The 72,089-nt window shown below is 37.7% G+C and overlaps 3 protein-coding genes and 1 pseudogene across 3 annotated transcripts; all 4 read right to left on the reverse strand.

The window, feature by feature from the left end:
- Positions 1–6,156: 6,156 nt before the first annotated feature.
- Positions 6,157–12,155, reverse strand: LOC111436394 (annotated as a pseudogene).
- Positions 12,156–28,580: 16,425 nt separating this feature from the next.
- On the reverse strand, positions 28,581–29,946 carry LOC111436390 (aspartic proteinase CDR1-like). Its single transcript, XM_023074167.1, has 2 exons — positions 29,356–29,946; positions 28,581–29,180 (listed from the first exon to the last, which is right to left on the reverse strand). The coding sequence occupies exons 1-2, from the start codon at positions 29,944–29,946 to the stop codon at positions 28,581–28,583; spliced, it is 1,191 nt and encodes a 396-aa protein (XP_022929935.1).
- A 10,936-nt stretch (positions 29,947–40,882) lies between these two features.
- LOC111436395 lies at positions 40,883–41,287 on the reverse strand. The gene has a single exon (XM_023074171.1). The coding sequence runs from the start codon at positions 41,285–41,287 to the stop codon at positions 40,883–40,885; it is 405 nt and encodes a 134-aa protein (XP_022929939.1).
- Positions 41,288–57,601: 16,314 nt separating this feature from the next.
- LOC111436396 (classical arabinogalactan protein 9-like) lies at positions 57,602–58,078 on the reverse strand. Its single transcript, XM_023074172.1, has one exon. It carries the CDS (start codon positions 58,076–58,078, stop codon positions 57,602–57,604), a length of 477 nt encoding a protein of 158 aa, XP_022929940.1.
- Positions 58,079–72,089: the final 14,011 nt, after the last annotated feature.

Genomic DNA, 72,089 nt, shown 5'->3' on the forward strand with positions numbered 1-72,089 from the left:
CACATGGTTTATACTCCCCATTACCTATTCCTAATGGTCCTTGGATTGATATATCAATAGATTTTGTTTTAGGTTTCCCTAGGACTAGGAAAGGTTATGATAGCATCTTTGTTGTGGTTGATCGATTTAGTAAAATGGCTCATTTTATTCATTGTCACAAAACTGATGATGCAAAACATATTGTTGACTTGTTCTTTAGGGAAGTTGTACGATTGCATGGCATTCCTAAAAGCATCGTTAGTGATCGTGATGTAAAATTTTTAAACCACTTTTGGCGTGTTTTATGGGGTAAGTTAGGAACTAAGCTAGTATATTCAACTACATGTCATCCTCAAATGGATGGACAAACTGAAGTTGTTAACATAACCATGACTGCTATGCTTAGGCCTATTATTGATAAGAATCTTAAGACTTGGGAGGATTGTTTGCCATTTATAGAATTTGCATATAATAGGGTTGTTCATAGCACTACTAAATGCACACCTTTTGAAATATGGCTTTAATCCTTTAACTCCCACTAACTTGTTACCTATACCAACAAAAGAGTATGTGAATTTTAATGCAAATGCCAAGGTTGAGTTTGTTCATAAACTGCACAAGCAAGTAAAAGAACAAATTGAGAAACAAAATTCCAAGGTTGCCACCCGAATTAATAAAGGACGTAAGATTGTCATCTTCAAGCCAGGAGATTGGGTTTGGGTGCATTTCCAAAAAGAAAGATTTCCTACTCAAAGAAAATCAAAGTTTTTACCATAAGGAGATGGACCTTTTCAAGTTCTTGAGCGCATCAACGACAATTCTTATAAAATTGATTTACCAGGTAAGTACGGTGTTAGTGAAACTTTTAATGTTGTTGATTTGAGTCCTTTTGATGTAGGTGATGGCTTGGATTCGAGGACGAATCCTTCTCAAGAGGGGGAGAATGATATGAACCACGACCAATGAATTTTCATACCTCAAGGTCCAATTACAAGGATGAGAGCCAAGAAGCTACAACAAACCTTGTACACTTATATTCAAACTATGGTGAACTCATCAAAGGAAATTCTAGAAGACGTTGGAGACCTCCATTATATGTTGTGCAAAGTTGAGCTTCAAGAAATAGATGCATTAAATGCACTTTAAGTTGCATTTAATGAACTCAACTAAAATTTATGGAACTAGTCCAAGGATGACAAATAAGCACATTTCATTCATCGCAATATTTAATTATAATTTAAATATTTGTTTGTTTTTAATATAGGAGTTAAGGTTATATTGTAACCTACATAAGTTACCATATTCCACCGTTAACTAGTCATTTTAATATGAAGGTTATGGGTATTTCTCATTTACTAGCAAATTTAATTTGGAAGTTATGTGTCATATAGGTTAAGGTTGTAAAGGTTATATAAAGTCTCCTTTACTTTGATTAAGGACATCACATTTTTTAATTAAAAAAGAATAGAATTTTTATTTTTTTAGCTTTGTTGAGAGCTAAGATCTTCTTTGCAAATTCTTGTGTTTAGAATTGAGTCATTCAAGTGGTAGTGATCAAACTGCTTGTGGAGTGATTTGAATCACGAGTAGTTTACAAACGAGTTTTCTTTACTCTTAATCTTGATCATTAAGGTAATCCGTTTCATGCTTTTCTTTGGGTTGATTCCATATCACTCTATAGTACACTGCAGATAGTTGTTCCTGGCTTACAACCAAAACTAATCATTGCTTGAAATATGATATCAACTTCCAAAGTCCTGTCTACATTTCCATGAGCTTCAATCAAATAGGTGTAAGATGCTACAGAGGCATGGAGACCTACAGCCTCCTTCTGAGCAAGAAGAGACATTGCAGCATCAATATTCTACTTATCATACATTGCTGCTTTATGGGCCTTCTTTAGGCCATGATTCCAAAACAACGTTAATGTTACATCATCAAACTTGTATCTTCCATATCATGTAGTAGAACTTGGACGCAACAAAATGCCAGAAAATACTCCACCATTGGAGGATACAATGAGGGCTTTTGGCAAGAGAATAGATCGCATCACTATGCTGCAAACAAAGAACATTACTTGTGAATAACATGGACATGGCTATAAGTTACAATCCAAATGAAACATCGTAGCACTGTAGTTTTAGTTCCGTACCACTCATAAAATGATTTATTTTGTATTGTCACATGCATAGACTAGTTGAAGCTTTTTAGAAGAAACTAATAGGAATTTTGTAACAAATATCTAAATCACTGTAACAAGTACATCTCAATCCTGCAACAAAAATACTACAGTCTAAGTAAATTGAATGCCAATTCTTCTATCATTTGGTCCAACGATAAGTGTTATATTATGATAGAAATGTTATTAGGGTATTAAGGACATATTAGTAATTAGTCAAAGATGTTGTTGAGGATTATTAGGATGAGGCCTTTCGGGGTAGTCCAAAGAAAAGCCATGAGAGTTTATGCTCAAAGTGAACAATATCATACCATTGTGGAGAGTCGTGATTCCTAAAATGGTATCAGAGCCATGCCCTAAACTTAGCCATGATAATAGAATCCTCAAATATCGAACAAATATTGTGAGCCTCGAAGGTGTAGTAAAAAAGTTACTAAAGTGTCGAACAAAGAGTGTACTTTGTTCGAGGCTCCAGAGAAAGGAGTTGAGGCTCGATTAAGGGGAGGCTGTTCAAGAGCTTCCTAAGCCTCAGGGAAGGCTTATAGTGTATTTTGTTCAAGGGGAGGATTGTCGAGGATTCTTAGGAGTGAGTCCCACATTGGTTAATTTAGAGAATGATCATGAATTGGCTAAAGGAATACATCTCCATTGGTTTAAGGCCTTTTGGCGAAGCCCAAAGAAAAGCCATGAGAGCTTAGGCTCAAAGTAGACAATATCATACTATTATAGAGAGTCGTGATTCTTAACGTTGTTAGGGTATCTAGTTAAATAGAGGGAGTGGGAAAGAAAGTTAGACAATTGTTTAGTGGTTTCGGCTTGAGTGAGATTGCTTAAGAAATGAGGGGTTCTAAGTGCTTCACATACTTGAGTTATCAAGTTGTTCTTTCATATTTTACATTTCAATACATTTGTTCTATCCAATTACTACTATTATATGCAACAATGCATCTAACGCGGCAAGTATCTATCCAAACATGATTTTCAGTAACTATTTACGAGATAAGTGAGAACGAAAGAAAAAAAAATATGTACACTAATATATTTATTAAAAAAAACATACTAATCAAAGAGATCCAAATATCTCTGCATGAAAAAAAATCGGGAATAAATGTCTTTTAACCTCCCTCTCAAAGTCACATCAACCATATAATTTCAAGTGATGCTAATTTAATCTCAGTCTTCTCCTACCAGTACAGAAAGCATGTCGTGCATGGTAAATCAAACCATTCAAAAACTAAAATGAAAATTTGTTAAACTAGTTCTATATAAAATTGTCAAACGGACGAAGTTTCTTATGGAGAAAAAGAGAGAGAGATGATTCAGACATACAAATTTCCTATGGAAAGAAACGGGAAGTAGGTCATTTAGCAAGGAAACATACTTATTCGAAACATACTTATTCGAGTCAGCATTCTTCACTAGGTCGGGGCACCTGTCACACTTCCCTGTCCGGATCTACCTGACTCAACGATCTTAGTACCGGAGCTCTGTCTCGACGGTATGGTATCAAAGTAGAGAGGAAAATGGAGGTTCTAGCGACACTATTCACACTGCTCAATTCTAGCGGGTTGCCTATAGTTACCATGATGTCCTACTAGTCTTTCTAGGGGCAGACTCTTGATGGCTTAGACCTGGATTCATTCATCTCTAGGATTCTCGTGCAAGGTCTAACAAACCTGTCGTGGTTTGGAATTCTGGGTTCTAGATCTGCTGGTAATCGTTTCGCGGGTATAAATGCATGGTATTCTAGAGGTATCCTAATTTAGGGTTCTGGCTAGCCAAGATAGTCTTAAGCGCCCTAGCCTAGGCTCCTAGTTTCCTCCTATTCAACAAGAAAGATAACAGAAGCAATCATGCACTACAGTTAACATGCAACAATTCATATAATATTAACAAACATGCTCAATGGGAAGAACATTCATCTTCACTCAGAGAGCAGATTTACAAGTTTCCCTTCCTCCTCATGCATACATACATTATCACAATTTCAATTGAAACAGATACATAATCGTTCATATCTAGATTCTATCGATTTTCTTAATGATTTCATTTCCATGGTTTCCATACTCATATGCTAGGTTTGACTAACTAAGTTTATCGGTATGGTAGCATGCATGCTTATTCCAAGCGGTTCCTACAAGTACTGCTCGTGGGAATCCAAATGGTTAGTTACTTGGTTGACACGTGCCTTTCCAAGCTCGAGTTTCTTGGCGGAAAGAATTCCAAAAATTTTGGAATTTACTTGACAAGTCCTAATTCACATAATAATAGGGTCAATATCAAAATTGGGACGAAAAACAAGCAAATAGAGGCCGAACGGAAGGAAAATAAGTACTCACGAGCTACCCGCGCCCAGGTCATGTGTGGAGCGTCGGTTTGGACTCAGGCCGACCCCAATCCACTTGCCTGACGCGTGTCGCCTAGCGTTCGGGGTATGCCTCACCAGTCGAAATGCGCCACGTGTCCAACACCGATTCCGCCACTCTCCTCCATACGCCGGCCGAAGTTTGGTGGCATTCTTCTCTCTCCTCCTGCGTTTTTTTTCAAATTTTTAAGAAACATGAGTTTTTAGCATTCTCGACCCATTTTCTTTTGATTTTTATATCTTCCAATCTATAATCGGAATAACTTCATGAATATTGTAGATCTCATATTCTTTTTCTACAATATATTTTTCTTATATTGTTTTGGTAATCACAGGTCTTATTATTCAAGTTTGAATTTGCAGAAAAACACGAGTTCTTACTGAAAATTGTGTTTTCTTGAAACTCCGATTTGAACGGAAATCTCGACCGCCTTCACTCCAAAACTTGTGAAGATCACACTATTGAGGATAACAGTCCAAGAATCACTCAAAAACGTCACTAGCACACCAAAATTTCGATAAACATCTCGATCTAAACATTTACAGACTAATCTTAAGTTCTTAGACGTTTTTGACGAAATAGGAAGGTGCGATTCGTGAAAGCACCTTGCCTCGGACTACTGAAGGTTTAGGTTGAGGATTCTCAGATCTCCGCCGTCGATTTTTTATCAAATCTTCTCCTCCAACCTCAAAATCATATTCTTCTTTCTCCTCTTTCTCTCCCCCTCCCCCTTTTTTTTTTCCTCTAATTATGACCCAATTAAACCAGACTCAGCAAAGGTAGGCCAAAATGACCCTCTTGCCACTGTGTTGACCTTAATTATTTTTTTTATTTAAAAACTCGAGTATTACATAAAAAGATGGTTTCAATCATTTCAAATCACTCCAAAAACAAAAACTTAAAAATTCTTTTAAAAATGATTTCTTACGCTAAGGTAAGTTTATTCAATATGACAAGGATAAAAACATGTGTCTTCTCAAATCTACTTAATCTAATTGATTTAACCATGAAGTACATAAATAATTGGTACTTTTTTTTCCTCTAAAAATGAGGTTCAAATTTCCATGTTCCACCTTTGTCGTCGGAGACCCACTTTATTTATTTATTATTATTATTATTTATTTATTTATTTTTTGCATATGAGATCAGATTAAATAGATCCGGATGGTTGTAAACAGATTAAGACTTTATCAAATCAAAATGGATTTGTCTAAGTTATCTTTAAAGCACGTGTTTGATATCGTTGCCCACATATCAATCAATTAGCAATAAGGGGTTGAAATAATAGAATTAGATTTTTTAGCTTCTTCTCCGGGATTGATTCCATCATTGTGCCTAAATTTTTGAAATCGTACAAGGTCTCTTGAATTATAGTAAATTTAATTATATTATTTCACACCTTAAAGAAAAATAATTAAAAATTAATGTCTAATTTTACCTTAAAATTTGTTACCGAAAATTACTATAAAGAAATCAAAGAATACTGAATAAAGTAGAATATAGTTGTGCATATATTAATAAATGCTTTCCAAATTTTATGAATAAAACAAGCTTAACGTTGCATCAAAAGTGTTAAGAGAAAAGTAATAATAGTTATAAAATAGCATATTGTTTTCATAGGCCCAAAAAATCTCAACCAATTTTGGTGCAATCAGTGGGCTTAAATGACACCGTCATATTGTCAATATCATACCCAACCAAAAAATTCGCCATCATACTATTTTCAATGAGTGCGTCCTTCTCGTCAACGCCCATCGCGGTGAAGTAAAAGGACCCATCCGGCATCTTATTGAAAGTCTGAACCGTACTCAATCGCAAATCCACACCGCAGTCGAAGTGTAGAGTCATCACCAAATCCCCCAAATTATATTTGTAGCAAAGAGTATCATCAATGGGCTTCGACGGGATATGCTGCCGAACTTTGGCAGCCAATCGTCCGTACAATTCTTTGGGGAGGAAAGTCGGCGGCGTGCCGATATCGAGAACCACGTTCCCCTTGGCCGGAGGTCCCAACATACTGTACGGAACGAGGGTTTTTCCGACGGAGATTCCCGCGAGGGTGAGAGAGTAAGATGTCTGGTCAGATATTCGAATGAGTTAGGCTGTGATGACTCTAGGTCCTTTAATTTCAGAACCTGACCCGATAGAGAGGCTACTTGAGATTCTCGGGTTGGTGTTGTACGACATCAGATAAAGGGAGAACTTTCTGCCGCTGACTGATGAACCTATCTCTGAATAGAATTGTTTTGAACTTTATTGATATGAACCACGACCAAGAAATTTTCATACCTCAAGGTTCAATTACAAGGACGAGAGCCAAGAAGCTACAACAAATCTTATACAGTTATATTCAAGCTATGGTGAGCTCATCAAAGGAAATTCTAGAAGATGTTGGAGACCTTCCTTATATGTTATGCAAAGTTGAGCTTCAAGAAAGAGATGAATTAAATGCACTTTAAGTTGCATTTAATGAATTCAGCTGAATTTATGAAACTAGTTCAAGGATGACTAATAAGCACATTTTATTAATTGCATTATTTAATTATAGTTTAACTATTTGTTTATCATATTTAAGTTAGTTTTAAATATAGGAGTTAAGGTTATATTGTAACCCACCTAGGTTACTATATTTCATAGTTAACTAGCCATTTTAATAGGGAGGTTATGGGTATTTGTCATTTACTAGCCTATTTAATTTGGGAGTGATGTATCACATAGGTTAAGGTTGTAAAAGGTTGTAAAGGCTATATAAAGCCTTTCTTTTCTTTGATTATATATCAAATTTTGGAATTAAAAATACAATTTCTATTTTAGCTTTGTTGAGAGCTAAATTTTCTTTGCAAATTTTTGTGTTTAGAACTTGTATGCTAGAGTCATTCAAGTGGTATTCATCAAACCTCTTGTGGAGTGATTCGAATCACGAGTCTAGAAATGAGTTTTCTTTACTCTTGATCTTGATCATCAAGGTAATCCGTTCCATACTTTTCCTTGGGTTGATTTCCATACCATTTGGTATCAGAGCTTCAGGCTCTAGATCGGATATATGTTTCATTGCGTTTATCTCTTTTAATTCTCTTATAATTTTTTTTCTCAGTTTGTGTAGAATGTTCATATTCTATCACAAAAATATATATATAAAAAAAAACATTTCTTATGTTCTTCAAAGTGTTAGATCTGGATCTTATCAACACTTTGTTCTTCTTTAAGATCTTCTAAATCAATTTTCTTGTTGGTAAATTGATTAGATTTTGCCAATATGAAGAAAAAAAAAACATTGAAAGAAAGAAAGCTTATTGATGTTAAATGTCTTTCTTTTTTTCCTCTTGATTCTTATATGTATCTCTCATATGTTACTACGTCTAAATTAGTCCTTAATCATTTTCTTTCTTTAATTCGTTTCTTTGTCGTTATTCGGATTGCTCCTTCAATACCCTTATTTATGTGTTGAGTGTGCTGTCTATTCACTTTGAATTGCACTTAGCTCTATAACATAGCTTGTCTCACATCCCAATTTGTTTTTTGGAGTGTGATTTGTGTGTGCTCAATTGTGAGGGTGAGTTTGTAAGGGAGTGACACATTGATTCGAGTGTTGAGTGCTAAACACGAGTGAACTACATTTATGAGTGAATACACGTGAGGGAGCGCTTGTGAGGTCCTTTTTTTTCTTTTACCTTTCTTTTGTAGCATGGAAAATCCAGACGACAATACTGACATTACTGATGCACGATTGAGAGAAGCACAACAACGAACCATGGAAAGACTAATTCGAGAAATAGAAGAGTTGACTGATCGAATAGGAAGATTGGAGATTCAAAATCAAGCTAGACAGAGGATTCCTACGCCCTCAACCGATACATATGAGGGCGACAATTTTGATCACCACGAGGATAATCCACATGCGGTTGGTCATGGCTTGATGCGAGGGAGAGACCATGGAAGAAGGTATCATAATTTACAAGGAGTTCCTTATGATGATAGAATTGATCGTAACGTGGGGAGCATCAAATTAAAACTTCCCAAGTTTTATGGCAAAACCAATCCATAGGAGTACCTTGAATGGGAGAAAACGGCGAAGTCGGTGTTCAACTGTCATAATTTTAGTGATGAAAAGAAGGTACTGTTATGCATTGCTCAATTCAAACAATATGCTCAAATTTGGTGGGAAATTGATGTCAAGTAGGAAAAGAAACCTTGAAGTACCAATTGATTCATGGTACAAGTTCAAAGAGTCAATGAGGAAGCGTTTTGTTCCACAATATTTTCAACGGGACATGGCACAAAAGCTTCAAGCATTGAAACAAGGACGCAAATCTGTGGAAGATTATTACAAGGAGATGGATACATTGATGGATCGACTTGATCTCAATGAGGACATGGAGGCTCTCATGGTGCGGTTTTTTAATGGGTTAAACACAAAGATTGCAGACAAAACTGATTTACAACCTTATTCTAATATTGAGGAGTTGTTGCACATTGCAATTAAGATCGAGAGGCAAATCCAACAAAGGTCACAACAATATTCTTCTAAAACTTTTTCCAATTCTACTTCTATATGGAAAAAGGATAGTAAGAACATTGATTTAAGCATAGAAATCAAGAGATTAATGAGAAGCCTCAAGCTAAATTTGAGAGAGGGGAGAGTTCTAGAACAGGGAAAGAAAAAGTAGAAAAGTTTAATGTTCGATATAGAGATTTTAAGTATTGGAGATGTCAAGGGGTAGGACACTATAGTAGAGATTGCCCAAATGCAAGAATTATGACCATCAAGGAGGGAGAAATTGTTACGGATGACGAGGCACATGACGATATAAATGAGGAAACTGATGAGAGTGAGGAGTTTAGTGAGGAGGACCCTACACATATATCTTTGGTTACTCGACGAGCTCGAAACACCCACGTTAAGGAGGACAGCCTAGACAAACGGGAGAACTTATTTCAAACTCGGTGTCTTGTTCAATCTGTACCTTGTAGTGTTGTCATTGATAGCGGTAGTTGCACCAAGGTAAGGAGAACATTGTTGCAGATGCTTTATCACGAAGGTATGTCCTCCTCAATACTTTGAATGCTAGGTTGTTGGGTTTTGAACACATAAAGGATTTGTATCAACATGACATGTTCTTTTCTCCTTTTGTTGAATCTTGTGAAAAAGGACTCATTGTGGATAATTACTTGTTGTTAGATGAGGCAAACTTTGCATACCATCTTGTTCCGTCCATGAGCTACTTGTGAGGGAAGCTCATGGAGGTGGTTTAATGACACACCATGGAGTTTCTAAAACTTATAATATGCTCTCTGAATATTTTTTTTGGCCTAAAATGAGACATGATGTTCATAAAGTTTGTGCTCGTTGCATAGCATATAAACAAGCTAAGTCTAGGCTTCAACCATATGGTTTATACTCCCTATTACCGGTTCCTAATGGTCCTTGAATTGATATATCAATGGATTTTGTTTTAGGTTTACCTAGAACTAGGAAAGGTTATGATAGCATCTTTGTTGTGGTTGATCGATTTAGTAAAATGGCTCATTTTATTTCTTGTCACAAAACTGATGATGCAAAACATATTGTTGACTTGTTCTTTAGGGAAGATGTACGATTGCATGGCATTCCTAAAAGCATCGTTAGTGATCGTGATGTAAAATTTTTAAACCACTTTTGGCGTGTTTTATGGGGTAAGTTAGGAACTAAGCTAGTATATTCAACTACTTGTCATCCTAAAATGGATGGACAACCTGAAGTTGTTAACATAACCATGACGGCTATGCTTAGGCCTATTATTGATAAGAATCTTAAGACTTGGGAGGATTGTTTGCCATTTATAGAATTTGCATATAATAGGGTTGTTCATAGCACTACTCAATGCACACCTTTTGAAATTGTTTATGGCTTTAATCCTTTAACTCCCACTGACTTGTTACCTATACCAACAAAAGAGTATGTGAATTTTAATGCAAATGTCAAGGTTGAGTTTGTTCATAAACTGCACAAGCAAGTAAAAGAACAAATTGAGAAACAAAATTCCAAGGTTGCCACCCGAATTAATAAAGGACGTAAGATTGTCATCTTCAAGCCAGGAGATTGGGTTTGGGTGCATTTCCGAAAAGAAAGATTTCCTACTCAAAGAAAATCAAAGTTTTTACCATAAGGAGATGGACCTTTTCAAGTTCTTGAGCGCATCAACGACAATTCTTATAAAATTGATTTATCAGGTAAGTACGGTGCTAGTGCAACTTTTAATGTTGTTGATTTGAGTCCTTTTGATGTAGGTGATGGCTTGGATTCGAGGACGAATCCTTCTCAAGAGGGGGAGAATGATATGAACCACGACTAAGGAATTTCCATACCTCAAGGTCCATTTACAAGGACGAGAGCCAAAAAGCTACAACAAACCTTATATAAGTTATATTCAAGCTATGGTGAGCTCATCAAAGAAAATTCTAGAATACGTTGGAAACCTCCCTTATATGTTATGCAAAGTTGAGCTTCAAGAAAGAGATGAATTAAATGCACTTTAAGTTGCATTTAATAAACTCAGCTGAATTTATGAAACTAGTCCAAGAATGACTAATAAGCACATTTTATTAATTGCAGTATTTAATTATAGTTTAACTATTTGTTTGTCATATTTCAACTAGTTTTAAAGATAGGACTTAAGGTTGTATTGTAACCCACATAGGTTACTATATTCCACCATTAACTAGCCATTCTAATAGGGAGGTTATGGGTATTTCTCACTTACTAGCTCATTTAATTTGGGAGTTATGTATCACATAGGTTAAGGTTGTAAAGGCTATATAAAACCTTTTTTTCTTTGATTAGACATCAGATTTTGGAATTAAAAATAGAATTTCTATTTTAACTTTGTTGAGAACTAGATGTTCTTTGCAAATTCTTGTGTTCAGAACTTGCATGATAGAATCAATCAAGTGGTATTCATCAAACCTCTTATGGAGTGATTCGAATCACGAGTTTAGAAACGAGTTTTCTTTACTCTAGATCTTGATCATCAAGGTAATCCGTTCTATACTTTCCCTTGGGTTGATTTCCATATCATTTATAGTTATTTGAATAAGAATATAATTAACTATTCGTTTCAATATTTAATGCGAATTAATAACTTACGTGTTACTTACATTTGTAAATTAATATATTTATGGAAGTATAGAGTTTAAGTTGATATAATTTAGGCATTTATTTTAAATAATTATAAATTTGTGCACAATAAGTGAAAATTAAATATTTATGAAAGGTCAGATAATTTAGGCTTTTATTTTGAATAATTTTAAATTTATAGACAATTTGTAAAAGTTAAGAAATTAAATAGTACAATTATATAAATATATTATTATTATTTTTATAGCCACCATTTTCATATACGTATAATGTTTTTAAAAATAATAATAATAATCGAAAGTGATAATATATATACCTGAGAAACGAAGGAAATAGCTCCTCTTCCAAATTCGATCAATCCCATTTCATTCGCATTAAACGTTTACACTATTATTATGTCGCAACAAAACACCACTCCCGAACCACTCCCGAAAACGGCATTGTCTCTCCATACCTTGAAATTACAGTCATTTTTTCAGTTGTCAATTCTTCTGCGTAGATCCACTTCCATACCCATAGTCGTACTTTCACATGTTTGTGCTGGAGCACGCGGCACTAGATTGTAGTGTTACAAGGAGATGTATAGTAATTAAAAAAAAAAATAGTACTTGACTACAAATAAATGCAAGATTATTAAAAATAAAATCTTTAATTTAATTTAATTAAATAAATAAATTTAAGGTATTGCTCGATAATTAACTGACAATTTATAATCACGTACATTTATTTATTTTATTAATTCTAAATTAAATTTTGATCTAAATAATAGAAAGAAAAATATTTAATTATCAAAATATTTTTAATTCTAGTTTAATAATTATCTTGGAATAAATAAATAAAATAAAACTATATAAACTTTTAAATTTAACTTATATATATGGTAATTAATTAGTGTTTGTTTGTTATTATTAATTATAACTTTAATTTTGTAAGGAAAATACTTTAATAAACNTTAGTACTATTGGAAAAAAAAGTTATTTTTAATTTTTAAACAAAAACTCATATCAAACCACATCTTAGAACATAAGAGTAACTTTAAAATGGTTAAAATCATTTCAAATTATTTTAAAACATATTTTAATCATTCAAATAACCAATTATATTTGACTTTACATTTCATAAAAATCAATTTTGAATATTTATATGAATATCGATTTTGAATATTTTATGTTGTTATCACGACCCCCGATTTTCGAGGATTCGAAAAACCGAATCGTAACTAAAAAGACGAAATCGAAAACAAATAAAATTAAAAATAAAGAAAATCAAATAGAAGATAAAAATTCGATAAAATTTAAAACAACAAAAGGAAGTTAATGACACCAAAATTAAACATAAAATGAAATTTTGAATGTTTCAAATGGGAAATACAAATATAAAAGAAAATATAAAAGACTCCAAATATGAAAATGAACCGACACTCCTGAACGACACCCCTTTGTGACACTTCTGTAGGCCCTTTCCGCATCCCTATCTTAGTAGGTATCCACGGTCTTATTTTTGGGTTCTAGTGAGTGTGAATCACGCTACAACTCTCTTTTCTACATCTTAGGAGGCTTGCCCATCTTATGCAGTGGAATGATTGTCCTAAGGTGAGGTGCGACCTCACAAGTAAATCTGAGGGGATCGTACGGCTGGATCTGAATAAGTAACTCTACCTGAACATCATCCATGGAGGTTACCTTACAACCCTCCCACGAGACCATACATCCACTAAAATCGGCGGTTGCGATCCCCGGTGTGCAGGTCAGCTACTAAGTCATTCACAAGTGCGCGTGGATACATCGAGACTAAAATCGATTTTGCACCTCTATATAGCTCGTCGTTGGTCCTTTGCTAGTGCGCTCCGCGAGCACTGTACATCTTTCTTAGATGAGAACACACGGGTGCCTCAACTAATAAGCTGAGTGAAACAAGAAAAGCAAGCGTGCTTTTATTATACGTTAGACGATGCCACCTCCCACTTGACTTGAGTCTACTCGACATAACTACATTTCCACCAACTGACTCACTTGCCTCTCCCAACATTGGGGATGAGAACCCATGATTTGATCTGCTAGCTTGAACGCCTGGATCATGCCGAGAAGAGAAGGTGAAGAAAAGATTGTCGGAACGATCGGAGGAGGATTTCAGAGTCCATCCCCGCCTTTATTGAGAAGTTAGAAGGAAGAGATAGAAAGGTGGGGCATCCATCGCAGTTGTGATGATGCAGTTGAGTGTGAATTCGATCCACCACCCAAGGCAAGACCGATCAATCGAGACGTTTTTGGGTTCAATCCAGCAAGTAATCCATAAGCATCTGTAAAAGCAGAAGCATATACAGAAGCCGATACCAACAGCAGTAGAGAAAGACCCACGCTAATAGAAAGAAAAAAAAAGCATATCCGTCGATGGATGATAATGAGAGCAGTATCGATACCACCAATAGCATCCTTCCAATTCCCTTTACTAGTAAGGGAGCCATCACCAGGGCCGATGATCCAACCCCATACCGAGATGCCCTTATTATTATGGGCATGAGCCATAGCTGATATGAACCAAAAGACATCAATCATACAATAACTCTAAATTACTCTAAATTATAACCCACCCAAAATTTATAACAATCAAACTTCATTCTTCTTCAATGTGGCATGAATTGAAACATCTTTTGATAATTTTGACAACCTTTTCTTCACATCTTCATTGAAGTATATTGTATGATTGATGTCTTTTGGTTCACATCATAATGATATGCGTACATGGGTACATGGGTAATATGATCATCTAAAGTTTTAGAATAAACAAGGATGTCATCAAAATAAAAAACCACAAACTTACCTAAGTATTCTCGTAAGACATGGTTCATTAGTCTCATGAATGTACTAGGTGCATTAGTTATTCCAAAAGGCATAACCAACCATTCATAAAGACCATACTTGGTTTTAAAAGCTGTTTTCCACTCATCCCCAATATGCATGTGAATTTGATGATAACCCGATTTTAAATCAATATTAGTAAAAAGACTACATCCATGCAATTCATCAAGCATATCATCTAATCTAGGAATTGGATGCCAATACTTTATAGTTATCTTGTTTATAGTCCTACAATCAATATACATACGCCAAGAGCCATCTTTCTTAGGTACAAGAATAACTGGAACAGAACAAGGACTCAAACTTTCACGTACATACCCTTTAGCAAGAAGTTCACTTACTTGCCTTTGTATCTCTTCAGCCTCCTTTGGATTAGTCCTATAAGCTGGTCGGTTTGGAATGGGCGCGCCAAGAATGAAGTCAATCTTGTGTTCAATCCCTCTAAGTGGTGGCAAACTACTAGGCATCTCCTCGAAAAATAAATATTCAAAGTCTTGCAAAAGCACAACAAAATCACTAGGCAAAGAAGGGTTAAGCATGTTAGTAAAGTAACAAGACCCCTTGCACACACATAAGTACAATAATAGTCTGTTAGAGAGCAAAACATTCCTAGCCTCACTTGATCTAACATACAAGCTTACTGATTTGGTTTTTCTCTCTCTTTTTTTCTCTAGGCTGAGTGTTACTTTCTTGCTTTTCACTCAAGCTCTTTTTTTCACTTGATTCTTTTTCAATCTCTGCTTTTGCATCAGCTTCTTGCCTTTTCTTTTCAAGTTTGCAATGATAAATAGATACATATTTTGGAGACAATGGAACAAGAGTAGTTTTTCTACCATTGTGAGTAAAAGAGTATCGATTTGCATACCCATCATACATTACCCGACGATCAAATTGCCAAGGCCTCCCTAGTAGTAAATCTCCAACATGCATAGATACAACATCACATAAAACATCATCAACATATTTTCCAATAGTAAAAGAAACAAGAGCTTGTTGAGTTACCCGTACTTCTTCATGATCATTCAACCATTAAAGCTTGTAGGGTCGTGGATGTAGTTGTGTCTTTAAATTAAGTCTTTTGACCAGAATGGAACTCACAACATTGGTGCAACTACCGCTATCAATGACAACACTACAAGGTACGAATTGAATAAGACACCGAGTTTGAAATAAGTTCTCTCGTTGGTCTAGGCCGTCCTCCTTAATGTGGGTGTTTAGAGCTGGTTGAGTAACTAAAGATATATGTGTAGGGTCCTCTTCACTAAACTCCTCACTCTCATTAGTTTCCTCATTTATGTCGTCATGTGCCTCGTCATCTGTAACAATTTATCCCTCGTTGATGATCATAATTCTTGCATTTGGGCAATCTCTACTATAGTGTCCTACCCCTTGACATCTCCAACACTTCAAATCTCTATTTCGAACATTAGACTTTTGTACTTTTTCTTTCCCTGTTCTAGAACTCTCCCATTTCTCAAATTTAGCTTGAAGCTTCTCATTAATCTCTTGATTTCTATGCTTATAATCTGTTAGTTTGTTTAATCTTGTATTACAGTTTTAGTATTTGTGACTAATAGCAAGGGAAGTTATTAGCCGTTGTTGCTGGGAAGTTATTGTTAAGTTATTAGCAGTTATTTAGTTTTTTTTTGTCTACATATGTATAGTGTAACAAGTTCAAGAAAAAAAAAGAAGTTGTTTTTGTTTATTTTCCTAAGTATTGTCTCTTTCTTGTATGTGTGTTTCTGTCACTTTGGTATCAGAGCGTGGTTACATGCCAAAGATCATGCCGAGAAATGATAACAACATTGGAGAGAGTCGAGAGTCGTTGAAGTTTGCAACAAAGGAAGGTCTGGTATCACTCCAATACCCGATGTTATCGAGAACCAACTACTCAGCATGGGCTATGAAGGTGAAGGTCTATTTGCATGCTTAAGGGGTGTGGGACGCAATCAAATCAACTGAGTCTCTGGATAGTCTTGATGAAAGGAATGATCAAATGGCCTTAGTAGCTATCTATCAAGCAATCCCTGAGGAGATGTTGTTTTTGTTAACAGAGAAAGAGACAGCAAGAGAAGCATGGCAGACGTTAAAAACTATTCATGTCATTATGTGAAGGCAAAGCAAGTAGAAAATCGCTTAATCGGATATAGTGATAGTGATCTTGCTGGAGATATAGATGATCGAAAGAGCACTACGGAGACATTATTTTTCTTATATGGCAATCTAATTACATGGACTTCAAAGAAACAAAAAATGGTGGCACTTTCGTCCTGTGAAGCAGAGTATATTGCGGCGACATCATCTACTTGTCAAGGAATATGGTTAGGACGTTTACTGAAGGAATTGCATGGGAAGGAAGTAAATCCAGTTCATTTAAATATCGATAATAAGTCTTCTATAGCATTAGCGAAAAATCCAGTTCATCGTGATCGCAACAAACATATAGACATGAGGTTCCATTTCATTAGTGAATGTGTGCAAAAAGGAGAGATTGAGGTGGATCATGTAAAAACTGAGGATCAACCGGCTGATATACTTACGAAGCCATTAGGACGATAAAAATTTGTGGAGCTTCGAGAAAGAATTGGTTTGAAGAATGTAAGAATGTGAAGATCGAAATACAAGATTAAGGGGATGATTTGTTAGTTTGTTTAATCTTGTATTACAATTTTAGTATTTGTGGCTAATAGGAAGAGAAGTTATTAGCACTTGTTGTTGGGAAGTTATTGTAAGTTATTAGTAGTTATTTAGTTTTTTTTTCCTGTCTACGTATGTATAGTGTAAGAAGTTCAAGAAACAAAAAAGGAAGTTGGTTTTGTTTATTAGTATTGTCTCTTTCTTGTATGTGTGTTTCTGTCATAATCAATGTTCTTACTATCTTTTTTCCATGGTCTCTCCCTCGCATCAAGCCATGACCAATCGCATGTGGATTATCCTCGTGGTGATCAAAATTGTCGCCCTCATATGTATCGGTTGAGGGCGTAGGAATCCTCTGTCGAGCTTGATTTTGAATCTCCAATCTTCCTATTCGATCAGTCAACTCTTCTATTCCTCGAATTAGTCTTTCCATGGTTCGTTGTTGTGTTTCTCTCAATCATGCATTAGTAATGTCAGTATTGTCGTCAGGATTTTTCATGCTACAAAAGAAAGGTAAAAGAAAAAAGGACCTCACAAGCGCTCCCTCACATGTATTCACTCGTAAATGTAGTTCACTCGTGTTTAGCACTCAACACTCGAATCAAAGTGTCACTCCCTTGCAAACTCACCCTCACAATTGAGCACACACAAATCACACTCCAAAAAACAAATTGGGATGTGAGACAAGCTATGTTATAGAGATAAGTGCAATTCAAAGTGAATAGACAGCACACTCAACACATAAACAAGGGTATTAAAGGAGCAATCCGAATAACGACAAAGAAACGAATTAAAGAAAGAAAATGATTAAGGACTAATTTAGACGTAACAACATATGAGAGTCACATATAATAATCAAGAGGAAAAAAGAAAGACATTTAACATCAATAAGCTTTCTTTCATTCAATGGGTTTTTTTCTTCTTCTAATTGGCAAAATCTAATCAATTTACCAACAAGAAAATTGATTTAGAAGATCTTAAAGAAGAACAAAGTGTTGATAAGATCCAGATCTAACAATTTAAAGAACATAAGAAATATATATATATATATATATATTTTTTTTTTTTTGTTATATATTTTTGTGATAGAATATGAACATTCTACCCAAACTGAGAAAAAAAAATTAGAAGAGAATTAAAAGAGATAAGTGCAATGAAACATATATCCGATCTTGAGCCTAAAGCTCTGATACCAAATGATACTAAAATCAACCCAAGGGAAAGTATGGAACGGATTACCTTGATGATCAAGATCAAGAGTAAAGAAAACTCGTTTCTAAACTCATGATTCAGATCACTCCACAAGAGATTTGATCAATATCACTTGAATGACTCTAGCTGCAAGTTCTAAACACAAGAATTTGCAAAGAAAGTTTAGCTCTCAACAAAGCTAAAATAGAAATTCTATTCTTAATTCCAAAATCTGATGTCTAATCAAAGAAAAGAAGGCTTTATATAGCCTTTACAACCTTAACCTATGTGATACATAACTCCCAAATTAAATAAGCTAGTAAGTGAGAAATACCCATAACCTCCCTATTAGAATGGCTAGTTAATGGTGAAATATAGTAACCTATGTGGGTTACAATATAACCTTAACTTCTATATTTAAAACTAGCTTAAATATGACAAACAAAGAGTTAAATTATAATTAAATAATGCAATTAATAAAATGTCCTTATTAGTCATCCTTGGACTATTTTCATAAATTCAGCGGAGTTCATTAAATGCAACTTAAAGTACATTTAATTCATCTCTTTCTTGAAGCTCAACTTTGCATAACATATAAGGGAGGTCTCCAACGTCTTCTAGAATTTCTTTTGATGAGCTCACCATAGCTATAATATAACTGTATAAGGTTTGTTGTAGCTTCTTGGCTCTCGTCTTTGTAATTGGACCTTGAGGTATGAAAATTCCTTAGTCATGGTTCATATCACAAGAGTTGAAGGAATAGTCTTGATTTAAGAAATATTTGTGTAATTAAGAGATATTTATGTAATCCCTTTAAATAAGGAACATATTTCCTAATATCTAGAGATTGATTCAAGAGATTTCTTTATATATATTATTATCTAGTATCGAGGGATTTAGCTAGATTTAATTTGACCTAGTATCTAGGAAGATTGTTTTAGTCTTTCCTATTATAAAAGGAACATGTATCAGTCCGTGGAAGAGTTAAAGGGTCACCACTACTGAGGATCTCCCCCTTAATCTTAGATAGGTCGTCTGAGGGTTCACCGTGATTCATTGTTGTGCTTACACACTAGGCTACCCTTCTCCGAAAGCTCCGCGGGACCACCTACCACTTACCTTCGGCCGGAAGGGTTTATTGTTGAGATATGATTCAAAGTAGTTGAGATATGATTCAAAGTGTTCAAAACCGAGATATGATTTAAAGTAGTTTAGATATGATTCAAAGTAATCAAAGTACCAAGTTTTTATGAGATTGTGTTAAGAATGAGAAATGAAAATTGAATTGGGAAGGTGTGTATTCTCATTGATATTGATATCCTTTAAATAGGATACAAGCTAGCAACTAATACGTACAAATGAGGAAAATATAAAATAATTAAATACTATGAACAAAATAAAATATACTATAAATCAAATCATAAAGGAAAGAATATTAAGATATAATATCTAAGATATATTCCATAAATAATATATCTCAACATTCCCCCTCAAGTTGAAGAGTGTATGTCAATCACATCCAACTTGTCTTTACGAGTGTAGTCAATAACACCCAAGTTGTCTTTGATAAGAGAGTGTAGGTAAATAACACTTTTGTCTTCGTAGTAGTGAAAATATCCATAAAAAATAGACCGCCTTTGATTGGTTTACATTTTTAGACTTTCAAGAAATTATTAAATTTACAAGAAAGATGCAAAACCAAAAAATAGACTGCCTTTGATTGGTTTGCATTTTTAGACTTTCAAGAAATTATTGAATTTCCAAGAAAGATGCAAAATTCATAAGTAGATTGCAATGATTGACTTGAGGATTAGTAACTTGTCCCATTTAATTTGATTTGGAACAAGTGACTATCCTCCCTGATCACTTCTTGGTCAATGCATAAATGATTTAGAAATAGACCGCAATGATTGACTCGAGGATTAGTAACTTGTCCCATTCAATTTGATTTGGAACAAGTGAATATCCTCCCTGATTACTTGTTGGTCCATGCATAAATGATTTAGAAATAGACTGCAATGATTGACTTGAGGATTAGTAACTTGTTCAATTTAATTTGATTTGGAACAAGTGAATATCCTCTCTGATCACTTCTTGGCCCATGCATAAATGATTTAGTGGATAATAACACCAAGATTGGTGCTTTGGATCACTTGAGAGGTTGTGAAAGAAAATACGAACATCTTGAATATGTCACCTTTGAGCTTGGTGAGAAATTTGAAGATGCTTATAACGTATTCTTGATATTGGATGATCAACGGCTGTAAAGGCTTCACTGATTGGTTAGGGTTTGGCTTTAGGTTTAATACTCCCCTTGGACTCTGAGTCCAAGGGGGTATTAGGAATACCAAGATCGGTGCTCTGATGCCATGTTCAGAATGAGAAATGGAAATTGAATTGGGAAGGTGTGAATTTTAAATAGAGCAAAGTTTGAATTTTATACTCTGGGTCGATTAAAAACTAAAAAGATAAAAATAAATAAAAATCAAATTGAGAAGAAATGCAAAGAAAACATATATCCGATCTTGAGCCTGAAGCTCTGATACCAAATGATAAGATAACGAATCACTACAAGGGGAATAAGATTCGGATTACCTTGTTGATCGAATATCGCAAGGCAAGAACATTGTTTGAGATTCGAATCACTCCACAAGCAAGATTGATCATGTCGAGCTTGAATGATTCTACATGCAACCTAAACTACATAGAATTGCAAATAAACTTAGCAATTGGCTAAAGAAGAGCACAAATGCTTTTTGTACTATATTTTTCAAGTCTACCTACAAATACAACATACATGGCTTTATATAGCCTAAAAAATGAAACTATTTAAGGCATTCCAAGAGTTATAATATTCATACTTAATGGTCATAATTAACCATTACTTAATGGTAACATGTAAATAAAAAGTCATACAATACATTAATGAAATACAATAACTCTAAATTATAATCCACCCAAAATTTATAACACGAAACTTCCTTCTTCATCAATGTGGCATGAATTGAAATATCGTTCGGTAATTTCAACATATTTTCTTCACGTTTTCATTAAAGTATATTGTATGATTGATGTCTCTTGGTTCATATCATTCTTCATTTCTTCAAGAGGATTCGTCCTCGAATCTAATTGTGAAACTTTGCTGCAAAAAATAAGTTATGAAAATACGAAGGACCTCACAACACACTCTCACGAGTATACACAAGGAATTTTAGGCCACTCTTTTTACCCTCATTTACACAAATGAAAGCATTCTCACCTCTCAAAATTTTAAATAGAGAAAAATTCGAATTTTGAACTCTGAGTCGATTAAAAACTAAAAAGATAAAAATAAATAAAAATCAAATTGAGAAAACACGCAAAGGAAACATATATCAGATCTTGAGCCTGAAGCTCTGATACCAAATGATAAGATAAGGAATCATTGATATTGATATCCTTTAAATAGAATACAAGCTAGCAACTAATACGTACAAATGAGGAAAATATAAAATAATTAAAAACTGTGAATAAAATAAAATATACTATAAATCAAATCATAAAGTAAAGAATATTAAGATATAATATCTAAGATATATTCCATAAATAATATATCTCAACCGATTGTTAGTAGATTTGAATTTATTTAGATTTCTATAATTTACTATTTCTGGTGAGTGTGTAAGCCTATAAATATTGTAATTGTGTAACTTTTTAAGTATTGAGTCAGCAAACAATAATAAAGCACGATAGCTTTCATCTATTTTATCTTTTGCTATCTCTTTCAATATCTCTTCCTCCAACAAATTTGGTATCAGAGCCAAGTTAATGTCAACACGAGGGTGAGTGATTATTTTCTTTACAAAACAAAAATGGCAGTACCTGGTTTTTCTTCCTGCACCGTTGTTACCAATCTTTAATGGTGAGAAATATGAGTGGTGGAGCATCAAGATGAAGACCTTGCTCAAATCACAGGAGCTATGGGACTTGGTCGAGCACGGGTTTATTGATGTATTAGAACCCAGAATAGAAGAAAATGAGAGACTAAGAGAAACCAAGAAAAACGATGCCAAGGCTCTATTCATTATTCAGCAAGCAGTTTATGAGACTATTTTTTCACGAATTGCAGCAGCAACCACATTAAAGCAAGCATGTCAATTCTACAAAAGGAGTTTCTAGGAGATTCAAAGGTCTTAACAGTGAAATTGCAATCTCTAAGATGTGATTTTGAAACTCTGCTCATGACGAATGACGAACCAATTGCCAATTTTTGTCAAGAACAATGGAAATAGTCAATCAGATGCGTACCTATGGAGAGAAAATTTCAGATGAAACAATTGTTGCAAAGGTGTTGAGAAGCTTAACTCCAAAGTTTGACCATGTGGTGGCTTCCATAGAAGAAGCTAAGGATCTATCAATACTCTCTGTTGATGAACTGATGGGCTCGCTTCAGGCTCATGAGGCAAGAATCAATAGATCATCAGAAAGGAATGAGGAAAAGACACTACAAGTGAAGGAGACAGCCAACAACAAAGGCAATGAAAGACAATTCAATATTCATCTTGTAGGTAGAAGTCGTGGAAGAGGAGGATTTCGAAGCTTCCATGGTGGTCGCGGTAACAGGGGTAGATGGAGAAATGATGGACAAAGACAATTCAATGAACAAAGGAATGTCATACAATGTTACCATTGCAAGATGTATGGGCACACAAAAGCTAATTGTTGGTATAAAGATCAATGAATGAATTTTGCAGTAGAGAATGAAGAAGAAGAAGAAAACCTTTTTATGGCGTGTATGGATACTAATTCAAAAAAAAGTGACTTGGGGTTTGTTGATAGCGGATGCTCGAATCATATGACAGGCACCAAATCCTTATTCAAAGAACTTGATGAGATGCAAAAAATTAAGGTGCAACTTGGAAATACAAAAGAGATGTAAGTTGAGGGAAAAGGTACAGTGAAATTAGATAATGTTCTTTTGTATCTAATTTAGGGTACAATTTATTGAGTGTTGGACAATTGATGACTAGAGGACATTTCGTTCTATTTGATGACAACACATGTGTCATTACACATAAGAAATCAGGCCATAAAGTTCAAATTTCCATGACTTCAAATAAGATGTTTCCACTAGATGTTCCTAACATGGAGGATTTTGCCCTTACTGTTAGCAAAAAGCTCAACATTATGGCATCTCAGATATGGACATCTTCATATGAAGGGCCTGAATACTCAAGGATAAAGGTATAGTTTTTGGATTACCAAGAATTGATTCAACTAATTTATGTGAAGGATGCATTTATAGGAAGTTCTTTCGTGTTGGAAAAGTTAAAAGGGATTCACATTGACTAGAACTAATTCATGCTGATTTATGTGAGCCAATGCAAACGAAGTTAATACAAACTAATTCAGGTGGAGTAAATACTTTTTACTGTTCATTGATGACTATAGTCGCATGAGCTGGGTTTACTTCCTACAATCGAAGTTAGAAACTTTAAAGAAGTTTCAAATTTTTAAAGTTATGGTGGAGAACCAAAGTGGCTGTCACATTAAAGTTCTTCGCACAGACAGAGGTGACGAGTTCATATCTAAAGATTTCAATCTGTTTTGTGAAGAAGAAGGCAACTCCCTACACTCTAGAACAAAATAGAATTGCTAAACAAAAAAACCGAACTATTGTGGAGATGACAAGAAGTATGTTACAAGCAAGGAGACTTCCAAACTAATTTTGGGCAGAAGCTGTAGCAATATCTGTTTATCTATTAAATCTCTCACCAACAAAGACTATTATGAATCGAACTCCTTATGAAGCATGGCATGGAAGGAAACCATCTGTAAGTCATTTACGAATCTTTGGTTGTGTTGCTTATGCTTTGAAACTTTCTCAAACTCGTCAAAAGCTTGATGAAAAATCTGAAAAAAATGCATTTTCATTGGCTATTGTACTCAATCAAAGGTATATAAATTATACAACCCCCTTAGTGAAAAGCTTTTAGTTAGAAGGGGTGTAATATTTAATGAAAACGTGAGTTGGGATTGGAATAAAGAACCGGAGCAGCAAAAGATTACAGTTGAAGTTTCTCGAAATGAAGAAGCAAGGGTCAACTCTAGTGCATCTCCTAGTGCCTCCACTACAACACAAAATGTGACAAATTCATCCTCTTCAGCATCACTAAATAGCAATTCTTCTCTTGAAGAACTTTTGGATGAGACACCTCCAAGGAAGTATAAATCTCTAGTTGACATATATGCATCATGTCAATTTGCTCTTATTATTTCAAACCCTATGAATTATGAAGAAGCAACTGAAAAAGAAGAGTGGAAGAAAGTCATGGTAGTAGAGATGCAGTCCATTGAGAAAAATGGAACATGGGATATGGTTGACGTACCAAACAAAAAGTTTTATGGAGATGTACAAGAAGAGGTCTATGTAATACAACCAGAGTGATTCATAAAGGAAGACAAAGAAACAAAGGTATACAACCTGAGACAGACATTGTACGGGTTAAAACAGACATACTTACGAAGGCTTTGTCAAAAGAAAAGCTTTGTATTTGGCATCTGCAACTTTGAATCAAGGGAGAGTGTTGAGATATGATTCAAAGTAGTTGAGATATGATTTGAAGTAGTTGAGATATGATTCAAAGTAGTTGAGATATGATTTGAAGTAGTTGAGATATGATTCAAAGTAATCAAAGTACCAAGATTTTAGGAGATTGTTAGTAGATTTGAATTTATTTAGATTTCCATAATTTACTATTTCTGGTTAGTGTATAAGCCTATAAATATTGGAATTGTGTAACTTTTTAAGTATTGAGTCAGCAAACAATAATAAAGCACGACAGCTTTCATCTATTTTACCTTTTTCTATCTCTTTCAATATCCCTTCCTCTAACATTTATTGCACAAAAACTCTGGGATGCAGGCCCCCGAAGAGGGAAGCCCAACGAATCTCAGATGCAAAGCCCCGCACCTCATTAAGATTATATTGGCATAATCTCCCAAAAAAAAAAAAAAAAAGCAGACCCCATTGAGGACGAGAGTGAGGTACAACAAGGTCATTTCTATCCACCGCCCTTCTCACAGAGCCGTACGTGGACGTTACCGCTCATACAGCTCCCAGCTAGCAAGCAGTTAGCCTTCCTCTACAAAGAATGGAAGTGTAAATGAATCGACATCAAATAGAGGAATTCACTTTTTTTTTTCAGCAAGCGACATGTCAGATTCGGGGCATCCCTTTCAAAAAAATTTATGGATCCCCCTTCCTATTAGCACCTTGTGATCTTCTCAAAGATCAGTACGAGTCATCTCCCTATCGGTAAAGCAGCTTCGTCCCTCTCCCTATTAATCGATAATCTTTTCTTTCCTCTCATCATTGTTTTTGTAGATTTAGAAAATTTCATGGTGGATCAGGATGAGAATGAATTCGAGAATCCAGGACATACTCATCCTGGAGCTTGTACTCTCCTCTAGGGAAGAGTTTATATATAGATCTCGAGAGGTGAGGAGAGGGAAGAAGTAGCTCGACTCGAAGAGGAGAGGGTAGCCCCCCGCTTGACCGATTTCTCGGAATCAGAGGAAGATCTCTCATCTCATGACCCTGAACAAGAAGAACCTGCTCTCGATGTGAGATCCGCAGGAAAAGAAAGAAGAAGAATTGGATGTCCTAGAGTTGCAGCCCCCGGATAAGCCTTAAAAAAACACACACACACCTCTTTTTAACTAAAGCCGGACACAAACAAAAGAAAGAAGAAAAGGGCCATGATGATGATCCTATCTTCGTTTTTGCCTCGATCATGTGATCCTAGCTCGCAGAGCTACATACCAGATAAAGAAAAAGAATCTCTATATTACTTTGATTAGAGAATCCTTGGTTTGACTGATGGACTACGTGGGAAATATGAGATCTAGGCAAGCCGCTACATCTTTTCCCTTAGCCCTTGAACGATAGAAGAACTATTGAGATTCTCTTAGATAGCTGTCTCATCTATGGTCAATCAATAGGTCTACGGATCTATTCTTCTATACAAAAAATCGCCATCTCGTAGTACCACCACGACACTGATTCTCGTTCTTTTTTGAGACCCCCATGCCGGGCGTGACTTCGACTTTGAGTATGATGAATGAGTGGAAAGATCTTTATAGAAGTTCTTTGTCCAATAAAATGAAAGAGTTAGTATCTAAAAAATCATATATGTATATATATAAGGGTAGGACTGCGAGTTTTTGTAGAAAAGACTTGCTGCCCACCTATCTGAATCCTGTGAGTGATTAAGCACGAGACGAGCCATAACATAAGGGGCGAATCGACTACAACTCATCTATAAAGAACTCTTCTTTTCTCGGTCTATTTGCATCAAACTTTTACCGTACTAGTAAGAAGGTGTTCTCGAAGGAGACGAAACCCGTCTCAGATCCTATGTGCCGACTTAGTAGTGCGTAAACAGAACACGTAGCCTAAGCAGAACTCAATATTCAACCAATCTATGATCGATCCATTTATTCTTTCAACTTACTATCAATCAACCATGTCTTAGGTTCTCATTGTGGGAGATCTTGGAACGTGCCCTGTGAATGCGCATACAAATAGGGTCACTATTCGCTTACTACTAAGTTAAGTAAAGGCGGGGTGGATTCTAGATTATATCAGTCGGGTAGGTTGGACTTGGGTTCTAGAAAAAATCTCAACAAATTCTTCTTTGCAAGAGACATCCTTGGGTGGTTTAGTGATGTCTCTAGCAGCCTTGTTGGGAACTTCAGATCGAATAATTAGTTTACAAGACACTCTTAGGGGTCTTGTTTTCTTGGATTCCTACTTTTGACTTTGATAAAAGGCTTTGACCTACTCCCTTAGCAAAGATGCACACTTTATACAGGTAGTGAGGTCATGTATACTCATGGGATGCTTGTTTTTTTGGAGTAATGCTTTATCCACTCCAATTCCATTGCGCATACAAATCAATCGATGATCTAATTCGTTGTTCAGTAAACTAATATACTTCTCGCATGCAGTACCGGAGTCTTGCCCATTTATGGAATATGGAGGAGCTATGTGTTGGGTTTTATGTCCTAAAACTCACAGTTTGTAAACAAAAACATATTCTGTTTTCAATAAAGTTATTATTGATGTTTATTCAGTAAAGATTGTTATTTAGTAAAGTGAATGTTACGATCATTAATCTAAATCCAATAAACTAAGAACACTCTGGCTATAGTATGATTACTTGAACTATATGTAGAGACATACAAGTGGATCAAGTTCAAGGATATAGTCAAAATGATCTGTAGTACATGGATAAGGCTGAGTACCTTATTCTAAGGACACTATGGACGAGGCCACTTTTGTATACGATATAAACAATGTGATCACTAAATTGTACATGTGGAGACATGTGAGTGGGGGCGTCCTATGCAATGAGTATTGCGTAAGATCGAACCATGAAGAAAACCACTCTCGCTTTATAATGTCGTTTACTATTGAGACTGATTTTTTCATTCGATGACCTAGGTAACTCGATCTTAATCTTGAGCTAACTATGAACTCCTATTTATTCAGAATTATCCTTAGATTTGCATGGGTGAGAGTGGCCCGAGTTCGAATTTGAAGAAAAATACGAGTTCTTACCGAAAATCGTGTTTTCTTGAAACTCCGATTCGAACGGAAATCTCGACCGCCTTCACTCCAAAACTTACGAAGATCACACTCCTGAGGGTAAAAGTCCAAAAATCACTACAAAACGTCACTAGCACACCAAAATCTCGATAAACATCTCGATCTAGACATTCGCGGATGAATCTTAAGTTCTTAGACGTTTCCGATGAAATAGGAAGGTGCGATTCGTGAAAGCATCTTGCCTCGGACTACTGAAGGTTTAGGTTGAGGATTCTCAGATCTTCGGCGTCGATTTTTTATCAAATCTTCTCCTCCAACCTCAAAACCCTAATCTCCTTTCTGAGATCTCCAGCGTCGATTTCCATCATTGTGCCTAAATTTTGGAAATCGTAAAAGGTCTCTTGAATTATAGTAAATTTAATTATATTATTTCACAACTTAAATAAAAATAATTTATAATTAATGTCCAATTTTACCTTAAAATTTGTTACTCAAAATTACTAAAAAGAAATCAAAGGAATATTGTAGAATATAGTTGCGCATATATTAATAAATGCTTTCCAAATTTTATGAATAAAACAAACTAAACCTCACATCAAAAGTGTTACGAGCAAAGTAATAATAGTTATAAAATAGCGCATTATTTTCATAGGCCCAAAAAATCTCAACCAATTTTTGTGCAATCAGTGGGCTTAAACGACACCGTCATATTGTCAATATCATACCCAACCAAAAAATTTGCCATTATACTGTTCCCGATGAGTGCGTCCTTGTCGTCAACGCCCATCGCGGTGAAGCAAAAGGACCCATCCGACATCTTATTGAAAGTCTGAACCGTACTCAATCGCAGATCCACGCCGCCGTCGAAGTGCAGAGTCATCACCAAATCCCCCAAATTATCTTTGTAGCAAAGGGTATCATCGTCAATGGGCTTCGACGGGATATGCCGCCGAACTTCGGCAGCCAATCGTCCGTACAATTCTTTGGGGAGGAGAGTCGGCGGCGTGCCGGTATCGAGAACCGCGTTCCCCTTGGCCGGAGGTCCCGACGTACTGTACGGAACAAGGGTTTTTCCGACGGAGATTCCCGTGAGAGTGAGAGAGTAAGATGTTTGGTCGGGTGTTCGAACGAGTTGGGTTGTGATGACTCCGGGTCCTTTAACTTCAGAACCCGACCCGATAGAGAGACTACTTGAGATTCTCGGGTCGGTGTTGTATGGCATCAGACAAAGGGAGAACTTTCTGCCGCCGACCGATGGACCTATCTGTGAATATGAATTTACGTTAACTATAAGGTTTTGAACTTTATAATTATTTGAATAAGAATATAATTAAGGGTTGGTTTCACTATTTAATGCTAATAATGTTTTAAAAAATATTAATAATAATTGAAAGTGATAATATATATATATATATATATATATATATATATATATATACCTGAGAAACAAAGGAAATCGCTCCTCTTCCAAATCCGATCAATCCCATTTCATTGGCATTAAACGTTCCACTATTATTATGTCCGCAACCAAACACCACCCCCGAAAACGACGTCTTCGCTCCAGACCTTGAAGTTACAGCCATTTTTTCAGTCGCCAATTCTCCCTGCGTAGATCCGCTTCCATACCCATAGCCGTACTTACACGTGTCGGTGCCGGAGCACGCCGCACCGGACCCCCTCAAATGGCACTGCGGCGACTTGCAAGAAAGGGTTCGAAAGGTTAATGATTTCGAAGGGTCGTAAATCGGATTCGTTTGCCGGTAACATTTCGCACATGGACGACACTGAGCCCAAAATAAATCGCTGCCAGTGTCGAGGATTGCATGCACCTCCGTCGGGGGCGTTCCGACGGCGATTTTCACTATAAATTCGCTGGTTTCCGGCCAAATTTGTGATTTGGCTGCCATCGGTGAAACGTTGCCTGGTGGGAGTCGGCGTTGGATGAGTTCCAGCTTGAGACCACCGCCTTTGCCGGCGGTGGACTCGGCGGTGGAAAGTAGTGCGAGAACGATAAATATGGTAGGCGCCATGGGATTGCATGGATTTTAGATTTCTTTGTTTTATTTATATGCCTGAGAGATAATGACGTGGAAATCGAAATTATTAGGTAGAACTAGGAAAGGATGGCCATGTTTTTAGTAACCCTCACTGTTTTTTTAATATAGAAATAGAATGTTATTTAAGTATTTATTTAGTTGTTTCTAGTTACTCGTATTAAATTTTCATATTTCCAACCCTTTATTAAATTAAATTTAGTTTTAATCTAAACAAGGTAAACAAAAATATTTAAATAGGAGTATATTTCTTATTCTATTTTAATAATTATCTTTGAATTTAAAATTAACTTAGGTATAGTAATTAAAAAATAATAAAATAATAAAATAGTATTTCGATTATTAAAATAAAATCATTTATTTAATTTAACTAATTAAGTAAATTTAATGTATTGCTCGATGATTAATTAACCATTTATAATCACGTACATTTATTTATTTGAATAACTATAAATCAAATTTAGATCTAAATAATGTCATATCAGAATATTTATAATTCTATTTTAATAATTATTTTGGAATAAATGAATTAAATAAAACTATATAAACTTTTAAATTTATCTTATATATGGTAATTAATTAATTAATTAAGGTTTGTTATTATTAATTATAATAGGGAAAATACTTTAATAACGGGTCCAAAAAAAACCTCAAATAAAAGAACAGAATGAGTATGTTAATAGTCAAAGTTAGCAAGGTTGGGAAAAGTTTTAAAATTGTGATAAATAATAATGAATGCTATATTTTTAATTTTTAAACAAAAACTCGTATCAAACCACGTTTTAGAACATAAGGGTAACTTCAAAATTGTTAAAATCATTTCAAGTTCAAAATTATTTTAAAACATATTTTAATCATTCAAATAACCAATTATTATTTAACTTTACATTTCATAAAAATCGATTTTGAATATTTATAATTATGTTATTGTCAGGACCCAATTTTCGAGGCTTCGAAAAACCGAATCGTGACTAAAAAGACGAAATCGAAAACTAATAAAATTAAAAAGAAAATAAAATAGAAGATAAAAATCGGATAAAATTTAAAACGAGAAAAGGAACAGTATGAATATTTCATTAGTTTTATCGATGATTATTCAAGGTATGGCTATATTTACCTAATGCATCACAAGTCCGAAGCTCTTGAAATGTTCAGAGAGTATAAGACTGAGGTTGAGAATCGATGAGGAAAAATTATTAAAACACTTCGATCAGATCGAGGTGGAGAGTATATGGACTTAAGATTCCAGGACTATATGATAGAACATGGAATAACGTCTCAACTCTCAACCCCTAGCATGCGTCAACAGAACGGTGTATCAAAAAGGAGAAATAGAACTCTGTTAGACATGGTTCAGTCTATGATGAGTTTCGCTCAATTACCTGATTCGTTTTGGGGACATGCAGTGAAGACTGCTGCATGCATTTTGAGCATGGTTCCTTCTAAGAGTGTTTCAGAAACACCTTATGAGTTATGGAGAGGGCAAAAAAGTAGTTTACGTCACTTTAGGATTTGAGGATGCTCAGCACACGTGTTGGTGCAAAACCCCAAGAAATTAGAACGTCGTTCAAAATTATGCCTATTCCTCAAAGAGACGAAAGGTGGTCTATTTTACGACCCTCAAGAAAACAGAGTGTTTGCATCAACAAACGCTACATTCTTAGAGGAAGACCACGTAAGAAATCATCAACCTCGCAGCAAACCAGTATTGAGTGAGATTTCTAAAGAAGCTACTAATAAGACAAAAAGAGTTGTCGATCAGGCTTGTCCTTCAGCAAGAGTTGTTGATGGAACTGGCACTTCTGGTCAATCACATCCTTCTCAAGAGTTGAGAATGCCTCGACGTAGTGGGAGGGTTATAACTCAACCCGATCGTTACTTGGGTTTCGCAGAAACACAGGTCATCATACCTGATGATGGCGTTGAGGATCCATTAACCAATAAACAGGCAATGAATGATGAAGATAGAGATCAATGGATCAAAGCCATGAATCTTGAAATGGAGTCAATGTACTTCAATTCAGTCTGGGAACTTGTAGATAAACCAGATGGGGTAAAACCTATTGGTTGCAAATGGACCTACAAGAGAAAACGAGACCAAGTCGGTAAGGTACAGACCTTTAAAGCTCGACTTGTAGCAAAGAGTTATACCCAAAGAGAGGGGGTGAACTATGAAGAAACCTTCTCTCCCGTTGCTATGCTTAAATCAATTAGAATACTCTTGTCCATTGCCACATTTTATGATTATGAAATTTGGCAAATGGATGTCAAGACAACCTTTCTAAACGGAAATCTTGAGGAGAGTATCTATATGGCTCAACCAGAAGGGTTCACTAAACAGGATCACGAGCAAAAGGTTTGCAAGCTTAAAAGATCCATTTATGGGTTGAAGCAAGCATCTCGATCTTGGAATATAAGGTTTGATACTGCGATCAAATCTTATGGCTTTAAACAGAATGTTGACGAACCTTGTGTTTACAAGAAGATAGTCAACTCTATAGTAGTTTTCCTAGTATTGCACGTTGACGATATCCTACTCATTGGGCATGATGTGGGTTTCTGACTGACATTAAGCATTGGCTAGCAACAGAATTCCAAATGAAAGATTTGGGAGAGTCTAAGTTTGTTTTTGGAATCCAAATTGTCCGAAATTCCAAGAACAAAACACTAGCATTGTCTTAGGCATCGTACATCGACAAAATGTTGGTTCGTTATAAGAAGCAAGACTCCAAGAAAGGATTATTACCTTTCAGGCATGGAGTTCATTTGACGAAGGAACAAAGTCCAAAGCTTTTGAAATGTTCAGAGAGTATAAGACTGAGGTTGAGAATCAATGAGGAAAAACTATTAAAACACTTCGATCAGATCGAGGTGGAGAGTATATGGACTTAAGATTCCAGGACTATATGATAGAACATGGAATAACGTCTCAACTCTCAGCCCCTGGCATGCGTCAACAGAATGGTGTATCAGAAAGGAGAAATAGAACTATGTTAGACATGGTTCGGTCTATGATGAGTTTCGCTCAATTACCTGATTCATTTTGGGGGCATGCAGTGGAGACTTCTGCATGCATTTTGAGCATGGTTCCTTCTAAGAGTGTTTCAGAAACATCTTATGAGTTATGGAGAGGGCGTAAGAGCGTAAAAATGATATTAATATAAATATCCACGAGTATGTGTTACGTAGAGTAACAAAGAGATGAGACTAGATCGACATAGGACTAGAGGGTTATGTCAGAAGAGACATTATGATGGATTTAGAGGGACCTCATGCATATTGTATGTTCATAAGCATAGGGCTACTTCCCCTAGAGATGATGATTGCGGACGCGCACCATATGATGAGTGCGAATGCACACAAATGAGGGTGTTCATGAGGCGCATGACACTATGGGGTTCCGCTTACCTACGAACGTCGCTATAGATTAGCTTGACCAGAGGGTCTAGGGAGTGTGCGAGTGCCCTAGGGATTCACACTCGCACGTGTGTGTCTTGTGTAGGGAAGTACTGCACATCCAATTTGTCCGAGACTGGAGGCCACCCCTAAGATGATTAGAGATAGGTCCCTAATTCATGATTGCATGTGTTTGCCTTAGCATGGCCCCTATAGTGGGGTCACTTACTGAGTATTTCTAGGCCGTATTGTTTTTCAGGTAAAGGCAAGGCTCCCATGTTCGGTTGACAGTGGCATCGTGATCAGAGACTGTGGCGCGTGCATAGGATAGTTGCATATTTAAAATTTCTAGTCTTGGTTAGGATAGGTCGTTTGCATTTCACTCATTTAAATTATTTAATTTGTAATTGTTTTTATCTTTTTGAACTTCAGCATGATGTTTGAAACACGTAAGTTCGGCAATGTTTTCTAAAGTTTGAATGTATTTTGAAGCTTTAAATTTTTCCGCTAATAAAGATGAGCATTCTTAGATTTATATTCTGCATTAGAGATGAGCATGAGACGTTAGTAGCGACTCTAGATATGTGGAAATTTAGGGTCGTTACATTTGGTATCAGAGCTCTAGGTTTTAGATTCTGTAGACTAGTCTACGATGTAGGCTTGGCACGCTCCACGGTCCCAACGTCGATGCCCCATCATCGTCAGGTATGCCTTGCATAAGATAAGAAAAGAGAAACGTTTTAAAACTCGCATGCATTTTTATGTTGACATTACTGAAATGGTTGTGATATTTCACGTATTTATTTAAGAGTGTGATGTGACGTGTTGCATGCTGAGTAATTTTGTTGGGAGTATGATATGATGTATAGCATGATGAATGTTTACTTCTGTGGCGTTACGATGTATTTATAGTGTGTATATTGTTATTTATATATGCATATTATTAAGGCCTTAGACTTAAGCAACCTTATATTGGTTTATAGAACCATGCCCAGAGGACGAGGAAGAGGAAGACGAGGATGGGGGCGACCCCGTTGTAGAGAAATAGGACGAGGTGTGGCAGTAGAGGGCCCACCTCAAGAAAGATCAGAGACTGAGTCGGTAACAGTTACGCCGCCCCCAGTCTTACCACCAGTTGAGCTACCTCCTCTAGCTTCACCACAAGCTAAGCCTCCACCACAAGTAGAGCCTCCACCACAAGTAGAACCTCCACCCCAGCCTGCCCTACCACTCCAAGCCGCACCTGAAGCTGCACCCCCAGCGGCCGGAGTAGATGCTAATACTAAGTTAATGTGTGACTCCATCCAAGTTCTAATTCAAACCTTGGCAACCACTCAGCAAGCCAATCTACAACAGGCCATGGAACAAGCCCAAGCACTGGCACTGGCACAGGCCAATGCTCAGGCCAATGCCCAGTAAACCCTCCACAACCTGTTAGATGTTCAAACTGGAAAATGGATTTTAAGAGATATGACCTCGACCATTCACTGGTTCCTTAGTAGACCCCATAAAAGCCCAAATGTGGATTGCAGCAGTAGAAACCACCTTTGAGACTATGGAGTGCCTAGAGAACCAAAAGGTCGCCTATGCAACATTCGTCCTACAAAAGGACGCAGAGATATGGTGGAGAGATAACAAAACCCTTCTTAACCTAGTAGGGGGACCTATGAACTGGGAATGGTATAAGGAGGCCTTCCTTAAAGAATATTATCCTAAGTCAGAGCGACTTAAAAGACAACAGGAGTTCGCCCAACTGGTACAGGGCGGAATCACAGCAGAGAAGTACAACTGAGAGTTTAAGAGACTCAAGAGATTTACGCTGTCCATGGTGGACATTGAGGAAAAGATGGTAGAGAAGTTTGTATTGGTTCTGGAACCAAGAATCCACCGCATGTTGGAGGCGTTCAACCCAAAGACCTATGAGGAAGCCTTGAGAACTGCCAAGGCTTTAGAGAAACCAAAGGATGAGAAACGACGTGAGGAGCCGGTAGTAATTGGGCAGAAGCGTCCTCATGAATCAAGAGGCTCTAACCGTCCACCACCAGCACGTAGGCACCGTTCCAATAACAGATCCGCTCCTAGATGGAATGAGCGACACCCACTCCGACGTACTGACAGGAACCCCAAGAATCAAGATGGGGCCAGAGGGAGGAGAGAGGAAGGGTGCACTATCTGTGGAAGACTACACGGTGGGAGGTGCATAGTTGGCAATCGAGCGTGTTATAGATGTGGTCAAGAGGGGCACATCGCCGTGAACTGCACGGCCGGAAACGCTGCAGCACAAGCAAACCCGCCCAAAGTAGTAGAGCAAACGGATCAACCAGCACCACCGCGAGCTCAAGCTAGGGTCTACGCATCAACGAGCAAGGACACTGGGAGGTCCGACGTAGTGGTGACAGGTACACTATCCATTTTAAGGTCATTTTGCTTTTACCTTATTTGATTAGGGTTCCACGCATTCCTTTATTTCCATGCCTTTTGTTGTACAAGCAGGGTTCGAATTAGAACCCTTATTGCATGAAATGTCTGTAAGGACCCCTGCGGGGGTAGACTTAGTATCTAGGTATAGAGTAAAGGATGGCCAAGTAATCATAGAGAACCAAACTTTAAGCGTTGACCTGATGGTGGTAAACATGATGGATTTCAACGTCATATTAGGCATGGATTGGCTAGCTGAACACTGAGCTAGTATAGACTGTCATAAAAAGGAAGTAAAATTTTCACCACCTACAGGACCTACCTTTAAATTTAAAGGCACAAGTATCGGGATTACCCTCAAGGTAGTCTTGATGATGAAAGCAAAGAGGTTAGTCCAACAGGTGGATGGGCTATATTAGCATGTGCTGTAGACGTAAGAGGAAAGGAAAAGACCCTAGTAAATGTGCCAATAGTAAACGAGTTCTAGGATGTATTTCCAGACGACTTACCTGAAATACCCCCTTTCCGAGCGGTCGACTTTGTCATCGATCTCGAGCAAGGAACTGGGCCTATTTCTAAAGCACCCTATTGCATGGCACCACAGAGTTGAAAGAACTCAAAGCGCAATTGCAAGACTTACTAGATAAAGGATTCATTCGACCTAGCATGTCCCCCTAGGGTGCGCCAGTGTTGTTTTTTAAGAAGAAAGATGGATCGATGCGTCTGTGCATTGATTACAGAGAGTTAAATAAGAGAACCATAAAAAACAAATATCCTCTGCCTAGAATAGAAGACTTGTTTGATCAACTCAGAGAGGCAACTGTATTGTAACGACCGATCTTCGAAAAATACCGAAAAACGAGTCGCCACTGGACTCAAGAGTAAAAAAAAAAAAAAAAATTCAACACTTCTTGTAGTTTGAACAAGGGACTGAAAGTTAAAAGTTGCCTCATATACATTTCCAAAAAAATATAAAACACATAACGAAGATCTGCGGGTCATATAAAAAGCAATGGATACAAAATATAGCAGGTTTTCAAAAACGTCAAAAATCATAACCAAAACGACATGGGAGAAGAAGACTCAATCTAAGGGCCCCCCCCTTCTGCAGCTGCACAACTCCACACGTCCTCACCACTGACCCAGATCTACTTTTCTCCTGAAAAATAGCAAACACAGGATGAGTATATAAACAATACCCAGTAAGTAACTTGCTCGTAAGCTCTTGTCGAACTTAGCTCTATTCACGGGATTCTAAGTTTTAAGCTCGATTAGTCACTAGTCAGAGACCTAGTGGTGCCTGGCAACATCCAACTGTTCCTAAGATCAGTAACTACCTGTCACTGTGCCTCGCAAGGCCGGGTCAGTCACTACCTGTCTTACGCCCTTGTCGGCTCAGATCAGTAAAACTACCTGTCTTAGGAATAGTAACTACCTGCCTTATGCCGCTCGGCTGGATCAGTAAAAGGCCATGGCTCGTCCCACTAAGCACCTCTTATCACAGTAATATATTATGATTACCCTCAACCCCTTCTGGGTGACTACGAAAACCGTACACTGTCATTATGTGCTTCCTAACTTATAATACTAGCACTTAATAACTCATCCAACATTCAAGGAGTAGCAATGGGCTACTCAAGCCCCACGCCTAATGCTTAACAAAGAACCACAGTGACAACACGTCGCCACGCTAACTCACATAATAACCATAATAACCATCTAGCTCAACATAGAAACATACTATTTCACATGTCTATACGAGATTTCACATTCAGGCCAATGAAATTATATAACCATAACGACAACCAAAGTATAATCACACACATTATTGAAGTACCATCTCCATGAACTAATTATATGTAACGACCCAAAATTTTCTACTTAATTTAAGGTTGCTACTATATACGTACCATAAACATTGAATGCGGAAGACTTCAATTTAAATTCCATAAAACATAACCTTTAACTTAAAACACAGCCATGGACTTACGTGTTTCGAAAACATCTTTAAAACAACACAACAAAAAATCTGAAATAAAATAAATAAATGTTTAAGTTTAAAACATCTTATTCTAGCCTAAGTCTAAGAAAATAAATACCACTATCCTATGCATGTGCCATGATCTCGAGTTGCAATGTTGTCGTCAGCCGTACAGGAATGCCTTGCCTTAACCTGAAAAATGTAGTAGCACATGGCTTGAGTATTTAAAGAAATACTCAGTAAGTGACCCCACTATTGGGTTAAATGCAACAACCACATGCAATGAAATGATGGGACCTATCTTTCATTTCGTTTCATTTTGTTTCGTTTCGTTTTTCCTACGGTGTAATCCTAATAAGTAATCGTGGACGTGTACCATATACTCTACACGCAGCCCATACATGCGAGTATGGGCTCACCAGCTAGTTCGCATACCACTGGGCCACTGTCCCTAGCCGGTCGGCATACTCTGGGAGCCCCTTATACCGGGACCCGTTAAAACTAGAACCATCACGGTAGCACTATGTAAAGCATAACGATCGTTGTCCTACCATTGGGTGTACGCGTCCGTACCCTCGTGATGGGATAGGGGTATCCCCCAAATGCATGAACACACAATATGCATGAGGTCCCACTAGTTCTACAATTATCATTAATGAACATAACCCCCTGTCACGTTTTCATGCTGACATGTCATTCTCATTCTCATTTCTTTACATTTCATACATATTTCTAGCTGGGTTATGTTTCATGCAATTTACCGTATTTCATGTCATACAATTCATGCAGTTACATTCAAATATTCATACAAACAAACGATAATCGTTCAAGGACCACCCATCGTCACATGCATAACACATCACATCAGACTAAAAGCATACATAGCATACAATGTACCATATCATAAACAAGTCATAATGTAAACACTTCATAGTCATATCGTTCTCTAACTTACCATAACGCTATCGTTCTATCAATCTATCACAAATCTATCCCTTTCTACCCATAACCTAACCGTATTCTTTCATCAATCTCTCCTATCCATAGCACTCCGGTATGTAACCTAACCTTAACGTTTCATGAATGTATCTTACTTCTGTCGTTACATTTCGTTTTGTGCATCCTTCTCGTATCCTATCTCAAACATATTCTTGAGCACATCGTACCATAATTATTATCATACAAACCACATATAATAACATAACATAACATATAGGAAGCATATCGATCCACAGACAATTCATACATATCAATATATATATGACACGTGCAGAACCACAGGGCACGTGTCAACATCAAATATAACCATGCCGATAGTAAGGTCACTTACCTGGTTAGCTTAAGTCGTTGTCATAAATATATCCTTAATGAAAGTTTGATTTCGTCATTATCCTTAATGAAAGTCCATTGAACTCCAAGTTAACCTATGTGAGCCCATGACATCAGTTTCAAGTTTGAACTCTACAAATTATTTCTCTAATTTACATTGGTCATTCTTAAATTCCGATAATTCCTTGTTAGATGAAATTTGATGGAGTTCCTTGCCCTATGATGTTTACTGTTTTTTTTTTTTTTTTATAAATTATGTTCAACAAAATCTTTTCTCAATCTTCCATCTTCCATCTTCCACGGTAATTATTTTGGAGATATTATTGGCCAATTTTGTTAATCTATCCTTACTTCTAAATCTTCCCTTCTTATTTTTAGTTTTTTTTTTCTCTCTTCGGTCAACAGTATTCTGGATTTCCATCTCTATTTAGTTTTTTTTTCTTGTTTCCTTTGTCTTCATTCTGATTTAGTTAACAATTATATTCTTACCTTTTAATTTAATCGATTCATTTGGTTAGGTTCTTTTTCTATAATTCATATAAAATTATTGACAACCTAAATTATTGCAACGAGATCTAAAATATAATTGGTTGTGATTTCCTAAAACTCATACAAAATTCTTTTCATTTAATCTCTAATTCAAAACTAAATAATTGTAACCAAATTAATACTACTTAATAAAATAAGAGAAAGATTTAACATACGACTACCGACCTCTTCAAATGACATATCTCCTCGGCCGAACTAAATCTGCTTAAACCTTTTGTTTTTTTTTTTTCTATTTGTTTTGGTAGGAATGGAGAAACTCAAGAATTACTGATTTATTCCCAGATTTATTTTTAGGGAAGGAGGGGTGAGAGATTGAAGGAAGGAGGAGGGATCCGTTACCAATTATATATATATATATATAGTTTTATTAGTTATTTATTTATTTTATTATTATTAGTATTATTATTATTATTACTATTTTATTTTGTTTTTCCCGGTTGTTACACTATATCCATTCCTATATATATTACTAAACTGTTTGGCCACAAGTCCAAACCGACTCCTACAAGCAATTACTTAAAAACTTGCTCTAGATGGTTACGTACCTGATTGTAAACTTCCCAAAACTTAATTGAGTCTTCAAGTGTCCCTTGACTAAGCTTGGAAGTTTCCTATAATAAGACATTTATGGAACGTGTGAGTCAAGTTCCTAAATTTAGATAAAGACGAATCTGATGGTGTGAAATGGGAAAACAAATCGAGTTTCGGTTCTGTACAGGTGGGTCGGGTCGGGTCAGGTCATGCCCCCTCAGTTTTCAGCCTCTTCTTCCCACCTCCTTCTTGATCTTTCTTTCCTCTCAACACCCTATGTCTTCTTCTTCACAAGGACTCACTAACTTCCCTCGACAATAACCTAGGTACATCGATCCCATGAAATGTATAAGGGTTTTGGAAAACAACAACGAAAATCACACCACTAGAACTAACCGTCTGTGTACTCCCTTCCTCAACCGTTCGGCCCACCGTCACTAACGAGCGCCTCAAGCTTCGTCGTTCGTCTTTTTTTTTTCTTTTCTTCCTTCTTTCTTCTTTTCTTTTCTTCTCCCCCCGGCCTCTCCTTTTCTTTTCATTTCTTTTCTTTGTTTTTTCTTCTTTTCTTTCCTTCTCCCACGCGGCCTCTCCTTTTTCTTTTCTTTTTCTTTTTTTTTTTTTAAAAAAAAACCCTAAAAGAGTAGTACAACTGACATTTCTCTCTCCTCACTTATTGCCAGTTGTACGGCTCTTACAATCTTCCCCCCCTTAAGAACTTTTGTCCCCGAAAGTTTCTAAATCCCTGAACGACATGGAGTACTTGGCGCTCATCTCGCTCTCTAACTCCCAGGTTGCTTCCTCAACGCGATAGTTATTCCATACCATCTTGACAAGCGATATCTCCTTGTTTCGAAGCTTATGTATTTTCGTGTCTACAATCTCGATGGCCTCCTCCTCGAAACTTAAGTCCTCCCTCAAAGGAAGGTTTATATACTCAATCACATGAGAAGGATCTGGGGTGTACTTACACAACATAGACACGTGGAAGACGTTGTCAACAGCAGTCAGAGCAAGAGGCAAGGCTAGTCGGTACGCCACAAGACCAACTCTCTCCAGGACGTCGAAAGGACCGATAAACCTTGGGCTCAGTTTGCCCTTCTTTCTGAACCTCATCACCCCCCCTCATGGGTGCTAAATTTAGGAAGACGTGATCACCAATGGTAAATTCTAGAGCCTTGCGCCGCGTGTCTGTATAACTCTTTTGTCGGCTTTGTGCTGTCTGAATTCGTACTCTAATCTTTTGCACGGCTGCATTCGTTTGTTGGAATAACTCTGGCCCTAACAGTTGTCGCCTTCCCACTTCTTTCCAGACAATTGGAGACTGACATCTTTGCCCGTACAAGGCCTCAAAAGGTGCCATCTGTATGGTCACCTTGTAACTATTATTATATGAAAATTCTATAAGGTGTATGTTTTCGTCCCAACCACAGGTGAAGTCAATCACGCATGCTCGCAACATGTCTTTTAAGACCATATTTCAGCCTTTCGGTTTGGCCGTCAATCTAGGGGTGGAATGTTGTACTGAATCTGAGTTGGGTCCCCATTGCTTTTTGCAAACTCTTCCAAAAAAGTGGGAGGTAAAACGTGAATCTCTATCTAACACAATGGAGACTGGAATCCCATGCAATCTGACGATTTGTTCCAAATATAGCTTCGCCCATTTATGCCCTGTGTAAGTAGCCTTACTGGGGATGAAGTGGGCGGATTTCGTCAGTCTATCTATAATCACCCAAATAATCGTGTATCCCTTCGAGGTCTTGGGTAATCCGGTTACAAAGTCCATGGCTATATCCTCCCATTTCAACTGTGCAATGTCTAGGGGTTGTAGTAAGCCGGAGGGTCTCTGTCCAGGGGCCTTCACCTGTTGGCAAGTGAGACACCTACTAACTTTGAGGGCAACATCCCGCTTCATCCCTGGCCACCAATAACACTTCTTCAGGTCACGATACATCGTACTACCAGGGTGCACTGAATACAAAGATTCATGTGCTTCAGTCAGGAGGTCTTCTTTGATTCGCTCATCTACGGGGACACATAGTCGTCCCCGCCATAGTAATCCCCCTTCGGAAGACATGGTAAATCCTTCCTCAATGCTTCATTCTATTGGCAAATCAAGTACAAGCGAAGGTCGTTGCTCTGAGCATTTATGATTTGCCTCAGATCCGGCCGGACCCTAAGTTGACTCAATCTTCCTATGGTGCCTCTTGTCACTACTTCTATTCCAGCTTTTGCCATGTCCTCCTGTAACGTATACTCCCTTGTAATTAACGTCAAAGAGTGAGTAGTCCTCCTACTCAGAGTGTTAGCTACGACGTTAGCTTGACCTGGGTGATACATTATTTCAAGGTTATAGTCCTTGACTAACTTCAACCAGCGCCTATGTCTCATGTTGAGTTCCTTTTGAGTGAATAAGTATTTCAGGCTCTTGTGATCGGTGAAAATCTGTATACGCTCGCCATACAGGTAGTGTCGCCATATCTTCAAAGCAAACACTACGGCAGCTAACTCTAGGTCATGCGTCGGGTAGTTTCTCTCGTAATCCTTTAACTGTCTCGAAGCATAGGGTATGACTGCCATTCTGCATCAGGACACAACAGAGACCTTTCCCTAACGCATCGCTATAAACCACAAAATTGCCTGAGCCATCTGGTACTGCAAGTACCGGCACTGTAGCCAGAATTAAGTTCTTTCAACTTGGCAGGAGCCATCCTATACGGTGCTTTGGATATTGGGGTGGTACCCGACTCCAGCTCAATTGCAAAGTTCCTGTGCCTGACTGGCGATAACCCCGGCAGCTCTTCTGGAAACACATCCTCAAACTCCCGTATGACAGGCACATTCATCACATTGCTAGTACCCCGCCGCATGTCTGATACGCTCGCCAACCAGGCCCAAGCTCCTTGACCAACTAACTTCCTTGCTTTTAAAGTAGAGATAATCCTTGGGGTGTTTTGAGAATTCACCCCCTTAAACTTAAAGCTCTGTCCATTAGGTGGCCTAAAGATTACTTCTCTAGCCATGCAATCGATAATTGCGTGGTTCCCGGCCAGCCAATCCATGCCCAAAATCACGTCAAAATCACTCATGTTAAGAACAACTAACACCACCTCCAATGGTCGCCCTGCTATCACTACTTGACTTGCTCACACTTTCTCATTCGTTACTAAAATTTCCCCTGACGATGTAGACACCGACAATCGGTATCCTAAGGGCTCTAGTCCTAACTGTGCGTATCTTACAAAGGTACTAGATATGAATGAGTGTGTGGACCTAGAGTCAAACAATACAAAAGCATGAAAACCAAGTACTTGTATGGTATCTGTCACCACAGTGTCCATGTTGTGGTCTCCTTTCCCGGTAGTTGCCCTAGCAGTACCACGGTTCTGTGCCATGCCCCCTTTGCCTCCTTGGCCTGACCCTGACGCTCCATTCTCCTTTTGATGCCTCCTATGAGGGCAGTCAACTTTCTTATGGCCGCTCTTACCGCAATGAAAACATGCATCAGAACCTGCCCTACACTCCCCTATATGTCTAGTGCCACAAATGGGGCAAGTGGGCTTCTCAAATCTAGGGGCCTCAATTCTAACGCCCCGATGCCTCTATGCTGGAGGTGGCCTATGTGACCTCCCCCTATTCTCAGGTCGCGACGCCCTATCAGGATTTTCGCTCCATTCTCACTTACCTAGAAGATTCCTCTGATTCCCAAACCTCCTGAGCATCTTTTGGAGTTGGACGTCCATCATGGTGGCAGCATTTAAGGCGGCAGCATATGTAGTAGGTGCTATTGCCCCCACCGATCCTTGGATTTCCTCTCGAAGACCTGCAATAAATCTCCGTATTCGTTATTCCTCCGTATCCACCTGATCTGGTGCGAATCGGGACAATCGGGTCAGTTCCTTGTCGTACTCCTCGACAGTCTTATTTCCTTGCTTCAGGTTAAGAAAGGCGGCCTCGTACCTATACTGACTCACTAGTGGGTAGTACTTGTGGAAAAATGCCCTCTTCATTTCGTGCCAACATATAGGTTCTTCACTCTCGGCTCCACTCCTTAACATTCTTTGAGCACCCTTCCACTAAAAGTGGGCCTCACCCCTGAGCACGTAAGAGGCACAATTCACCTTCTGATCCTCAGGGCAATTCATATGCCTGAATAGGGTCTCAATTGCTTCTACCCATGTTTCCGCTGTCATTAGATCACTTCCCTCTCCTTCGAAGTGTTCGTATTCAAATTAGGGAATATATGCTAAATATACACGAATCGCATTTTGTTTTAACTATGAATTAAACAAAAAGAGAGAACTGGAGATATTTAAATAAGATTTAAATATTTTCACTATGAATAGGGATTCATAATCAATGTGTGCCGGAATTGATTGGGATTGACATTTGATTTAATGTTAAATATTAATTAAATTGTTAAATTAATCATTTAATATTATTTTGATTTGAAATTAATTATTTAAATTAATTGTTGAATTAAAATAAAGAAAGTCAAAATGTTGACTTCGCTTAATGGAAAAATCCATGTTTGAGTTAGTGGAATATTGAGTGTTAATATATGGTTTAACCAAACTATTTGAACATGCTAGCTAATTTACTATAATTGATGTACTTAGAGTGCCAAAGATCAAAATTGCTTCCTCACATGTTATAGTAACACCATCATAGGATTCCCGTGCAAGGTCTCACAAACCTGTCGTGGTTTGGAATTCAGGGTTCTAGATTCGCTAGTAATCGTTTCGCGGATCTAAATGCATGGTCTTATAAGAGGTATCCCAATTTAGGGTTCTGTCTAGGCTAGATAGACTCAAGACCCTACTCTAGGCTCGTAGTTTCCTTTTATTTAACAAGAAACATAACACAAGCAATCATGCACTACAATTAACATGCAACAATACATGCAATATTAACAACACATGCTCAAAGGGAAGATAGCATCCACCGTCACCTGGAGCGCAGATTTCACAAGTTTCCCTTCCTCCTCATACATACATACATTATCACAATCTCAATTGAAACAGATACATAATCGAACTAGATTCCATCGATTTTCTTAATTAGTTCATTTCCATGGTTTCCATACTCATATGCTAGGTTCGACTAGCTAAGTTTATCGATATGGTAGCATGCATGCTTATTCCAAACGGTTCCTACAAGTACTGCTCGTGGGAATCCAAATGGTTACTTACTTGGATGACGCGTGCCTTTCCAAGCTCGAGTTTCTTGGCGGAAAGGATTCCAAAAATTCTAGAATTTTCTTGAAGTCCTAATTCACATAATAATAGGGTCGGTATCAAAATCGAGATGAAAAACAAACAAACGTAGGCCGAACGGAAGGAAAACAAGTACTCACGTGCTGCACGAGCCGAGGAGAGCTTCCTAAGCGTGACTTCCCGTGTAGTCGCGGGGCAGCACCCAGGTTTGAGCGTCGGTTCAGTTCGTGCGTTCTTGAGTCGCGTGCAGAGCGTCGATTTGGACTCGGGCCAACCTCAATCCGCTTGCCTGACGCGTGTTGCCTAGCGTGTGGGGCACGCCTCACCAGCCGGAATGCGCCACGTGTCCAAATTGATTCTGCCACACTCCTCCATATGTCGGCCGATGCTTGGCGGCATTTTTCTCTCTCCTCCTGCATTTTTTCTAAAAATTTTGAGAAACGTGAGTTTTTAGCGTTCTCGATCCATTTTCTTTCGATTTTTATATCTTCCGATCCATAATCCGAATCACTTCACGAATATTGTAGATCTCATATTCTATTTCTATCATATATTCTTCTTATATTGTTTTGGTAATCACACGTCTTATTATACGAGTTCGAATTTGAAGAAAAATACGAGTTCTTACCGAAAATCGTGTTTTCTTGAAACTCCGATTCGAACAGAAATCTCGACCACCTTCACTCCAAAACTTACAAAAATCACACTCCTGCCATTGCCATTCCCAATGTTCTTTCCCTGGATTTGCCATGAACTTGCTAACAACTTCCACTTCATGTGTTATGTCAGGTCTAGTGTAGACCATAACATACATCAAACTTCCAACTGCAGAAGCGTACGGAACTGATGCCATGTGCTCACGTTCCTCAACTGTCTTGGGATATTGCCCCTTTGACAATTTAATATGATTTGCCAAGGGGGTAGTCCTGGGTTTAACGTCATTCATCTTGAATTTGGACAACACCTTCTCAATGTACTGCTCTTGGGATAGATTTAATGTGCCAGCAGATCTATCTCGAGAAATCCTCATCCCAAGAATCTGCTTCGCTGCACCCAAATCTTTCATCTCAAATACTGAAGACAAGCTTGCCTTCAGGTGGTTTATCTCCCTCATACTTGATCCAGCAATTAGTATATCATCCACATATAGGAGTAGAAACACATAAGAATTAGTGTATTTCTTTTGGTAGCAACACTGATCATTTTCACTCTTGTGGAAACCACTCTTACACATAAAGGAGTCAAATTTCTTGTACCATTGTCTCGGTGCTTGTTTCAGTCCATACAAGCTCTTATTGAGCTTACACACCATGTGCTCCTTGCCTGGAGCTGCAAACCCTTCTGGTTGTTGCAAATAGATCTCCTCATCTAGATCTCCATGTAAAAACGCCGTTTTTACATCCATTTGCTCAAGGTGCAAATTCTCTGATGCAACAATACTCAGCAGAATTCGGATAGTAGTTAATTTCACAACTGAAGAAAAGATCTCAGCATAATCAATGTCTTTTCTTTGTGAATATCCTTTAGCTACTAACCGAGTCTTAAACCTCCTTCTGCCATCTGGTTCAACCTTGATTCTGAACACCCATTTGTTCAACAGAGCTCTCTTTTCTGTAGGCAACTCAGCCAGCACCCACGTATTATTCTTTTCAAGTGAGCTCATCTCATCATCCATGGCTTGCTCCACTTGGTTGAATCTTTCACTTGTAGGGTCTCATCAAAGGACTTTGGTTCTCCTTTGTCAGTCAGCAACAGATAATGTAATGAGGCTGAATATCTATCTGGTGCTCTGATAGTTCTGGATGATCTCCTCAACACCTGCTCAGGTGTAACTTGCTCTACATCTGGTTCTTCAGCAATAGGATCAGGAGTTTCTTGAGCTTCTGTTGTAACATCACTGCGTGAATTTTCCTGCCACTCAAGTTCAACTCCCATTTGCTTCGTAGTCTCAGAGTTTATCTTCTCTCTGTTCTTGTATATGACATTTTCATCAAAGGTCACATCGCAGTGTCTTAGGATTTTCATATTTTTCTCATCCCAAAACCTGTACCCGAACATGTCAGAGCCATAGCCTATGAAGTAGCATTTCACAACCTTAGCATCAAGTTTATCTCTCTTCTCTGGATCAACATGAACATACGCAATACAACCAAAAGTTCTCAAGTGAGAGTACTTGAGTTCTTTTCCTGTCCATACTTCTTCGGGCAATTTGAACTTCAAGGGTACTGACAGCCCTCTATTAATCAAATATGCTGCTGTGTTCACAGCATCAGCCCAGAATGTCTTTGGTAGTCCAGAATGAATCCTCATGCTTCTTGCTCGCTCATTCAATGTTCTGTTCATTCTTTCTGCAATACCATTTTGTCTTGCCTTACCAGGAATTTTTCTTATTAATCTAATTCTCTCAGCTGCACAAAATGTTATTGATGGTGTTAATATAACACATCCGGAAGCAATTTGGATCTTAGGCACTTTTAGAACATCAATTATAGTAAATAACTAGCATGTTCATAAGTATTAAAACTTAATGAGTTTGAATACTAACCTTTTGTAGTTCAAACTCCTTTTTTCTCACGAACCAGTTTCAAACCACCACTAGTGTCTTCTCCACTATCCTCCAGCCTTAGAACGGGATTGTGGAATCCGGTGAGTGACTAAATTTGGAAGGGATTTTGTATATATGAAGGGAGTGTTTCTGAGAGGTTTTTCTCAAGGTTTTTCACCAAGAAGAAGAACTTCCATGTACCATGATCACTCTATTTAAAGAGTCATGTTTGCATGTTCATGCAAATTTGAGATCACCAAATTTTGACACTCAAAATTCCACTCAAACTTGTGGGGTTTATTTGGCAAGCATGCAAGTTTGGTTAAACCAAATTTGACACCTCAAAATTCCACTAACATGGATTTTTCCATTAAATGAAGTCAACATTTTGACTTTCTTCATTTTAATTCAACAATAAATTTGAATAATTAATTTCAAATTAAAGTAACATTAAATGATTAATTAAACTATTTAATTAATATTTAATATTAATTCAAATGCAAATCCCAATCAATTCCGACACATATTTGATTAAGATATTTAAATCTTATTTAAATATCTTAGATTCTCTCTTTTTGTTCAATTTGTAAATAAAACAAAAATGCGATTAAATATATCGTATATATGTAGCGCATATTCCCTAATTTGAATTCGAACACTTTGAACTCACTCGTCACACTGTTCTATGGTTTAGTCCGATATGAGCTAGCAGAGGGACCTAATGGACCTATAGATCATGGGCTCTAACGATCCAAGATTAACCGGTTAAACTCATTAACCTTGTTAACCAATATTCGTTAACTACTAGGACACTCCACTATAGCCTAGTACTCACTCTTTTTGTTCAATCTTAGATTCTCTCTTTTTGTTCAATTTGTAAATAAAACAAAAATGCGATTAAATATATCGTATATATGTAGCGCATATTCCCTAATTTGAATTCGAACACTTTGAACTCACTCGTCACACTGTTCTATGGTTTAGTCCGATATGAGCTAGCAGAGGGACCTAATGGACCTATAGATCATGGGCTCTAACGATCCAAGATTAACCGGTTAAACTCATTAACCTTGTTAACCAATATTCGTTAACTACTAGGACACTCCACTATAGCCTAGTAGTTGCACTCCCCTTACTATAGATACATTTCTGTTCATTTGATATAACCATGATTAGTAAGTCGATCCTTCAAAGGTTGTTCGTAATACAAAAGTGGGCCGCATCCATAGTGTCCCCAGAATAAGGTACTTAGCCTTATCCTTATACTATAGATCATTTTGACTATATACTTGAACTTGATCTACTCTTATGTCTCTACATATAGTTCAAGTAATCATACTATAGCCAGAGTGTTCTTAGTTTATTGGATTTAGATTAATGATCGTAAAGTTCACTTTATTCAATAACAATCTTTACTGAATAAACAACAGTAATAACTTTATTGAAAATAGAATATGTTTTTGTTTACAAACTATGAGTTTTAGGACATAAAACCCAACAATATTAACACTCAATATTCCACCAACTCAAACATGGATTTTTCCATTAAGCGAAGTCCACATTTTGACTTTCTTTATTTTAATTCAACAATTAATTTAAATAATTAATTTCAAATCAAAATAATATTAAATAAGATTTAAATATTTTAATTATAACGGGATTCATAACCAATGTGTGCCAGAATTGATTGGGATTGACATTTGATTTAATGTTAAACGATTAATTAAATTGTTTAATTAATCATTTAATATTATTTTGATTTGAAATTAATTATTTAAATTAATTGTTTTATTAAAATAAAGAAAGTAAAAATGTTGACTTCGCTTAATGGAAAAATCCATGTTTGAGTTAGTGGATATTAAAATAAAGAAAGTAAAAATGTTGACTTCGCTTAATGGAAAAATCCATGTTTGAGTTAGTGGAATATTGAGTGTCAATATATGGTTTAACCAAACTTGCATGCTTGCAACATAATCTCACAAATTTGAGTGGAGTTTTGAGGTCAAAATTTGAAAATCTCAAATTTGCAAGAACATACAAATATGACTCTTTAAATAGAGTGATAAAAGTACATGGAAATTATTCTCGAAAAACTTTGAGAAAATCTCTCAAAACTCTCTCTTCAGATATACTAAATTCCTATCAAGTTTAGTCACTCACCGAATTCCACAATCCTGTTCTAAGGCCAGAGAATAGTAGGGAAGACACTAGTGGTGGTTCGGAATCGGTTCGTGAGGAAAAAGAAATTTGAACTACAAAAGGTTAGTATTTAAATTCATTGAGTTTTAATGCTTTTGAACATGCTAGCTAATTTACTATAATTGATGTACTTAGAGTGCATAAGATCCAAATTGCTTCCACACGTGTTATAGTAACACCATCATAGGATTCTCGTGCAAGGTCTCACAAACCTGTCGTGGTTTGGAATTCAGGGTTCTAGATCCACTGGTAATCGTTTCGTAGATCTAAATGCATGGTCTTATAAGAGGTATCCAAATTTAGGGTTCTGTCTAGCCTAGATAGTCTCAAGCGCCCTAGTCTAGGCTTGTAGTTTCCTCGAATTCAACAAGAAAGATAACACAATCAATCTTGCACTACAGTTAACATGCAACAATACATGCAATATTAACAACACATGCTCAAAGGGAAGATAACATCCACCTTCACCCGGAGTGCAGATTTCACAAGTTTCCCTTCCTTCTCATACATACATACATTATCACAATCTCAATTGAAACAGATACATAATCGAACTAGATTCCATCGATTTTCTTAATTAGTTCATTTCCATGGTTTCCATACTCATATGCTAGGTTCGGCTAGCTATGTTTATCGGTATGGTAGCATGCATGCTTATTCCAAGCGGTTCCTACAAGTACTGCTCGTGGGAATCCAAATGGTTACTTGGTTGACGCGTGCCTTTTCAAGCTCGAGTTTCTTGGCGGAAAGGATTCCAAAAATTCTAGAATTTCCTTGACAGGTCCTAATTCACATAATAATAGGGCCAGTATCAAAATCAGGACAAAAAAAGAGCACACGGAGGCTGAACGGAAGGAAAACAAGTACTCACGCGATACACGAGCCGTAGAGAGCTTCCTACGCTCAGGTTTTACATGCGCGTTGACAGGTCCTAATTCACATAATAATAGGGCCAGTATCAAAATCAGGACAAAAAACAAGCACACGGAGGCCGAACGGAAGGAAAACAAGTACTCACGCGATACACGAGCCGTGGAGAGCTTCCTACGCTCAAGTTTTACGTGTTCACGCGTGACTTCCAGCACAGTCGCAGGATAGCACCTGGATCGGAGGGTCGATTCGGGTCTTGCGTTCCCGAGTAGCGTTCGGAGCGTCGGTTCGGACTCTGGCCAACTCCAATCTGCTTGCCTGAAGCGTGTCGCTTAGCATGCAAGGCACGCCTCACCAGCCGAAATGTGCCACATGTTCAACACCGATTCTGTCGCGCTCCTCCTTACACTGGCCGACGTTTGACGGCATTCTTCTCTCTCCAACTGCGTTTTTTCCAAATTTTCGAGAAACTTGATTTTTAGCATTCTCAATCTATTTTCTTTCTATTTTTATATCTTCCAATCCATAATCCGAATCACTTCACGAACATTGTAGATCTCATATTCTATTTCTACCATATATTATTCTTATATTATTTTTGTAATCACACATCTTATTATTCGAGTTCGAATTTGCAGAAAAATACGAGTTCTTACCGAAATTCGTGTTTTCTTGAAACTCCGCCTCGAACGGAAATCTCGACCGCCTTCACTCCAAAACTTATGAAGATCACACTCTTGAGGGTAAATGTAACGACCCAAAATTTTCTACTTGATTTAAGGTCGCTATCGTATACGTACCATAAACATTGAATGCGGAAGACTTCATTTAAATTCCATAAAACATCACCTTTATCTTAAAACACAGGCATGGACTTACGTGTTTCGAAAACATCTTTAAAATGACACAACAAAAGACTAAATAAAATGAATAAGAGTTCATATTAAAAATATCCCATTCTAGCCTAAGTCTAAGAAAATAAATACCACTATCCTACGCATGTGCCATGGTCTCGAGTTGCGATGCCGTCGTTAGTCATACAGGAATGCCTTGCCTTAACCTGAAAAATGTAGTAGCACATGACTTGAGTATTTAAAGAAATACTCAATAAGTGACCTCACTATTGGGGTTAAATGCAACAATCACATGCAATTTTTCCTACGATGCTATCCTAACAGGTAATTTTTGACGTGTACCATATACTCTACACATAGCCCATACGAGCGAGTATGGGCTCACCAGCTAGTTCGCACACCGTTGGGCCACTTTCCTTATCCGGTGGGCATACTCTGGGAGCCCCTTAGGCCAGACACCCGCTAGAGCTAGTAACCGTCACGGCAGCGCTATGCAAAGCATAACGATTGTTGTTGATATGAACCAAGAGACGTCAATCATACAATATACTTCAATGAAAATGTGAAGAAAATGTTGTCAAAATTATCAAAAGATGTTGCAATTCATGCCACATTGAAGAGGAATGAAGTTTGATGGTTATAAATTTTTGGTGGGTTACAATTTAGAGTTATTGTATTTTCTGACTTTTAATTTACTTTAGGTTACAATTACATAATGGTTAATTATGGCCATTAAGTATGAATGTTACAATTCTTGTAATGCCTTTAATACTTTCATTTTTTAGGCTATATAAAGCCATGTATGTTGTATTAGACTTGGAAAATATAGTAAAGAAGCATTTGTGCTCTTCTTTAGCCAATGATTAAGTTTCTTTGCAATTCTATGTAGTTTAGGTTGCATGTAGAATCATTCAAGCTCGACATGATCAATCTTGCTTGTTGAGTGATTCGAATCTCAATCAAATGTTCTTGCGTTGAGATATTTGATCAACAAGAATCATTCAAGCTTTACATGATCGATCTTGCTTGTGGAGTGATTCGTGTTAGGCTAGGAGCCTGATACTTATCTATAGCTTGGTCAACGGTTATATTCGGTAAAGCTATATTTGGTAAAGCTATATATAGTAAAGCTATATATGGTAAAGCTATATCCGGTAAAGCTATATATGGTACATAGCTATATATAGTAGATGGCTAAATCTGGTAAAGCTATATATAGTAAACTATACCATATATATATCTGGTCCGGTAGAGCTTTGAAAATGTACTTTCTATTCTATTCTCTGTACTCTCTCTTGTTGTACATACCTGAAGTCATCAATAGAAAAATTCTTTTAGCCAGAGTTCTCCTTGCACTTTTCTCTATCTCATTCTTTGTGTTCATCTAGATGAAGCGTGTGCGTTGTTGTGCAATCCCAACAACTGGTATCAGAGCAAACGACTGGTATCAATCCCTAACAACTGGTATCAGAGCTAACGACTGATATCGATCCTAACAACTGGTATCAGAGCCAGGCGAAAGTCAGAGCCGGGCAAAAGTCAGAGTCGGGCAGAAGTCAGAGCCAGGCGGAAGTCAGAGCCGGGCGGAAGTCAGAGCCAAGCGGAAATCAGAGCCAGGCAAAATTCACCACGATCTGTGAAGATGGAAAGTTCAAAGATTGGAATTGAGAAGTTCGATGGATCCGACTTCGGTTTCTGGAAGATGCAGATTAAAGATTATTTGTACCAGAAAGATCTTCACGAACCTCTGTTGGGGGTGAAGCCGGATACCATGACCACGAAACAATGGAAGCTCAAGGATTGACAAGCCTTAGGGATGATCCGGTTGACGCTATCCAGAAACGTGGCGTTTAACATCATCAAGGAGAAGACAACGTCAGATCTGATGAAGGCGCTGTCGAATATGTACGGAAAACCATCGGCTATGAACAAGGTGTATTTGATGCGGAGATTGTTATGAGTCCTTGTGAGAACTACGTTACGAGCAAACAGAAACGAGTTAGCTTCACAAAGACTGCTAGAGAATTGAAGGAAAGTACCGGAAGCAGCGTCGCTGAAACTCCCGAGAGGGGGTTGCATCGCTGAAACTCCAAAGGGGGTTGCGTCGCTGAAACTCCAGAGGGGGTTGGGTTGGTCAGAAGTGTCGCTAAAACTCCAGGAGCGGTTTCGTCGGCCAGAAACGTCGCTGAAGCTCAAGAGGGGGTTGCGTTGTCCGGAAGCGTCGCTGAAGCTCCAGAGGGGGTTGCGTCGTCCGGAAGCGTCGCTGAAGCTCCAGAGGAGGTTGCGTCAGCTGGAAGCGTTGCTGAAGCTCCAGAGGGGGTTGCGTCGTCCGGAAACGTCGTTGAAGCTCTAGAGGAGGTTGCGTCGGCTGGAAGCGCCGCTGAAGCTCTAGAGGGGGTTACGTCGTCCGGAAGCGTCGCTGAAGCTCCAGAGGGGGTTGCGTCGCCTGGAAGCGTCGCTGAAGCTCCAGAGGAGGTTGTGTCAGCTGGAAGTGTCGCTGAAACTCTAGAGGGGGTTGCGTCGCTGAAACTCCAGAGGGGGTTGTGTCGGCCAGAAGTGCGTTGAAACTCCAGAGGGAGTTGCATCGGCCGGAAGCGTCGTTGAAGCTCTAGAGGGGGTTGCGTCGTCCGGAAGCGTCGCTGAAACTCCAGAGGGGGTTGCGTCGCTGAAACTCCAGGGGAGGGTTGCGTCGGCCGGAAGCGTCGCTGAAACTCCAAGAGCGGTTGCGTCGGCCGAAAGCGTCGCTGAAACTCCAAAGGAGGTTGCATCGACCGGAAGTGTCGCTGAAACTCCAGGAGCGGTTGCGTCGGCCGGAAGCGTCGCTGAAGCTCTAGAGGGGGTTGCGTCGTCCGAAAGCGTCGCTAAAGCTCCAGAGGAGGTTGCGTCGGCTGGAAGCGTCGCTGAAACTCCAGAGGAGGTTGCATGGTCCTGAGACTCTTGCTGAGAAACCAGAGGTGAAGCAAGTGGGAGTTGATGTTGAGTTGCTCAAAGATTCACAGAGTGATGTTGTAGCGGATACTCAAGAAACTCCTGAGACTCTTGCTGAGAAACCAGAGGTGAAGCAAGTGGGAGTTGATGTTGAGTTGCTCAAAGATTCACAGAGTGATGTTGTAGCGGATACTCAAGAAACTCCTGAGACCCTTGCTGAAACACCAGAGGTGAAACAAGTGGGAGTTTTGAGTTGCTCAAAGATTCACAGAGTGATGTTGTAGCGGATACTCATGAAACTCCTGAGACTCTTGCTGAGAAACCAGAGGTGAAGCAAGTGGGAGTTGAGGTTGAGTTGCTCAAAGATTCACAGAGTGATGTTGTAGCGGATACTCAAGAAACTCCTGAGACTCTTGCTGAGAAACCAGAGGTGAAGCAAGTGGGAGTTGAGGTTGAGTTGCTGAAAGATTCACATAGTGATGTTGTAGCAGATACTCAAGAAACTCCTGAGACTCATGCTGTTGGCGAGAAACCCGGTCTATCATTCAAAACACAGAAGGCGATACTATTTCACTCGGAGGTTAGTTGAAGATGGTGATGTGTTTTGAGAAGATAGAGGGTGCAAAGAATCCAGCAAACATGTTGACAAAATGTGTTGATGTTGGAATATTGAGGTTGTGCAAAACCTCAATTGGTATGGTGCAGTGGATGCTCATGGTCGTTTGAGAGTGAAATTCTTGGTTGACTAGATCAGTCTCCAAGTGGGAGAATTGTTAGGCTATGGAGCCTGATACTTATCTATAGCTTGGTCAACGGTTATATCCGGTAAAGCTATATTTGGTAAAGCTATATATAGTAAAGGTATATATAGTAAACTATACCATATATATATCTGGTCCGGTAGAGCTTTGAAAATGTACTTTCTATTCTATTCTCTGTACTCTCTCTTGTTGTACATATCTGAAGTCATCAATAGAAAAATCCATTTAGCCAGAGTTCTCCTTGCACTTTTCTCTATCCCATTCTTTGTGTTCATCTAGATGAAGCGTTTGCGTTGTTGTGCGATCCCAACAACTGGTATCAGAGCAAACGACTGGTATCGATCCCTAACAATTCGAATCTCAATCAAATGTTTTTGCGTTGAGATATTTGATCAACAAGAATCATTCAAGCTAGACATGATCGATCTTGCTTGTGGAGTGATTCGAATCTCAAATAATGTTCTTGCCTTGAGATATTCGATCAACAAGGTAATCCGAATCTTACTCCCCTTGTAGTGATTTCCACATATCATTTGGTATCAGAGCTTCAGGCTCAAGATCGGATATATGTTTCCTTTGCATTTTTTTTCAATTTGATTTTTATTTACTTTTATCTTTTTAGATTTTAATCGACCCAGAGTTCAAAATTCAATCTTTGCTGTATTCAAAATTTTGAGAGGTGAGATTGAGAGCTTCATATGTGTAAATGAGTGCAAACAGAGTGGCCTAAAAAAAAATCCTTAAGTGTATACACGTGAGCGATTGTTGTGAGGTCCTTTGTATTTCCATATCTTATTTTTTGCAGCAAAGTTTCACAAATAGATTCGAGGACGAATCCTCTTGAAGAAGTGGAGAATGATATGAACCAAGAGACATCAATCATACAATATACTTCAATGAAGATGTGAAGAAAATGTTGTCAAAATTATCAAAAGATGTTGCAATTCATGCCACATTGAAGAGGAATGAAGTTTGATGGTTATAAATTTTTGGTGGGTTACAATTTAGAGTTATTGTATTTTAAGACTTTTAATTTACTTTAGGTTACAATCACATAATGGTTAATTATGACCATTAAGTATGAATGTTACAACTCTTGGAATGCTTTTAATAGTTTCATTTTTTAGGCTATATAAAGCCATGTATGTTGTATTAGACTTGGAAAATATAGTAAAAGAAGCATTTGTGCTATTCTTTAGCTAATGACTAAGTTTCTTTGCAATTCTATGTAGTTTAGGTTGCATGTAGAATCATTCAAGCTCGACATGATCAATCTTGCTTGTGGAGTGATTCGAATCTCAATCAAATGTTCTTGCATTGAGATATTTGATCAACAAAAATCATTCAAGCTAGACATGATCGATCTTGCTTGTGGAGTGATTCGAATCTCAAACAATGTTCTTGCCTTGAGATTTTCGATCAACAAAGTAATCCGAATCTTACTCCCCTTGTAGTGATTTCCACATATCAGTTGTCCTGCCATTGGATGTACGCGTCCATACCCTCGTGATGGGAAAGGGGTATCCCCACAAATGCATGAGCACACATAATGCATGAGGTCCCAAAACTTTTCCATTTTCAGGACCTCTTCGTAAGTTTTCGGGTTAAAGGCCTCCAACATGCGGCGGGTCTTTGGGTTCAACCCCAACACAAATTTATCCGTCTGTTTCTCTTTAGTGTCTGCTAGTGACAGTGCAAACCTTCTTAATCTCATGAATTCCTGATCATACTGATCCACCGTGCGTTCACCTTAGGTTAAATGGTTAAATTCTTGTTGTTTCTTTATAGGGGTTTCCTTTGGATAATAATACTTCAGGAAGACTTCCTTAAAGGTTTCCCACATTTTGATCCCCTCTCCCAGGTTGATACTCTGTTTATTATCCGCCCACCACACTTCTGCATCTTTTTGCAGTACGTACGCCGCACACGCCACCTTATGTTCATCAGGGCATCTCATTGATTCAAAGGTCGTTTCCATGTTTGCGATCCATATATGCGCTACTATGGGATCTTCCTTTGAACCGATAATTAGACGGGGTTATACCGTCGGAAGTCTTTTAACCAACTCGCCCCCCATCCGGTTGCGGGTTTCTGGCCGGTTGTATGGCCACCGCATCCACCGGTTGCGTGGCCGTCACGTTGGCTGGTTGCGTGGCCATTGCTGCGACTTGTTGCATAGCCAACAACGTGGCCTGTTGTGTGGCCAGCATTGTTTGCATTGTCGTTTGGAGTGACTCCAACATTAATCTTGTGGCGGGGTCTAACCCGGCCTGTGGTGGAGCTTGAGGGGACAGTGCGTATTTAGGAGGGGGTACGGCTTGTGGGGGAGGTGCGTATTCAGGAGGGGATACGACTTGTTGGGGAGGTGCGTATTCAGGAGGGGGTACAGCTTGTGGGGGAGGTACGTATTCAGGAGGTGGTTCAGCTTGTGGGGGAGGTACGTATTTAGGAGGTGGTTCAAACGCATAGGGTTCAGTAGTCGACCCTTCTTGGGAGGAGCTTCTTTCGGCTTCTCTTCTTCTCCCTCTCCTCATGGGAGGTCGTCCTCTCCCTCTCCTACCCTTCTATGACCTCTGTGCGGCATGGTTCTAGAAACCAGGAAAATGATTCTATCTAACTTTATGATTCATGTATAACATTCCTTATATTCTACTATATAATTCAGGGAAAAGAAAACATAAATCGTAACGTAGAGACATGCATTGATAAGATCACAACACAACACAACACAAAATCATACAGTATCATGACATTCAATATTTTAAGACAACCACATTAAATATACCACAAAAATACCCGTCCTTCCCTCATCCTACGCAAGGTGTACCTGACAACGAAGGAGCATCGCTAATTGGACCATGGTGTTGGGTTTTATGTCTTAAAACTCATAGTTTGTAAACAAAAACATATTCTATTTTCAATAAAGTTATTATTGATGTTTATTAAGTAAACATTGATATTGAATAAAGTGAATTTTACGATTATTAATTTAAATCAAATAAACTAAGAACACTCTAACTATAGTATGATTATTTGAACTATATGTAGAGACATAAGAGTGAATCAAGTTCAAGTATATAGTCAAAATGATCTATAGTACAGGGATAAGGCTGAGTACCTTATCTTGGGTACACTATGGATGCGACCCACTTTTGTATATGACATAAACAATGTGATCACTAAATTGTACATGCGGAGACATGTGAGTGGGGGCATCCTATGTAATGAGTATTGCATAAGATCGGACCATGAAGAAAATCACTCTCACTTTATAATGTCGTTTACTGTTGAGATTGATTTTCTTTTCATTCGATGGTCTAGGTAACTCGATCTTAATCCTTAGATAACTATGAACTCCTATTTATTCTATATTATCCTTAGATGCAGATGGGTGAGAGTGGCTCGAGTTCGCCGATTCAATAGGCTTCCCATTTTAGGGGTAAGACTGGGTGAATGGCTGGGGACGTGGGGTGCAAGATGGAATTCACTCCTACTCACTTTTAGGGATAGAAGAGAGGTAGTTCCCTTAAGTACCGACTCCAGGTCTTGAAAAAGGGGTCCCACCCTCTCATTGGCATGAGAGGGTTTCAGTTTACTGGTTGGACCACAAACCAATTGTTCATTAAAGAATCAGTGGGATATAAGGAATAAGAAGTAACTTCAGGGGTAAAACGATTAATTGACCCAGTTCTAGTTACGAACAACCTATGAAGGATCAACTTACTAATCATGGTTATATCAAATGGACAGAAATATATCTATAGTGAGGGGAGTGCAACTACTAGGCTATAGTGGAGTGTCCTAGTAGTTAACGAGTGTTGGTTAATAAGGTTAATGAGTTTAACCGGTTAATCTTGGATCGTTGGAGCCCATGATCTATAGGTCCATTAGGTTCCTCTGCTAGCTCATATCGGACTAAACCATAGAACAGTGTGACGAGTGAGTTTGAAGTGTTCGAATTCAAATTAGGGAATATGCACTACATATATATGATATATTTAACCACATTTTTGTTTTATTTAAGAATTAAACAAAAAGAGAGAATTTGATATATTTGAATAAGATTTAAATATTTTAATCAAATATGTGTCGGAATTGATTGGGATTGGCATTTAAATTAATATTAAATATTAATTAAATAGTTTAATTAATCATTTAATATTACTTTAATTTGAAATTAATTATTCAAATTAATTGTTGAATTAAAATGAAGAAAGTCAAAATGTTGACTTCACTTAATGAAAAAATCTATGTTCGAGTTAGTGGAATTTTGAGTATCAATGTTTTGTTTAACAAAACTTGCATGCTTGCCAAATAAGCCCCACAAATTTGAGCAGAATTTTGAGTGTCAAAATTTGGTTAACTCAAAATGGCATGCTTGCCACATAATCCCACGCATTTGAGTGGAATTTTAAGTGTCAAAATTTTGTATCTCAAATTCGCATGAATATGCAAATATGACTCTATAAATAGAGTGATGAAGGTACATGGAAAGTTTCTTAGAAAAACCTTAAGAAAAACCCTCACAAACTCTCTCTTTACATATATTAAATCCCTTCCAAGTTTAGTCACTCACCGGATTCCACAATCCTGTTCTAAGGCCAGAGAATAGTAGGGAAGACACTAGTGGTGGTTCGAAACCAGTTCGTGAGGAAAAAGGAATTTGAACTACAAAAGGTTAGTACTCAAACTTATGAACATGCTAGCTAATCTAAGATCCAAATTGCTTTCGCATGTGTTATAACACCATCAACCTCGATCCCGAAGCCTTTGGAGTATGTTTTTGGTAGGTGCCTCGAGATGTATGGGGAACTCGCTGCTGATAGATCCCGCCCAGTGTCCTCCTCTTTCCCCCACCACCTTCTGACCCGCGGGAGTATACAATGGCAACTTCTAGGCACTCATGCCCGATCGTGAAACTGCCTATCAAACGTCCGATGGCGCGTTGCTCCGACCTGAGCTATGCAACAACGAGATCCCCCTTGATCTTTGCCGGATGTGCTTGATGGTCTCCCATAATATTCTCACTTGGGGACGGATTACTCCAGTTGTTCCAAGAGTCTCTGCTAGTTGAACCCCGTCCAGTAGACTCCCTGTTTGGCTCATCCCCTTTGTCAGCTCTTTTATCAAGATACTATTACCTAGGTTCGTAAAGTTTGAATGGATGGCGGAGCGTAGGTGGCAAGCAGTTATATGGATACGGTGCTTTACCCGTAGACGCTTCTTCAGCTCTCGCAAGAATTGTATGGGAGTCATCCTCGGAGGAACTTCTCGTATGACGGTAAATATGGAATTCTATCGTACTCCATGCAGCTATTGTTGTTGTTCCTGCAAAGCCTACCCAAAGGTTTAGGCTGGATTGTAGGAAGTGGGCGATACGTTTTTGTATTTCTATGAGAAGCTCTACGGCACCCACGTTTCCCAATAGTAAGTCGTCAACATATCGCGTGTAACAAATCCTTATTAAGTAATGGGTTTTTAAGCGGACCAACTTACGGGCCAAGCGTCTCTCTGACCTGATAACTAGTCTTGCCTCCCCGCCCAGCTCTATCAGCAGGCCTTTTCTTTTGTCCTTTCCATCCTCTCGGGCTGGGCTCTCACGTGTCCTGGGTCTGATCAGATCAACCAGCAACCGGTTTACAGAACAAGGAGTTAAGCAAGGGCCAATTTCTTATTACAGCGTTCTCGACCATAGAATTCAGCCTGAGAGGTCAACCCGGTGGCTCCTATGAGGAAGGTGGCAAGGCCCGGGGGTAAACTGAAAGGCGTTTCTGGTCCCCCCTAAGTCGGGTGGTGCTTGTGTGTGGGGAGTGCCATGACGAAACAAGGGAATGAAAGGCCGCTTTGCATTGGAAGCTCTTTACCCTCCCCATAATGAGGGCTCTGTAGTCTTGGGGAGTGTTGAAGCTTGCTTCTTCTCCAGAGTTTGATTGGTCATCAATACGACCTGTCCTTAATAGAATCGATCTGATTCTCTGAACAATAAGAATTTCGTACTTCTGTCAAATCCTCCCTATCTCTTGATCGAACTTGTGTAGGTAGATGTTGCCTGGTAGGGCCGATAGTAGTACACTGTGTGGGATGGAGTAGTAAGGGCCCTTCTCACCTCCTATGAGTCGTTCGATAGAAAAGACTTTCTAAATGGAGTAAAAGAACTTGGGATCGTCGATCTCTTCCTTCAAGATTGAGATGAGTCAATGTCGATCGATGGTGTGAAAACACTTCTTGTGTCTGGAAACTCGAGATCGTAAATGGATTCGAGTACCATTTTGATCGCCTCTTTCATGATCTTTTCTCTAGGTCCAACTAGTGTGTAATTTCTTTCTTTCTTCATATTGTAAAGAGGAGCAAGCCCCCTTTTTTGCTTCCTCTATTGATAGATCAAGGACCCTCCTACTATCATTTCAGTGACTCATAGAGCTTCCCTCAGCTCAGTCTTTTTGGTTCTTGAGAATGGTTCTGATAAGCGCCAACAATGCTGGATTTTGCAAATCTAGAGGTTCTTCTAGAATCCTTGCAAACGTTCATAAAGAAAGCTAACTTAACGAATTGATTACAACCAAGAGCGGGTTAAAAGATGAATGACTCTTAGATTGAACTTGGAATCTAAGATTCTATGATGACTCACTCCAGAATTAGCTTGATCAAAACTAATTCAATGAATCAGTTTAAACATCAAACCTAAAGCAAGGTTTGAAAAAGAATAACACCAAAAAGGTATCAAGAAAACACAAAGGTTTTGTTTGTATACAACAATGTTCTAGCATGAATATTACATGCTTTAAATAGGCCAACGAGATAACCCAAATATAATGAAGTTCATCTACCAACTACAAATTACAACTACCAATAAAAACTTGTAAACACAAATTGAAGAAAATAAGGCAAACATAAATTGTCTTAATTGGTAGTTCAACTACCAAAGGCAAAATCTTCTAATCACCTTCCAATGTCAGCTACTCTATTATTTTCTTAATTTGATATGCTAATGCTATAAAGATTTTTGGGCTCAAAAGTTTTTTTTTTCCAACTTGTACACTAGATAGCCTTTGAAGATGCAATGTATAAGCCTCTTGTATCTTCTTAACCTTGCTTCTTGTAATCGGTCCTTTGGGTACATGCAAAGGGTTAGTAGTTGAATTCATATCATCCTCCCTTTCTTTAGAAAGATTTGTCCTCAAATCAAGATCTTCATTCCCTACATCAAATGTAGTCAACTCAGCCACATTAAAAGTAGAACTTACATTATACTCACCTCTGAGATCTAGTTTGTATGCATTGTCATTGATCCGCTCTAGTACTTGGAAAGGACCATCTCTTCTTGGTTGAAGTTTAGACTTTCTCTGATTTGGAAACCTTTCCTTTCGTAGATGAACCCAAACCCAGTCACCTTGTTTAAAAATCAATTTCTTTCTTTCTTGGTTCTTGCGCGTGACTCATTTTTAATTTTTGTTTTCAATTCTTTCTTTTATATCTTTGTGAGTTTTTTTTATGCATTCAGCTCTTGAAGAAGCTGCATCATTAGCAAACATATTAGGTAGCAAAGGTGATAAATCTAGAGTAGTTAAAGGATTATATCCATACACAACCTCAAAAGGTGAAAAATGAGTGGTGCTATGTATTGCTCTATTGTATACAAATTCCACAAAAGGTAGAGTCTCTTCCCAAGACTTAAGATTTTTGGAAATTAGTAACCTAAGTAAGGCTCCTAATGTTATATTAACAATCTCAGTTTGTCCATTGGTTTGGGGGTGACAAGTTGTAGAAAATAGAAGCTTAGTAACCAACTTTTCCCACAAAACTTTCAAAAATGTCTTAAAAATTTTACATCCCTATATATAACAATAGTTTTGGGAATATTATGCAATCTAACCACTTTCCTAAAGAATAGATTAGCTATGTTGGTAGCATCATCTGTTTTGTTACATTGAATGAAATGTGTCATCTTATTAAATCTATCAACTACCATAAAAATGCTATCATGGTGTCTTCTAGTCTTCAGTAATCCTATTACAAAATCCATGCTAATGTCAATCCATGGTTCACTAGGAACATCTAAAGGTGTGTAAAGACCATGTGGTTGTGTCTTAGACTTAGCCTCCTTACATCTAAAACATTGCTTGCATACTTTGTTCACATATTTCCTCATTTTCAACAAATATAAATGTTCACACAACATGCTATATGTTTTAAATTCTCCAAAATGTCCCATAAGTCCTCCCCCATGAGCCTCCTTCACAAGTAACTCTTGAATAGAACATTTAGGGATACAAAGTTTACCCTTCCTAAAAAGCATATCATCGAACACTATATGATCTTGCATATGTTTCCCTTCTAAACATGGCCTTATACACATCATAAGATTCAAATTTTTCAACTTTGTACAATTCAATCATGTGTATAAACCAAGAATTTTTGTAGTAAGGGAAGAAAATAAAGCATACCTTCTTGATAATGCATCTGCGACCACATTATCCTTCCCCTTTTTGTAATGGATTACATAAGGAAATGTCTCAATGGATTCCAATCATTTAGCATGTCTCATGTTTAGCTTTGTTTGGCTTTTGAGGTGTTTCAAACTTTCATGATCTGTATGAATAGCAAACTCTTGTGGCCACAAATAATGTTGCCAAACTTGCAAAGCCCTCACAAGTGCATATAACTCTTTGTCATAAGTCGGATAGTTGAGTTGTGCTCCATTAAGCTTTTCACTAAAGAACATGATTGACCTTTTTTCTTGCATTAAAACATCTCTTATGCCTATCCCACTTGCATCACATTCAATTTCAAAAGATTTATCAAAAATAGGTAAAACAAGACAAGGGCATTGGTTAATTTATCTTTTAGTTCATTGAATGCATTCTCTTGTTTTTCCTTCCATTCAAATTTCACATGATTTTTAACAAGTTCATTCAATGGTGATGCTATTCTACTGAATGTTGGATGATGAAAGTCCCACATCGGCCAATTTAAGGGATGATCATGGGTTTATATTCAAAGAATACTCTCTCCATTGGAATGAGGCCTTTTGGGGAAGCCCAAAGCAAAGCCATGAGAGCTTATGCTCAAAATGGACAATATCATACCATTGTGGATTGTCGTGTTCGTCCACCATGGTATTAGAGCCATGCCCTAAACTTAGTCGTGCGGACTTCAAAAGAAAAGGAGTTGAGCCTCCTCGAAGGCATTGTATAAGACTTCAAAAGAAAAATGAGTCAAGCCTCGATTAAGGGGAGGCTTACTTTGTTCGAGGGGAGGTGTTGGATGATGAAAGTCCCACATCCCCTAATTTAGGGGATGATCATGGGTTTATATTCAAAGAATACTCTCTCCATTGGAATGATGGCTTTTGGGAAAGCCCAAAGCAAAGCTATGAGAGCTTATGCTCAAAGTGGACAATATCATACCATTGATGGATTGTCGTGTTGGTCTAGCACTAAAATCCTTGATGAATTTCCTATAGAAACTAGCCAAACCATGAAAAGATCTTACCTCGGTTGCATTTGCGGGTGTTGCCCATTCTCTAATAGCCTTTACCTTTTGACTCCATTATTCTTTCCAACTAAGAACCCTAGGAAGTTGACTTGGTTACCTTTTCTTCATCAACTTGTACTCCATTCTTTCCAACTAAGAACCTAGGAAGTTGACTTGGTCTAGACAAAAACTGCACTTTTTGAAGTTGGCATAAAAATTCTCTTCTCTAAGTTTAAATAAAATTTTCTTAAGGTGCAAAATATGATCATTCAAGCTTTTTGAGTAAACAAGGATATCATCAAAGTATACAACAACAAATTTTCCAATATAGTCTCTCAAAACATGATTCATTAGCCTCATAAAAGTACTTGGTGCATTTGTACACCCAAACGGCATAATGAGCCACTCATAAAGCCCAAACTTTGTTTTGAAAGCTGTTTTCCACTCATCTCTCACATTCATTCGAATTTGATGACAACCACTTTTAAGATCTATTTTTGAAAACAGATTAGCACCATATAATTCATCTAACATGTCATCCAATCTAGGGATAGGATGTCGATACTTTACCGTTATCTTGTTGATGGCTTGACAATCAACAAACATCCTCCACGTGCCATCTTTCTTGGATACCAAAATCACAGGAACCGAACAAGGACTCATTGTTGAGAAATAAATTTAAATGCAGGAGAGAGAAGAAGAAAAAAAGATTATGATTTTTTTGTTTGTTATTTGGTCAGAAAGACCATCACTAAATTTGAAAAGGAAAAGGGCTTATGGGAGAGCGAAAATTGAGGGAAGTTACGACTAACTTAGCCTCAGAAATAAACTATAAAAGGGGCTCAATGTATCGTATTAAAGTGTGTAGAGAGAAAAAGAACAAGAGAGAAAAGAAAAGTATAAAGCAATTTATTGTCTGAGTTATTGTGTAATAACCTTTTGAAAACTTCTTTGTCTCCTTGTCTCTCTTCCCTTTCGACACCCCCTTTAAAGTTTTGTGAGAGTTATCTAATGAGTTAGATTCAGAGCGAGCATTTTTATTTCGTGGTTGATATCGGAACGGCTTTATTTTTCAACAAATTGGTATCAGAGTGATTTCAATTTCAACAAATTGGTATCAGAGCCAATGGCGAACATGATGGGGCAAATGCCGCTACCATGATTGACGAAGACGAACTACGAGAATTGGAGTATCTAAATGAAAGCTCTTCTTGGTTCGCAAGACGCATGAGAGGTGGTCGAAGACGGTTTCGAAGAACCGATTGATACCACGGGTTATACGGTGGCGCAAAACAAGGCGCTAAAGGAATTACGGTCAAAGGATAAGGCAGCATTATATATGCTGTTCCGAGCTGTTGACGACTCGGGCTTTGAGAAGATTGCAAGAGCTACTACTTCAAAAGAAGCGTGGGACACTCTAGAAAAGGTGTTCAAGGGAACCGACCAAGTCAAGCAGGTGCGTCTCCAGACTCTACGTGGCGAGTTGGAGAGCATGAAGAAGAAGGAGTCAGAAAATGTATCTGACTACATTACTCGTGTACAGACCGTGGTGAATCAGTTAAATCAAAATGGAGAAATGTTACCCGAGATGCAGGTTGTGGAGAAAATCTTGAGGTGTTAATAGACAACTTCGAGAATGTTGTTTGTGCCATAGAAGAGTCAAAGGACCTGACGAAGTTCACAGTCGATGAGCTTGCCGGTTCTCTCGAGGCACACGAGCAACGCAAGAAAAAGGAGGAACCACTCGATCAAGCACATTAGACGAAGGCATCGATAAAGGATGAAAAAATACTCTACTCATAAAATTTTCGAGGTAGAGATAGTAGAAGCTGCGGGAATGGTCGAGGTGGTCAAGGTAATAGTCACGAAGAAAACTACCAGGAGAAGAGACTATCGAGCCAAGCAAATTGGCATGAAAGAGGACGTATTCAAGGGCGCAGTCAAGGATACACTTCCAACATCCAGTGCTTCAAATGTCAGAAATTGGCCACTATGCAAATAATTGTATCTCCGACAGATGTTACAATTGTGGCAAAATGGGTCACTATGTCAGAGATTGTCGAGCGAAAGAGAAGGTGGAAGAAACCATCAATCTAGTCTTGGATGACGCAACAAGTGGAGGCATCCTCTTGATGGCTCAAAATGAAGAGCCAAACACAAAGGGAGACGGCGGCGCGAAAGATAATGGCGGTAGTCATGAAGTATTGGAAGTTGTTGGAAATGAGGTGATACGCAACAGATTTGGCGAAATCGCGGTATCAGAGACGAGAAAATTGGAGGCTGAACAATCGAAGAACAGAGAGCACGAGCTCGAAGACAAAGAGCCCAAATGGCTGGAAAAGCAATTCGAGGTAGAAAGAAGAAAGAGGTTGAAAATTGAAGAAGAAAAGAAAGAGCTGGAAACAAAAGTTCAACGGTTAGAGAAGGAAGTGACTGACCTGAGTAAGAATTTCTTCTGTCTAAAACAGGAGAAGGAAAAGAATGAGAAGACAATCTCTGATCTTACGAAGAAAGTTGAAGAAGGTGCGGAGAAAGAGAATGTCCTACTCATGGAGATTGAGGGTTTAGTGGACGACCTAGTAAGGGAGAAAAAAGATATAGAGATACTGACTCAATAGAGAAACTCACTCGATGTGAACCTGAATCAAGTCCAACAGGAGGCAGTGAATTTACGACACACGATTGAGACACTCACTCATGATAAAACCAAGATGGAGGAAACAAGAATGCTAGCTGTAAAGGTCACTGTGGACTTACGAGGGAATTGAGTAAACGGAACGAAGCCGTGATGTCTGAATCAAGCGTAGCTGAGAATTGGAAAAATGAAGAGGATGTGTCACAGATGGGATGTTCTCGAGAAGATCCAAATGAAGTCTCACTAGAGGAGGACAACCCTATTTTGTCTTTTGAAGAAAAGAAGAGAAAATTGAAGAGACCACGACTGAGCTCGAAAAAACGAAAAATGGCGCAGGAGGAATCATTGAGTAGGAGTATTTAAGTTTATGGGGGAGTTTTGTTGAGAAATAAAATTAAATGCAGGAGAGAGAAGAAAAAAATGATTATGATTTTTTTGTTTGTAATTTGGTCAAAAAGACCATCACGAAATTTAAAAAGGAAAAGGGCTTATGGGAGAGCGAAAAGCGAGGGAAGTTATGGCTAAACTTAGCCTCAGAAATAAACTATAAAAGGGGCTCAATGTATCATTGTAGAGTGTGCTGAGAGAAAAAGAACAAGAGAGAAAAGAAAAGCATAAAGCTATTTATATTTATTGTCTAAGTTATTGTGTAATAACCTTTTGAGAACTTCTCTGTCTCATTGTCTCTCTCCCCTTTTGACACCCCTTTTAAAGTTTTGTGAGAGTTATCTAACGAGTTAGATTCAGAGCGAGAATTTTTTATTTCGTGGTTGGTATCGAAGCGACTTTATTTTTCAACAAATTGGTATCAGAGCAATTTCAATTTCAACATTCATGCTTTCTCTAACATAGCCTTTATCCATGAGTTCTTCCACTTGTCTCTGAATCTCCTTAGTCCCGGTGGGATTGGCCCTATAGGTAGCCATATTTGGAAGAGTTGCCCTAAGCACGAAGTCAATTTGGTGTTCAATCCCTCTTAGAGGGGGTAACCTTGTACATGCATCTTCATGTGGAAACATGTCATTGAACTCCTGCAAAAGAGACTTAAAAGCACTTGGCAAAGCATCATTATTTTTTGGTTCTATTGCTAAACACATTCCTTTGCACATACAGACAAATTTTAGTTCTTGAGCTAACATATTCCTCATTTCTCTCTTTCTTATAACCAAACTCACATTTTCTCTTTTCCTCAAAATCACATTTTTTTTTTCTTTTTTGGTTTTCACTCATCCTTTGCCCCTCACTTTTCTTTCTTTTTTTTTTTCACTCTTATCTCTCTCTTCTACCTTAGTTTCTTCTCTCCACGGTTGTTCTTCGTATTCTTTTCTTTTATTCTCTAATTTCAATTGGTCACAATGTACTCCATAAAAAGACAATGGAAGTAAAGTAAATGTGTTCTCACACAAAGTAAAAGTATACTTGTTCATCAAACCATCAAATGTTACCTTTCTATCATATTTCCAAGGTCGACCGAACAAGATGTCCCCCGCATGCATTGGTACGACATCACAAAGAACTTCATCTTCATATCTTCCAAGAGTAAAAGAAATAAGAGCTTGGGAGTTCACCTTAATGTCTTCTTTGTTTGTCAACCATTGAAGTTTGTATGGTTTTGGATGGGAATGGATAGAAAGTTGAAGTCTTGGTAAGATAAGGAATCACTACAAGGGGAATAAGATTCGGATTACCTTGTTGATTGAATATCTCAAGGCAAGAACATTGTTTGAGATTCGAATCACTCCACAAGCAAGATCGATCATGTCTAGCTTGAATGATTCTTGTTGATCAAATATCTCAAGGCAAGAACACTTGCTTGAAATTCGAATCACTCCACAAGCAAGATTGATCATGTCGAGCTTGAATGATTCTACATGCAACCTAAACTACATAGAATTGCAAAGAAACTTAGCCATTGGCTAAAGAAAGCACAAATGCACCTTTTATATATATTTTCCAAATCTCCTTGCAAATACAACATACTTGGCTTTATATAGCCTCAAAATGAAACTGAAACTATTAAAGGCATTCCAAGAGTTGTAACATTCATACTTAATGGTCATAATTAACCATTATGAAATTGTAATCTAAAGGAAATAAAAGAAATATATTAATGAAATACAACAACTCTAAATTACAATAAATTGTAATCCACCCAAAATCTATAACATGAAACTTTATTCTTCTTCAATGGGGCATGAATTGAAATATCTCTCGATAATTTCACCAATAGTTTCTTCACATCTTCATTGAAGCATATTGTATGATTGATATCTCTTGGTTTATATCATTCTCCACTTCTTCAAGAGGATTCGTCCTTGAATCTATTTGTGAAACTTTGCTGCAAAAAATAAGTTATGGAAACACGAAGGACCTCACAACACTCACTCACGAGTATACACAAGGAATTTTAGGCCACTCTTTTTACACTCATTTTCACAAATGAAGCTCTCATTCTCACCTCTCAAAATTTTAAAGAAAGCAAAGATTGAATTTTGAACTCTTGGTCGATTAAAAACTAAAAAGATAAAAATTAATAAAAATCAAATTGAGAAAAAACGCAAAGGAAACATATATCCGATCTTGAGCCTAAAGCTCTGATACCAAATAATAAGATAAGGAATCAATACAAGGGGAATAAGACTCGGATTACCTTGTTGATCGAATATCTCAAGGCAAGAACACTTGATTGAGATTCGAATCATTCCACAAGCAAGATCGATCATGTCTAGCTTGAATGATTCTTGTTGATCAAATATCTCAAACACTTGTTTGAGATTCGAATCACTCCACAAGCAAGATTGATCATGTCGAGCTTGAATGATTCTACATGCAACCTAAACCTACATAGAATTGCAAAGAAACTTAGCCATTGGCTAAAGAAAAGCACAAATGCTTCTTTTAATATATTTTCTAAGTCTCCTTGCAAATACAACATACATGGCTTTATATAGCCTCAAAATGAAACTATTAAAGGCATTCCAAAAGTTGTAACATTCACACTTTATGGCCATAATTAGCCATTATGTAAATGTAACCGAAATTAAATAAAAAGTCTTAAAACACAATAACTCTAAATTATAACCCACCCAAAATTTACAACAATCAAACTTTATTCTTCTTCAATGTAGCATGAATTGAAACATCTTTTGATAATTTTGACAACCTTTTCTTCACATCTTCATTGAAGCATATTGTATGATTGATGTCTCTTGGTTCATATCATTCTCCACTTCTTCAAGAGGATTCGTCCTCGAATCTATTTGTGAAACTTTGCTGCAAAAAATAAGTTATGGAAATACGAAGGACCTCACAACACTCTCTCACGTGTATACACAAGGAATTTTAGGCCACTCTGTTTGCACTCATTTACACAAATGAAGCTCTCATTCTCACCTCTCAAAATTTTAAATAGAGCAAAGATTGAATTTTGAACTTTGGGTCGATTAAAAACTAAAAAGATGAAAATAAATAAAAATTAAATTGAGAAAAAACGCAAAGGAAACATATATCCGATCTTGAGCCTAAAGCTCTGATACCAAATAATAAGATAAGGAATCAATACAAGGGGAATAAGACTCGGATTACCTTGTTGATCGAATATCTCAAGCCAAGAACACTTTGTTTGAGATTCGAATCACTCCAGAAGCAAGATCGATCATGTCTAGCTTCAATGATTCTTGTTGATCAAATATCTCAAGCCAAGAACACTTGATTGAGATTCGAATCACTCCACAAGCAAGATTGATCATGTCGAGCTTGAATGATTCTACATGCAACCTAAACCTACATAGAATTGCAAAGAAACTTAGCCATTGGCTAAAGAAAAGCACAAATGCTTCTTTTAATATATTTTCTAAGTCTCCTTGCAAATACAACATACTTGGCTTTATATAGCCTCAAAATGAAACTGAAACTATTAAAGGCATTCCAAGAGTTGTAATATTCATACTTAATGGTCATAATTAACCATTATGAAATTGTAATCTAAAGGAAATAAAAGAAATATATTAATGAAATACAACAACTCTAAATTACAATAAATTGTAATCCACCCAAAATCTATAACATGAAACTTCAATCTTCTTCAATGTGGCATGAATTGAAATATCTCTTGATAATTTCAACAATAGTTTCTTCACATCTTCATTGAAGCATATTGTATGATTGATGTTTCTTGGTTCATATCAAGTCTTTTTACAAGGAAACTACTTACCACATTTGTGCAACTTCCACTATCAATCGCCAAGCTGCATGGGTTTCCTTTGATCAAACATCTTGTATGGAACAAGTTTTCCCTTTGATCTTCAAATTTCTCTTCCTTGATTTGAACCTTGAGTACCCTCCTTGTGATCAAAGATATGAAATTACCTTCTTCAACATACTTCTCATCATATGCTGCGGTTTCTTCCACAAGCTGTGAATCACTTTTCTCACAT

This window comes from Cucurbita moschata, unplaced genomic scaffold, assembly GCF_002738365.1.
Source record: "Cucurbita moschata cultivar Rifu unplaced genomic scaffold, Cmos_1.0 Cmo_Scf00054, whole genome shotgun sequence".
In the NCBI taxonomy this organism is placed as follows: Eukaryota; Viridiplantae; Streptophyta; class Magnoliopsida; order Cucurbitales; family Cucurbitaceae; genus Cucurbita; species Cucurbita moschata.

What these genes read in the sequence shown, in the direction of transcription:
- LOC111436396 (XM_023074172.1), bottom strand. Translation starts at nt 58,078, where the DNA reads ATGAGGAGAGGGAGAAGAAGAGAAGCCGAAAGAAGCTCCTCCCAAGAA.
- LOC111436395 (XM_023074171.1), bottom strand. Translation starts at nt 41,287, where the DNA reads ATGAGGTTCAGAAAGAAGGGCAAACTGAGCCCAAGGTTTATCGGTCCT.
- LOC111436390 (XM_023074167.1), bottom strand. Translation starts at nt 29,946, where the DNA reads ATGGCGCCTACCATATTTATCGTTCTCGCACTACTTTCCACCGCCGAG. An exon ending in CGATTTCCTTTGTTTCTCAG is followed by an intron (nt 29,181 to 29,355) that starts GTATATATATAT and finishes TCATATTCACAG; the next exon opens with ATAGGTCCATCGGTCGGCGG.